The following is a 57895-nucleotide window of genomic DNA, read 5'->3' as shown; positions in this document are numbered from 1 at the left end:
TTCAGCTCAAGGCAGGCGCTCTACCGCTTGAGCCACAGTGCCACTCTGTTTTTCTAGTGGTTTATTGGAGATAAGAGTCTCACAGAGTTTCCTGCCCAGGCTGGCTTTGAACTGTGATCCTCAGATCTCAGCTCCTGAGTAGTTAGGATTACAGGTGTGAGCCGCCAGTGCCTGGCTCATGGAGCCATATTTAACGTTACTGGAAAAACTAGACTAGTTGGTCAGTTAATTGCTCTTCAGTCCTCATCAGTGTCCTCACTGGTATTGGCTAACTCAGTCCAGAGCTGGACACCCTGGGGAAGGGGAGAGATTGGATAGCAAAGAAGTGTAAAGACAGTTCGCTACCTTTAAGAAGCACAATTAGAGCCAGGTGCTGGTGGCTCACGCCTGTAATCCTAGCTACTCAGGAGGCTGAGATCTGAGGATCATGGCTCAAAGCCAGCCGGGACAGGAAAGTCTGTAAGACTCTTATCTCCAATGAACCACCAGAAAACTTGAAGTGGCGCTGTGGCTCAAGTGGTAGAGCGTTCACCTTGAGCTGAAGAGCTGAGGGACAGCACCCAGGCCCAGAGTTCAAGCCCCATGACCGCCAAAAAAAAAAAAAGTTTGGGGACAATGTCCAGGCCCTGAGTTCAATGCCCCAGTACCAGCACCAAATAACATGAAATCAAAGCTGGCGTGTCTGTACCTGTAATCCCAACCCTTGGGAGACAATAGCAGGAGGATTTCAAGTTTAAGGCCAGCCTGGGATACATAGCAAATGAGACCGTGTCTCCAACAAAGAAACAAACAAGTCACTCAGAAGAGGCCTTAGATGGTGACCTTGACCTTGACCTTGAAAGGGGCAAAGGAAGAGGCTTCGAGCCATCAAGCCTCTGCAATCCCTGGGCACTGCCCAGTGGTATCTGGACTCAGCTGTGTGGCTTCCCCAAGGCCTAGGGGTCTGAGCCTGCCTCGAGACTCTCCTCTCAGGCTGGGCTGTGGTAATGGTGGCGTGGACTTGCATTGCTCAGCATCTTCCTGCTGCCTGGGACCTCAGGGTTCATAGATTGCTGTGGGTTCATCTCTCTGACTTCAGGGTGTGCACGCACATGCACACACACACACACACACGTGCACACACAAACACACCCAGCTTTCCATTATGACATCTGACTACCTTCTCCTCCTTCTCCTCCTCATCTCTAGGTTCGCAAGGAGCTGGAGGTAAATGGCATCGAATTCTACCCCCAAAAGGAATTTGATGAGGATTTAGAGGACAAGACAGAAAATGACAAAATCAGGGTGAGTAGCTGGGGGGGTCTGATCCTCACATGGTGGGGGAGGGGTCCCTCTGGGTACCCGGAATGTGTCACCTGTGTTTCCTCTCCAGACCCCTGGGCATTCTTGCTTGACCAGGCTTGGGGTGAGGAGGAGGGGGAGAAGGAGGAGGAGCAGGAGGGGGAGGAGGGGAGGAAAAAGGAGAGGGGGAGGAATGGACTAACACAGAACTAACATAGAGCAGCTTCCTGCACAGGAAAGCCTACATTTCCGCCTGTCTCCACACCCCACTACAGTGTGGGGCTGATAGGACCCCAAGCAGGGAAAGCACTGGGCTGGGGCCATTGGAGTCTGCTCTAGTGAGACTGTGCCTCAGTTTCTCCCTCATAAAATGTGGGGCAAGGAGGGATAGCTCATCTTAGCACATGTAATTTGGGGAGTGTGTGTGTGTGTGTGTTTCTAGTCCTGGAGCTTGAACTCAGGGCCTCGGCACTGTCCTTGAACTTTTTTTACTTAAGGGTAGAGCTTTATCACTTGAGCCACAGCTCCACTTCTGGCTTTTTGGTGGTTAATATGTTACAAGAGTCTTATGGACTTTTCTGCCCAGCTAGCTCAAACCAGGGTCCTCAGATCTCATCCTCTGAGTAGCTAGAATTACAGTCATGCGCCATTGATGCTTGGCACAGGTCCCTTTTTTTTTTTTTTTCAAATTCTTTATTGAGATTAAATGATTACATAATTTCTCAAATTTCACAATATTGTGGGATAGTGATGCTTAGTTAAAGTCACAAACACATTCTAACTTTCATGGGGCAAATTATCTGTCGTGGTCTATAACATTTATGAGTTCTATGAGCTTTGCAGTACAGTTATTTCTTCCACATTGGGTGGTATGTACATTTCCTTTGTTTTGCATAGCGTCAGCTGTTCCCTCTTTCCCACTTGTTCCCTCCCTCCCATGGCCACCATTGAATTGCTTAGTTCATTTTGATCAATGTCCAGTGCAGCTGATGGGTCCCATTGTCGTATGTTTTTCCCTGATTCCCTCTAGTTCTGTGTCACCTCCTGGTTTCCCTCCAGTGTGCACATATATACCATACATGTGATCAGCAGCATGGGGTTATTTAGTAGTGATTTGACCAGATGAATGGAAGTCCTTTGTTTCTAAAGTCTTGTTAAATTTATCATATCAACTTATGTTTTGGATTTAACATCCACTTATCAGGGAGACCATGTGCCGTTTGTCTCTTTGCTCTTGGCTTACCTCGCTCAACATGATTTCTTCTAGCTCCATCCATTTCCCTGCAAATGCCATTATTTTGTCCTTTCTAATGGCTGCATAATATTCCATTGTGTATAGATAACACAATTTTTGGATCCGTTCAGCTGGCACAGATCATTTTTATAAAATGTTTCTGAAATATTTGGCTTCACTGTCAGAGAGCATTCTACGCACATGCGCACTCAGCTTGCACAGTTCACTGGTGTGCCTTGAATGAAGGACCACACACAATAATGCTCCCATACAGTTCTTTTTTTTTTTTTTTGCCAGTCCTGGGGCTTGAACTCAGAGCCTGAGCACTGTCTCTAAGCCCTTTTGCTTAAGCTAGTGCACTACCACTTTGAGCCATAGTGCTACTTCCTCATGAGACTATCTCACTTACCTACCAAAAAATCCTGAAATGGAGCTGTGGCTCAAATGTTAGATCACCAGCCTTGATCATAAAAGCCAAAGAAGTGTGCCCAGGCCTTGAGTGTAAGCCCTAGAACCAACACACAACCAAAAACCAAACTATAGTTTGAAGGAAAGCTGACACAGTGAAGTTAACCAGCCAGGCAGTGATCAGGATTGTATCCAAGAATCCTGACTCCCATTCCAGTGCTGCTTTCAAGGAACAGAGGTTGGCCCCTGCCACCAGTTCTGTCACTGCATATAGGTATAGGTCAAGGTGAGATTTCTGGCACCATTTACTGTCCTGCTCTTGGATGATCAGGTCAAAGGAAGATGACTGCGCATGTGTGTCTGGTTTGTTTCTGTCCCCATTCAGCAGGAGAGCATGCCTTTCGCTGTGGTGGGAAGTGACAAGGAGTACCAGGTGAATGGCAAGAGGGTCCTTGGCAGAAAAACTCCCTGGGGGATCATCGAAGGTAATAATCCATTGCAGCTTACGGAAGAGCTGGCTGCTGATCAAGTACTCAGCAACCAGGTATTAAGAACGCATCAGTAGGTCAAGGTCCTGTCCTGGGATGCACCGTACATAATTCATGCCAGCCAGACTCTGCCTGAAAGTAGTTTTACATTTGTGCCAGTACTGGGGCTGGAACCCATGGGGCCTCACACTCTTTTTTGGGGGGGTGTCTGGTCGTGGGGCCTGAACTCTGGGCCTGGGCGCTGTCCCTCAGCTCTTCAGCTCAAGGCTAGCGCTCTACCACTTGAGCCACAGCGCCACTTCCGGCTTTTTTTTCTGCTTATGTGGTGCTGAGGAATCGAACCCAGGGCCTCAAGCATGCAAGGCAGGTGCTCTACCACTGAGCCACCTTCCCAGCCCCCCTCACACTCTTGCTTGGCTTTCTTGCTCATGGCTGGAGCGCTACGACTTGAGCCATGCCTTCAGTCCATCATTTTGCTGGTTACTTGGCGATGGTGTCTTGCAGAATTTTTTTTCTGTTCAGGCTGGCTTTAAACCTGTTATCTTCTAGGTGTAAGCCTCTTGAATAGCTAGGATTGTAGGCATGAGTCTCCAGCACCCAGAGTGCCCTGGGATTTTAAAAAATAACATTTTTTCCCCCTTGTTTTCCTTGAAATGGAGTTATTTCTAAGAATGTGTGTACCCTTTGTAAGACCACAGAAACATGTCTTAATTGTCTTCTGTTCCCACAATTCTTAGCAAATGGTTTAGGAAATGTGAGTACTCCATCTATGTTGAATTGGATTTTCCATGTACCATGTAGCATTTGACTTTTTAAAGATGACCCTGTGTTAAATTCTCTCTCTCTCTGTCTCTGTCTTCAATATGGAGATTGCACTCAAGGCCTCTTGCTTACTAGACAAACACTCTACCCCTTGAATCACATCCCCAGATCTTTTTTGGTTTAGTTTTCAAAGGGTTGATTGCAGGAATATACTACTATGTCCTGCATGTTTCTTGAGATAGGGTCTAATATTTTACCCATGCTGGCCTCAGATCCGGATCCTCCTATCTCTGCCTCATGAATAGTTGAGATTACAGGCAGGTGCAACTGTACCCAGCTCTTCATTCTACTTTCACTTAGATTAGAAACTATACATTAGGTCTTGGCAAGTTCAACTCTCTGAATGTTTGTTGTTTTGTTCTCTCTCTCTCTCTCTTTTGTTGGTCCTGGGGCTTAAACTCGGGGCTTGAGCACTGTCATTGTACTCTTCAGCTCAAGGTGAGCACTCTACCACTTGAGCCACAGCACCACTTCCGGTTTTCTAGTGGTTTATTGGAGATAAGAGTCTCACGGAGTTTCCTGCCTGTGCTGGCTTTGAACCTCGATCCTCAGATCTAGCCTTCTGAATAGCTAGGATTACAGGCGTGAGCCACCGGTGCCCAGCTCGTTTTCTCTTTTGTAAATGATAAAAAGGACATTTTCTATTACTACCGTTTCACCAAGTGTATAATAGTATTACATCATGCCATTTCAGCTGCTTAAGTATTTCTTCAATGAATAACATTTATTGCACCAGTTGGGTGCCAGTGGCTCACACCTGTAATCCTGTCTACTCAGGAGATTGAGATCTGAGGATCACAGATTAAAACCAGCCTGGGCAGATAAATCTGAAAGACTCTTATCTCCAGTTAACCAGCAGAAAGTCAGAGGTGGACGTATGGCTCAAGTAGTAGAGCACTAGTTTTGAGCAGAGAAATCGAAGGAAGAGTGCACACACACGCACACACACACATACATACACACACACATACGCACGCACACACACACACACATGAGTACACGAGGCCCTGAGTTCAAGAACCTCCAACACAAAGCACAAACTCTAGTGTTCCAAAGCGTGAGTAAGTTTCCTGAGGGGTTACACAATAACCTGTCCCTGTTCTCTTTAAATGTCTCCGTGATCCACACTGAAGTCACCTCCTGGTTGTAGCATTATGAAATGACCACCTGTTTTCTCTTGTTTCATTCATAGTGGAAAACCTCAACCACTGTGAGTTTGCCCTGCTTCGAGACTTTGTCATCAGGTGAGACATCTTCCCTCCCCTGTCTGGATTGCAGACTTATGATTTCAGTTGGGGACCATCCGCTCACACTTGTGACACTCCAGGTCTCTTTCTCTGCTCCTCTTTCCTCTTCTCTCCTCTCTCTCTCTCTTCTACTTCCTCTTTCTCTTCTTTGTCCTCTTTTTTTTTGGGGGGGGGTCCTGTGGCTTGAACTCTGGGCCTGGACACTCACCCTGAACTTCTTTTACTCAAGGCCAGTGCTCTACCACTTGAGCTACAGTGCAATTTCTGGCTTTTTTGAGTAGTTTATTAGAGATGAGAGTCTCATGGACTTTCCTGCCCAGGCTGGCTTTGAACTGTGATCCTCAGATCTCAACCTCCTGAGTAGACAGGATTACAGGTGTGAGCCACGAGCGCCTGGCTCCTCTCTCTTCTCTCTGCTCTCTCGTGTGCTGGTACTGGGGCTTGAACTCAGGGTCTTGGCAGCACTTTCTCTCAAAGCTAGTGCTGCTCTATCACTTGAGCCACAGCTCCACTTCCAGTTTCTTGGTGGTTTCTGGAAATCAGAGTCTCATGGACTTTTCTGAGGATCTCAGCCTTTTTTTTTTTTTTTTTTTTATCAGTCATGGGGCTTGAACTCTGGGCCTGAGCTCTGTCCTTCAGCTCTTCAGCTCAAGGCCAGCACTCTATCGCTTGAGCCACAGCACCACTTCCGATTTTCTGGTGGTTTATTGGAGATAAGAGTTTCACGGACTTTCTTGCCCAGGCTGGTTTTGAACTGGAATCTTCAGATCTCAGCCTCCTGAGTAGCGAGGATTGCAGGTGTGAGAGACCAGCATTTGGTTTATTCTCCAGGTCTCTGATGGCGCTTTCTGCCTCAGTACCAGCAGAAGGGGCTATGGGCTTACCATTGGCCGTCTGGAGTGGGTCTCATACAGGGTCCAGTCCATGCGCATGACCTAGCTTCACAGGCCAGTCACCTCTTCCTCTGCCTGCCGTTAATCGCATCCCCTGTCTTCTCACCTGTGTCCTCCAGGACCCACCTCCAGGACCTCAAGGAAGTGACACACAACATCCACTATGAGACTTACAGGGCCAAGAGGCTCAATGACAATGGAGGCCTCCCTCCGGTGAGCGTGGACACAGAGGAAAGCCACGACAGTAACCCATGATGACCCCTTCCTTCTCTGTGTCATCACACACACCTCACTTTTCCACACACACACGCATACCCCAAATACCACCTCCCACCTTCCTTTCAGCCCTGTCCCACAGGCCTGTCTGTTTGTGGAGTGTCTTGTGTACGTTGTATGTGTGTGCATGTGTGCATGCATGTGTGTATATGAGGAAAGCCTGTACACGTGTGTGTGTGCGTGCATGTGTGGGTGTGTGTGCTAGGGATGGGGTATTTTCATTGCCCTCCCTTGTAAGTCTGGTTCCCTCATGCCTGTCCATCCTCTGTCTCCTCTCTTTGTACCTCAGAACAAAGCCCTTTGCCCCAGTCCAGAGGTTCTAGGGGAGGTTATATTTGAAAATGATGGGGGCAGGGATGCCACAGGCAACTCCTTACCTCTAGCCCCACTCAGAATGGGGCTGACAAAGATTTTCTAAGGATAGGTGGCTGAGCTAGCCAGGGTGCAGGGTGACTTCAAGACATTCTTCCCTGTGAGTGGGGCTGGTCCAGGGTGAGGTCAGGTCTTTCTTGAGGCGATGAAAAGGAAGGTCACAGGCTGCGGAGAAGCCCGCCTGAGCTTCGTTCTCCAAGAAGGACTTAGTGCTTTGGTCTATGTCAAGGTCACTGTCCAAAAGCAACGTACCACCTGCTGCCACTGCACACCGCCGCTTTCCACGCTTGCCTTGCCTCTGCGCTGGGGCCAGTTGTCTGCCTCTGCTTTCTCCCTCCTTCCCTCATCTGTTTATGCATTCATATATTCATGTATTCATCTGTTCCTTCTTCCTGCCTGTCTCTGCCATCGTTCGCTTCCTTTTAGACTAACCCACGTGAGATTTGTCGCCATATTTAGAATTTATGCCCAGTCTATTTCCAAAACACGACTTTCGGCCATCCTGAACCAAAATTGCAACCGAACTGGACAGTGATAAACTGAGATTTCATGAAAAGACAGAGCCATAGACAAGAGTAAGAAAGGTTCTGGAGTTGAGTGCTAGAACTGACCCTGACCTTAGAGTGTGCCAAGGCAAGATGGAAACTGGGGTTACCCAGTTCCCAGTACCCTGTTCAAGGAAGCATACGTGCAGGTTAAGAAACAGCTTTTTGGGGACATAAGTTTCCAGAAAAACTATTGGAAATGAGATATAGCATTACTTGTAGTGGTTTGGCTTCAGAGACACTTTTTTTTTTAATTGGTCATGGGGCTTGAACTCTGGGCCTGGGCGCTGTCCCTGAGCTCTTCAGCTCAAGGTGAGTGCTCTACCACTTGAGCCACAATGCCACTTCTGGTTTTCTGGAGATAAAGAGTCCCATGAACTTTTCTGCTCAGGCTGGCTTTGAACCACAATCCTCAGATCTCAGCCTCCTGAGTAGCTAGGATAACAGGCATGAGCCACTGGTGCCCAGCCAGAGACACATTTTTTTTTTTGGTCGGTCATGGGGCTTGAACTCTGGGCTTGGACACTGCCCCTGTGCTCTTCAGCTCAAGGTGAGTGCTCTACTGCTTGAGCCACAGCGCCACTTCTGGTTTGCTACTGGTTTATTGGCGATGAGTCTCATGGACTTTCCTGCCTGGGCTGGCTTTGAACTGTGATCCTCAGATCTCAGCCTCCTGAATAGCTAGGATTACAGGCGTGAACCACCGGTGCCACTCCAGAGACACATTTTTAACCACATTTCCCTTTTCTCTTTTTGTCCCTCATTAAGCTGCTTCCTTATAATTCCGTTGGTGGCACACATGTCCCTCCTTTTTGCTTTTGTGCTGAAGTGAATTCCTTTCATGTCTGTCTGTCCGACTGCTTTTTCCTACTACCCCTTCCTCCCACACATGTTTTCCAGGACACCGGAAGCACACACTCAGCCTTTCCCACGATCCCTGTATTTATGAATGTAAATACTCCCACTGTGTATTACCCAAATAAGTTACCCCCTTTTTCCTTTGGCCTATAAGGTTACTGAAATGTAAGGCTGGGGAAACAATTTAGCTTCCTAGTTCAGCCAAAATTGGTCCTCTCTGAATGCCAGCTTTTATAATCCCAGTCCCTTACCGCTCAGGTGCTAGGGAGAAAAATAGACACTGAAGATGCTGGTCAGTGAAGCAGGAGGAAGAGAAGTGACCAGCTCACCAGTGCTCCTTATTGTGTAGTCTCAATCTTTTCCTGGAGCCTGATTTACCCAGCTCCCGCTCTCCTTTACCCAGACAGTGACTCCCAGGATAGGCGCTTGGCAGGCTCCCACCTTGCTACGTTGCAACCACTGAGGGTTCCTTATCTCCTAAGAGCAAGTACGACTGGGCATGTAGGACCATGAAGGAGAACCTCAAGGGGTGAGGGTGGTGGGCGTTGGGAGAGGCTGAGTTAGGAGAAGGGTGCTTGGCACCCCTAAACCTTAGCCTCAGTCTCCCTGGAGAAGCTGTCTTATGGGTCTTCTGCCAGCTGCTGGCCGCCGCACCCTCAACCTTTCTCCCCCTCCCCCTCCGCCCTGCAGGGAGAAGGCGTCCTGGGCACTGTGCTTCCACCTGTGCCAGCCACCCCCTGCCCCTCTGCTGAATGAAGGCCCTTCCAAGCGCCGCCTCTCCCTCCATTCTCTCAGCTGTTACTGCTGCAGACCAAGCCCCTTTTAGCGCTGTGCTGTCCCGCCCACCTCTGTCCCCGCCTCTCTCAGTCCGGTGGGAGGGGCCAGCTGCCTCTCTCCTTTGGCCAAACCACCCCCCTCCTCCCAGTGGAGTGGAGTTCTTGCTCTCACCCGCCTGCCTGCACTGCCCTGCTCCATCGTCTCTGTCTGCTGGTCCCAGGTCATCTGTAGGGAGAGTGAACTCACCCGGAGCTGCTTCTGCCTTTGCAAACCCAAACCAGCTACTTGTAACCAGCTTTCCTGGGGCGGGCATAGGGGCAGCATGGCTGCTATTCATTCATCTGCATGAGCTACTCTTGGCTTCCTTAAAGGCAACTTAAAGTCAGCAACTTTCATGTTTATCAGCCTCGTTGAGATCAGCTGTATGCACCCCATGTGGGATGGGGGCTTGCCTTCATTGCCTATCAGGATGGATTACTCCAGCTGCTGGGGAGCAGGGGCTAGCATCCGCTTGTATTTATTTTTAATCACTGGTGGCTAGCCCAGTGTGAGGGAACACACCCTCCTCACCACATAGTGTGAACACTTAGAGTGGGGTTGCCCAAAGAGAGATTGCTGAAGTTGACTTCCTTATTTCCCAAACTTAAAAAAAAAAAGGAGGAACTAGACCTATGAAATGGCAGAAATTCACAAAAATACAAAGAAAAATAGCACCCACATACATTTAGCAGTAAGAGGATCTTTATTCATTTTCCTTACTACTATAATTTCCCTCCCCCTCCCCCACCTCCTCCGTTAGCCTGGCCACAGGTGGTCACTGTTGGCTAATGGAAAATACCCATGGAGGGCAAAGCCCCCCCCATCAGATGCATGAATGTTTGTGAATGTCGGCTGCCACTGCCTACACTGTGTCTTTTTAGAACCCTTGCCCAAACTGCCTCCCCCCCCACAACTCCACCTTGACACAACTTGCTTCAGAGGCTGGTGAACACATGGTTCATTTTGTCTACAACCAAGTCTTCATGGAACAAGAGGCCCAAGCCTAGGGGAGGCAAGAACGACCCATTTCTGAAAATGACCAGTCCCCAGCCAAGCTTTTGGTGACATTCTGGTGAAATTCCCCAATGGAAAACAAAGCAACAGAAACTTCCAACTGGCCATGTAAATGTTGCTAGACTTTATGTGTTGTATAACTAAATATTGCTGTTTGAATTATAGCTGCCTGTTTTGTTTTTCTTTTTGGACTTATTTGTGTTCTTTACTCCTTGATCAAATTAGTTATTATATCATCTCACTTGAGAGGATGGGGCTGAGCCGGAGAAGAAAGAAGTAGTAAGAGATATTAGCCGGTGCTGATGGCTCACACCTGTAATCTTAGCTACCTGAGAGGCTGAGATCAGGAGAATCATGGAAGAGTGAATTTGCCCACTCTATTATTAAGACTCCATCTTAATAGTAGAAAGATGCTGGGTGGGATGGTGTGCTGCAGTGTCATCCCAACTTCTAAGGGAAGCCTAAAATATGTGGATCATGGTTCAGGAGTACAGCCAAGGCAGGAAGCAAGATCCTATTTCAAAAATTACCAGAGTGGCCAGGTGCCAGTGGCTCACGCCTGTAATTCTAACTACTCAAAGAGGCTAAAATCTGAGGTTTGCAGTCCAAAGCCAGTCCAAGCAGAAAAGTTTGTGAGACTCTTATCTCCAATTAACCACCAGAAAGCCTGAAGTGGCTGTGGCTCAAGTGGTAGACCACTCACCTTGAGCTGAAGAGCTCAGGGATGGTACTTAGGCCCAGAGTTTAAGCCCCATGACTGACAAAAAAACAAAACAAAACAAAAAAAACAACAAATCACCAGAGTGCTAGGTGCTGTTGGTTTGTGTGTATAATCTTAGCTACTCAAGAGGCTGATGTTGGAAGACTGAGGTTTGAAGCCAGCCTAGGAAGGAAAGTCCATGAAATTCATGTCCAATAAACTACTCAGAACAAGCTGGAAGTAGTACATTAGCCTTGAGCAAAAGAAGCTCAGGGACAGTGCCAGGGCCTTGAGTTCAAACCCCAGAAACAGCTAAATAAATAAATAACCGAAGTAAAAAAAGGAATGGAAGCATGACCTAGTGGTAAAGCACATACCTTAGCATGTATGATGAGGTCTTGAGTTTAAATCTCAATACTACCAGGAAAAAAAAAAAAAAAGAAAACCACAGCTATTAGAGATGGAAGCACTTTATGAGATCAGTTCATTGCAATGTAGCATAAGGTCAGATTCCAGTCATTATTTCTCAGGATTCTGTATCCTAAATGAATGTTATCACACTTGACTTCATATTTTCTAGGTTTTGCCTTTCTCCATGAAAAATGATGTTTAATGAAATTCCTCGTCCTCCACTTTCTCTCCTGAATGCATAAGGACCAGCTCTGTGGAGAAAAAAAAAAAGTGGACCAGAAAGCTATTTTACAATGAATATTTTAAAAAAAGAATTTATACTGAAACAGTAGCTTGTATCCTCTTTGAATTTAAGCCTTGAATTTAAGTACTTCTCTCCTTAAGAGGTTCATTCACTTTGGTAACCATCAAACAACATAATTTTAATCTGTATACTATCTCTCTAAAATTGAGTGTGTCATATATTTGCAGTGAGTACGAGGTATGGTTAAAAAAAATGGTTCAGGGGCTGGGAAGGTGGCTCAGTGGTAGAGCGCTTGCCTTGCATGCCTGAAGCCCTGGGTTCGATTCCTCAGCACTACATAAGCAAAAAGAAAAAAGCCGGAAGTGGCGCTGTGGCTCAAGTGGTAGAGCATTAGCCTTGAGCTGAAGAGCTGAGGGACAGTGCCCAGGCCCAGAGTTCAGGCCCCACGACCGGACCCCCCCCAAAAAAAATGGTTCAGAGGGGTTGGAATTGGAGAAAGATGAGTCACAAGGTTCTTGTGAGTCAAGCAAAATAATGAAGATGGAAATAGAATGGTGACACAAGACAGATAGCAAAAAATGACTGGGAGTGTAGTTTGGTGGTTATAAAGTATCACAGCCAAAGAAACCTAAGAGCTCTTCAAGTTCAATACCACGGTACAGATTAGGAAACTGATCTAGAGAATATAATCCTTAGCATGGCAGTATGGAGACTAGATCTCAGTACATGGTCCAGTACACAATAACACTACTTATTTTGTACTTGTATTTGGGGGGAAAAATTGAAATTAGGATGTATTTTATGACTAGTAGCATGTCGGTTTACTTGACAACATTTTCCCCTCGCTGGTATGTTAGTAACTGACATCTTGAATTCATGAAAACACGGTAATCAAGTATTTGTGAGGTTGAAGGGCAATTAGGACGCACACTACTCTTCAGAGCAACTCTGGTGAGTGGATCCCTCTGGATGCTCACAGTCCCCTTTTAGGGGAGGCAGAGCAGGAATGATGGCCATCACAGGCTCTCTGCGCTCGGTGGAAATTCGCCTTCCACTGCCGGACGACCCACTTCCACAGGTCCTTCTCTGGATCTAGATCCAAGCTTTCTCTGGAGGAAAGGTCTGCTGATCTTTGGAAAAGCAAAACAAACTGATCTTGTCTCTAAAAGCAGCTTCCTGGCCCGCATGGCCTCGCTACACAGGTGTGACAATCCCTGGAAAAGCCCGAACGAAGCAGGCCAGAGGCACCTCTCACCTACCTATTAGGCCCTCCCCATCCGGGGGCGGGACCCACTAAATTTCACGTGACAGCAGCCTCGCCCACTCACGGCAGCCTTTGCGCCATAATCCCCGCCCCTCTCCTGGCCCCGCCCCTTGCCTTAGCTCCGGTCCCTCCCCTTCCCATCCAAGGGGCGGCGGGAGGGGCCCGGAGCAAGATGGCGGTGAACCTGAACCACAGTGAGAACCGCCGCGGGGTGGTCGTCCCTCAAGGCGAAAGGTGACCGAGGGGATGCCCCGGATTGCTGCGGAGGCGGGAGGAGATAAGTGGGGTAGCCGGGGCCGGTTCTCTGGCCGGTTCAGTTTCCCGCCTTTTTCGGGCACGTGGTCCTGGAAGATTGCGGGCGGGCCGGAGCACGTGACCCGACGCGTGGCGGGCGGGTGGGAGCGGCGTCCCGCGGCGGAGGAGGGCACTGCGGGGACGCGCCCGCCCCGACGCCCGCAGTGAGGCCTTGGGGAGGAGGGACGAGGGGGGCTGTGTGGCACCTGGGGGAAGGATCTGGAGCCTTCGAAGCCCTCCCCTGGTCCTCGGAATTTCCCAAAGCCCCTTCCACCGCCCGCCCGCCCCGGTCCGGGAGAGGGACGCCTGTCCTGCCGTTGGGCCTGCCCGGGGCACGTCCCGCATGGCTCCCGCGGCCTCCCCCCGGCCTGGGGGAGCGGGCCCTTAGCTTTTCCATTGGAGGCTGGCGCTCCACTACATCTCCACCTCCGGTTTCTTGCTGGTTAATTGGAGATGAGTCCCTTGGATTTGTTTGTCCCGACTTGTTTGGAACTGAAATCCGCAGATCTCTGCCTCAACCCCCACCCTAAGTAGCTAGGATTACAGGCCAGAACCACCAGTGCCCAGCTCATTACAAGTTAAGCATCCCTTATCTAAGAAATCTAAAATCAGGGCTGGGAAATTGGTTCAGTGGTAGAGCGCTTGCCTTGCATGCTTGAGGCCCTGGGTTCGATTCCTCAGCACCACATAAGCAAAGAAAAAGGAAAAGCCGGAAGTGGCGCTGTGGCTCAAGTGGTAGAGTGCTGGCCTTGAGCTGAAGAGCTGAGGGACAGCGCCCAGGCCCAGAGTTCAGGCCCCATGACCTGACCAAAAAAAAAAAAAAATCTAAAATTCTCCAACATCCAAAACTTTGCCAGTACGATGCCTCAAGTGGAAATTAATTACTTCCTTCCTTCCTTCCTTTTTTTGTCGGTTGTGAGGCTTGGACTCTGGTCCTGGGCGCTGTCCCTCAGCTCTTCAGCTCAAGGCCAGCACTCTACCACTTTAGCCACAGCGCCACTTCCAGCTTTTTTCTGCTTATGTGGTGCTGAGGAATCGAACCCAGGGCCTCCTGCATGCAAGGCAAGCACTCTACCACTGAGCCACCTTCCCAGCCCAAAAATTCTTCTCTATGGAACTTTTTTTCACATGCAACACTGTTAAAAATATTGTATAAAATTACCATCAAATTTTATGTATAAATTGCATTTGAAATATAAATGAATTCTATGTTTAGACTCAGTCTCGAAAATCTTACGATGAGTATGAAATATTCGAAAATCCAAACTATCCCAAGCATTTTGATAAGGGCTTCTTAATTTATTCTAAAAAATCAGTATATGTGGTTCAGGCCCCTAATCCTAGCTATTGGGAGGCTGAGATCAGGAGAATTGAGGTTTGAAGCCAACCTGGGCAGAAAAGTCTGTGAGACTCCATCTCAGCTGAAGAAGCTGGCAGGAAGCAGCATCCCATTAAAAATATATATAGGGCTGGGAAGGTGGCTCAGTGGTAGAGCGCTTGCCTTGCATGCATGAGGCCCTGGGTTTGATTCCTCAGCACCACATAAGCAAAAAGCAAAAAGCCGGAAGTGGCACTGTGTCTCAAGTGGTAGAGCGCTAGCCTTGAGCTGAAGAGCTGAGGGACAGCGTCCAGGCCCAGAGTTCAGGCCCCATGACCTGACCCAAAAAAAAAAAAAAAGAAAGGAAAAAGGTATACTGTGAGTCAGGCACCAATGACTCACACCTATAATCATAGCTACTCAGGAGGCTGAGATCTGAGAATCAAGGTGTAAAGCCAGCCCAGTTAGACAAATCTGAGAGAGATTTGTCTCCTTTAACCAGCAAAAAGCGGGGCATGGCTCAAGTGGTAGAGCATCATCATTGACTGAAAAGGCTAAGCAAAACCATGAGGTCCAGAATTCAAGTCCAAGTACCATTGTGCTTGTGCACACACGCACACACACACACACCTACACACCTACCTAGTGCAAAAAAGGAGGCATGACTTAGTAGTAGAGCACCTGCCTACAGAAGTGCAAGCCCTTATGTTCAAACCCCAGTACTGCCAAAAAGGAAATCAGAATTTGTTAGTAATTAATCATGAAGGGAATGACTTTTAATAATGTAAGTAAAAATACTAACAATGATCATAGTGATGCTGTTGTCATCCCATGAAAAAAGTATGAAAATGATTTAGTTGATATTTTATTGTGAAATTTATTCATTTCTCCTTGGTTTACACAAGGACTTCTGAAATAAATTCAGTCTTTAAAGCAGAAACATCAAAAAGCATATTTCAACAGGACTTTCTAAAAGGAAATTTGGGGGCAGGGGGCGTAGAATTTTTAATTAATTTTATATACAAAGTATTATATTTACGCTAAAATATCTATTGCAAAACTGCCCTACGATATATTGTTTCAATACTCCCAAGTGCCCATTTCACCTTAAGCCTTTCCCCAAACTGTCCACATTAAATAATTCCCCTTTCCTCCTTTTCCTGAGCCCCGGTAAGAACCATCCTACTTTGTTCCTATGTATTTGGCTTTAGATACTCATATCGATGAAATCCTGTAGTATTTGTCTTTTGTGACTGGTTTATTTAATTTTAGTTTCCTCAAGATTTGTCCAGGTTGTAGCAGTAAAGGTTGGTCAAAGGAGATTATCATACAGTTCAGGCAGAAGAGAGTTTATTTGGAGAGCCAAACCACCAGGCTGCATGCTAGAGCAGGGTGTAGCAACCTGACTTAGTTGCTGGATGTGTTGTCTTATCTAGGGCAAAAGGTGGAAGTTGCCTTAGAGTCTAGGGCCCTTTTACTAAATCACAGTCAGGCGCTTGATGATTACTTGGTGATTACAGGTTTCCAGCAGGTAATTTCTGGCAAGGCTACAGTACTGTCTTTTGTGAAGAGAAAGTTAGGGAAAGTGGGCTGTTATCCTGGGCTGACCTAAAAGTAGCGTGTTACAGCATTTCTTTTCAAGTTTGAATACTATTCCATTGTATAAGGTTCCATATTTTATCTTTAGATCTATTGATAGGTATTTAGGTTACTTATACTCTTGGCTATAGTAGCTAGTGATAATATGAATATAAGTAAAACCATGAGAACTCTTTATATACGAAAAAATGGTTCCATAGAGATAGGTTGTTGTTGTAGCACTGTTCTCTCCAAATCTCTGTTCCCTCCAGATCTCTGTTTCCAAAACTTTTCTTTGTTCCAGTCCTGGGACTTGAACTCAGGGCCTGGATGCTGTCTCTGAACTTTTGTTCAAGGCTAGTGCTCTATCACTTGAGCCACTGCTCCACTACCAGCTTTTATGGTCATTGACTAAAGAGAACTATGTCATGGACTTTGCTGTCTGGGCTGGTTTCGAACTGAGATCTGAGGATCTCAGCCTCCTGAGTAGCTAGGATTACAGGCATGAACCACTGGCACCTGGACCAGACTCATTTTTCACTGTAAGACCACCTGGGCTAGGTTATAGCAGCAAGTCACATGTAATCATAATAGTATTGATCACCCTTTCTTGGTTGACTCAATAGTTATATATTTCATGGTCTCTTCTTCAGTTTACATTTGTCCACAGGCAATAAGTATTCTTTTGTAATATATTATTCTCTTGAAATATGAAGTCAGGTCAATTGCTGTTATTACAAGCTCAAACGAATGTTTTTAACAGCCACTTACTTAGTTTCTGGAAATTGTCTAAAGAGTTTTGGGAGGTCAAGCTGGTGACATTGTCAGGCTTCTGCTAAGCTCACATCTCAGCTGAGTGCCATCATAATAGAGAACAAATGGTGTGTGTGTGCATGTGAGCGTCTGTAAAGCTTTCTTTGTTTTTGTGTTGTTTTTGGTGTGTCAGTACCAAAGTTTGAGCCTGTATGCTTTTGTTTTGGTCGGTTGTAGGGCTTGAACACTAGGTCTGGGCCCTGTCCCTCAGCTCTTCAGCTCAAGGCCACAGCACCACTTCCGGTTTTCTGGTGGTTAATTGGAGATGAGTCTGACAGACTTGCTAGCTTTGAACTGTGATCCTCGGATCTCAGTCTCCTGAGGATTACAGGAGTGAGCCTAGATTTCAGAATTCTGAAAACATTGATTGATGGATTTTACCAGTTTATGCATTGCTTTTGTGGCAAGGTTGACATTCCAGGTTTCCTATTTTGCTATTTTTCTAATATTCTGTATTTTCTTAAACTTAAAGAAAAGTGAGGTGCTTGTGGCTCAGCCTATATCCTGGCTACTCAGGAGGCTGAGATCTGAGAATGGTAGTTCAAAATCAGTCCAGGCAGGAAAGTCTGAAATTCTTATCTCCAATTAACTACCAAAAAGCCAGAAATGGAGCTTATCTCAAGTGCTAGAGCGCTAGTCTTGAGTACAAAAGCTCAAGAACAGTGCCAAGGCCCCGAGTTCAAGTCCCAGGACTGGTGCATGTGTGTGACTGTGTGTATATGGGTGTGTGTAGGCACACACACACACACACACTCAGCCCTTTCCTTTTCGTCTGCATGCTACTACTCTAATTCCACTTCTTATTGCCTTATATCAGAACTATTTTACAAACTCAAACTGAACCTTGCAGTGTACCACGTCCTCAGCCATGTGATTCCCTCTGAGAAATATGCAGCCTTCACTTCCTCCAGGTCTGTCAAATGATGCTTCGAGGCTCTAATCCCCGCTAGGCCCTCTTTACTGTACCCCACTGTTGACAATCCTCTTTTTTTTTTTTTTTGTTCGGTCATGGGGCTTGAACTCTGGGTTTGGGCGCTGTCCCTCAGCTCTCCAGCTCAAGGCTAGCGCTCAACCACTTGAGCCACAGCGCCACTTCTGGTTTTCTGGTGGTTCATTGGAGATGAGTCTCACGGACTTTCCTGCCCGGGCTGGCTTTGAACCAAGCTTCTTAGCTCTCAGCCTCTAGTAACTAGGATTACAGGCGTGAGCCACCAGCACTTGGCGACAGTCCTTTGCTCCTGTGCTTTGGGTGTGATGAAGCCCCACTGCCCAGTTTCCCCCACCTGTGCAGTTGCTTTCTGTTATCCATTCCTGCTTTTCCATTAATGCTGGTGACCTGCTGATTGGATTGGCCCCTCCTTCCCCTCTGCCCATGGAAATGCTGCCTTTCTCTTCAATCAGCCCAAACTACTGCCCTCCTATGAGGCCATTCATAATTGTTTCACCCATTAAATTGCTGTGACATTTGTGTTCCACTTTCAACATGTGGGTCACCTATTGCTAGTGTGTCACCTATGTCACTTTTCATTTATTCATCCAACATATATTTTAGCAACACTTCATCTATGCTGGGGCTATGGTAGCAAAGAAGGCAGTCATTGTCTAAAATCAGGGGAGGACATCAAACAGATAAACACACAGGTTTAGTAATTATTAAGGAAGAAAAGCTGGGCGCCAGTGGCTCACACCTGTAATCCTAGCTACTCATGAGGCTGAGATCTGAGGATTGTGGTTCAAAGCCAGCCTGGGCAGGAAAGTCTCCAATAAACCACTAGAAAACCGGAAGTGGCGCTGTAGCTCAAGTGGTAGAGTGCTTTCCTTGAGCTGAAGAGCGCAGGGATAGCGCCCAAGCCCAGAGTTCAAGCCCCACGAACAACCAAAAAAAAAAAAAGAAAGAAAAAAGCCAAGAGGAGTCTGGGAGTGGGAAAAGGATGAGTCTAAGCTTCCTAGGTTAAGATAAAAGGGAACATCTTACCTTACCTACCTTCTTTAAAGAATGTTTCTTCAAAGAAACTCACACCTGTATTCTAAGAACTCAGAAAGCTGAGATCTGAGATCACAGTTTGAAGCCAGCCTAGGCAGAAATTTTGTGAGACTCTTATCTCTAACCAGCAAAAAACTAGAAGTGTGGCTTTGGTAGAGCACTAGCCTTGAGCAAAGAAAAATGAAGGGAGCTGGGTATTGGTGGCTCATGCCTGTAATCCTAGCTACTTAGGAGGTTGGAGATCTGAGGATGTGGTTCAAAGCCAACTTGGGCAGAAAAGTCCCTGTGAAACTCTTGTTAACCACTAAAAAACTGGAAGTGGCTCTGTGGCTCAAGTGGTAGAGTGCTAGTCTTGAGAGCAAAGAGGCTTAGGGACAGTGCCCAGGCCCTGAATTCAAGCCTGAGGACTGGCAAAAAAAAAAAAAAGGAGTATGTCTTGGTCCTGAGCCAGACCCAGTACTGGCCTGCGCACCCATGCACATGCTTGTGCGCACGCGCACGTACCCATACACAGAGAAACATCTCAGTACTTTACATGTACTGCCCAAGAAATATAATAATTAATGAATAAACATTGAGAAGAAAAAGAAAATCCAGTGATAGAAGAGCAAGAGTAAATAAGATCAAACAGTTCCTTTATGGTTAATTAAAATAGTAAGAGTAACAACTGACATTTATTGAGTACCTACTAGACTACACAGTGTACTAAGTGTGAATGTGTCATTTTGACATTTTTTTTTTTCTTTTTGGATGGTACCAGGGATTGAACTCATGGCCTTGCACATGCTAGAAAAATACTGCTGAGTTCTATGTGCAGCCATTTTAGTAAGTTCTTAATTGTGTGCTGTCGGTCATTCCTTTTCTGCAGTATCTTGAAGCAGTGTTCAGATGTGGAGCTCTCCTTCCCACACTCACCGCGGGGCTCCAACTTCTTTAATGGTACAAAGAGGGGAACGTTGTTTCTCACTTCATTCCGGGTAATTTCCACTTCTCCTTTGATTTACCGATTAATTCCACATTTGTTTTCCTTCAAATTGGAGAGAAGTTAAACATTGTTTTTCAAAGTATTTTAAAAACCAATTTACTTTGAGGCTTTTTTTTTTTTTAATGAGGAATTGACTAGGAATTTGGCCTAGAATGCCAAAGCAGCCTTGACTTGTCCTTATAAGTCTATCCACGGACAAACTCTGTATTCCTTTTCCAAAGTTTCTTTCCTCACATAGGTGATTTTTGTGACTTCGCACTCGGTCAATGATCCCATGTTGTCTTTTATGATGCCATTCGGTCTGATGAAGAACTGCACTATTGAACAACCAGTGTTGGGTGCAAACTACATTCAAGGGACCATTCAGGCAGCTCCAGATGGTAAGTTCCAGATGGTAATTCCTCCTCACAAGTGGAATTTTTGGATCCCATTGTAATCCTAGCTACTTGGGAGTCTGGGATCTGACCATTGTGGTTTGAAGCCAGCCTGGGAAGGAAAATCCAGGAGACTCATCTCCAGTTAACCATTATAAAAGCCCAATGTGGAGCTGTGGCCCAAATGGTAGGGTGCCAGTCTTGAGTGAAAAGGTTAAGGGAGTGTACCCAGCTCTGAGTTCCAGCCCTAGTACTAGCATAAAACAAACAAAAAAGGAATCTGCTTTTTTTTCCTTTAGAAGGGTTGAGATTCAAACTTGGCTGTCATTGGAGTTCAAAGCACATCAGCCTGCTCGGGGCACTGCTTCTTCAGCGGCAGTCCTTGTGCTGCCAGCGGCGCCAGTCTCTGAGTCTGTGCCTTTTCTCCCCCAGGTGGCTGGGAAGGACAGGCTATGTTTAAACTAGTCTTCCGGAAAGGAGGTGCCATCCACTTTGCCCAGCTGATGATGCAAGCTGCTTCTGCTGGTGAGCAGTGCTGATGAAGATTCAAGGAACTGACGCGGGACAATTATTTGGGCAAAATTTGTTATCCAGCAGGCATTTCTTGGGCCTACCTGCTATCTGCCAGTCCCAAACTAAGGCAGAGACCCCCAAGACTATTTAGGGGGAGACTGTGGTCTAGTGGGGACTTGCACAAAGCTACCTAGAAGATTAATTCTACCTGATTGTCTTTTGTCCTTTAATTCTGGTCTCTTGTACTCATGAGTGAGCCCCAGGTGCTTTAGCTCTTCTTCCTGTGGAATGGCTTTGGATCTTCTAGCCTCTCTGGTCTTGTATTTGCTTCTCTTTTGTTACTCTTGTCTTCCATGAGAAGAGAGTGGAGGTACTTTCCTACACAGAGAACTTAAACTTTGACCACAAATTATCTTTTTGTGCTGTATTTTTGTCTAACCTACCCTTGCTTTATTCTCCAACCAGTTGGGACTCTTTTGTACCCTATTCTGTTTCAACTGAGCCTTCATGCTATTTGGTGTGCTAGGAATGCACTTTTCCTTTCTCCCTTGTCTTCCCCCTCCAACTCTAGTAGGGACAGACATGTTATATATACATAGGGCTCTATCAAGCTGACCTCAAATGTGTAGTACTTCTCCTCAGTCTCCTGAGTGCTGGGATTACAGGCAGGCACCACCATACCTAGCTCTGTATATACATTTATTTTGATTCCCTGAAGTGTTACTGGATATACATGCAAAGTGGTGGTTAATATTCTGTTAAATATTTTGATAGCTGCTATATTATCTGTCTTAAAAGAATTCCTATTTTTGCCAAACTTTATTTTCTCAGCTGCTCATGGAGTTCCACTTGGTGTCCCAAATTACTGGATCAGCCCTCCAGGAATTTATGTTGTTACTGGGGAGGGGAGCATGTGCACTCCAGAGACACCTTGTCAAGGTAAGATATGCTGAGGAGATGGAAGAGTATGCCAGATGACTTCAGAATTACTCTCTGTAGCCTTGCCTAAACTGCTGCAGCTATAGCCTAAGTTTGGGGGTTTAGAAAATGATTGAGTAGAGCTGGGAATGTGGCTAGTGGTAGAGTGCTTGCCTCGCATGCATGAAGCCTTGGGTTCAAGTCCTCAGTATCACATACACAGAAAAGGCTAGAAGTGGCACTGTGGCTTAAGTGGTAGAGTGCTAGTCTTCAGCAAAAGAAGCTCAGAGACAGTGCCTAGGCCCTTAGTTCAAGCCCCAGACAAAGAAAGAGAGAGAGAGAGAGAGAGGGAGAGAGGGAGGGAGGGAGGGGAAGGAAAGAAAGAAAGAAAGAAGGAAAGAAAAAAAGAAAAGAAAGGAAAGAAAAAAATAAATGGTCGAGTCCATACTTTGTTTCCAAATTAAAATCCAGTGGCAATTTAGCAAATTAGACTTGAAGCTCAGAGTTACTGCATCTATGTGTGCTTGTCTTAGAGCTTGAATTCAGGTGCCTTAGCTTTTTGCACAAAGGTGGGTGCTTTACCGCTTGAGGTACACCTTACAGCTTTTTGGTGATTAATTGGAAATAAGAGTCTTACAGTCTTTCCTGCTTGGGCTGGCTTTGAAACAAGATCCTCAGATCTCAGACTCCTGAATAGCTAGGATTATAGGCACTTGGCTAGCTCTCCTTGTGATTTCTTGGGCTCTTCTTGTTCTCTCCTTGGAATACAATTTCTCCTTTGTTACTTTGATTCTTTTCAATCAGCATCCTGAGATCTAGGAGTAAAGGTGTGTACTACTACATGTGTCTATTCATTCCTGTTTCAATATTTTTTACTTTCTAGCATTTTCTTTTTTTAATTAAAATCTACTTTATTAAAACTGTAGATGAATAAAAATATCTAGAGCACATGATCTCAGTAAGAGCTTTGCCATCTTCAGAAGATTGCTGTAGCTTAGGCATGCTGCTTCTCAGTTCTCAGGTGGCTGCAGTTGCTCAATATTCCTCATTATACCATTCCACTTCCCATTGAAGAAAAAATGAGGCCCAGGATAGACAATGATAGAATATTAGTATTTTCCTGACATCAATCTTGATGGATATAGAAAAAAGTATTCAACTATGGGAATATGGAGACAATTAAATACACTTGAAGTTGCTTAGGTAGTTGTCTGGGTAAAATGGAGAAGCCAACCATTTGACCTGCTTGGGTGGATAAAGTTGCAGGTTGTGACAAAGATTTGGCTTGCTCAGTAATGCATGAGATTGGTGACACTTCTTTTTTGGCTGGTTAATTGGAAGTAAGAGTTTGTTGGATTTGTATGCTTGGGCTGGCTTCAAACCACTATTCTCAGATTTCAGTTTCTTGAGTAGGTAGGATGATAGACATGAGCCACTAGCACCCAGCCCTAGGCACCAGTTCTTGGAGTGGTGAAATTCTTTGGAAGTTAATGTTAGTGAAGGTTGCTAGGGATTAGTGGCTCATACCTGTTGTAATCCTAGCTACTTGGAAGGTTGAGATCTGAGAAACTGAAATTTGGGCCAGCTCAGGGAGAAAAGTTTGTTAGATTTCATTGTCAAAACAATCAGCAGGGCTGGGAATGTGGCTTAGGGGTAGCGTGTTTGCCTAGCATGCATGAAACCTTGGGTTTGATTCTTCAGTACGACATAAACAGAAAAAGCCAGAAGTGGAACTGTGGCTCAAGTAGTAGGGTATTAGCTTTGAGCAAAAGAAGCTCAGGGACAGTGCCCAGGCCCTGAGTTCAAGCCCCAAGACTGGCACAAAAACAAAAACAAAAAACAAAGCAATCAGCAAAGTTGGGCGTCAGTGGCAAGGAGATCTGAAGATCGTGGTTCTAAACCATCTATGATGAATGCAGGAAAAGCCATTGACTATGAGTTCATGTGAAGTTGGAGCTAGCCCTGCTTAATGTGCTTCCATGCTCCTGGTTGTGAACTTAAGAGGCAGGTGTGAAAGGCTTTTGCACCAGGAACTCAACATCATTCTGTTTGGGAGCTACCTGATTTGAACACCAGAGTCTTCATTGAAATTATTAGTTGAGTCAGTTGGTTTACAGTACTTAAGGAATTTGTTTAAAATCTTTTTTTTATAAAATTAGAACAAATGTATTAGTAAAGAAGAGCTGGGTTCATAATATAGAATATATCATATGCTATTTACTTACCATCTAGCATTTAATATCCTCAATTTAAGCATATATTATACCGATTAGCTTTACAATTGTCCAATCACTTTGGGGATTGTAATCAAGGAAATAAAATTTATTGCAATATTAATTGGAAATAAAATGCTTTCCAGCATCAAGGAAATTACGTACCTTTTATTCACGTGCTGAAATATGATCCAGTTTTTAATGTATGTAGTAAATGTAAGAAACAATTAACAGAAAAGAGCTATGTAAAACTATGATCAATATGATCATGGTGATATAAAGATATATACAAATTCTACAAAGAAATAGCATAAAAGTAGCACTGTGGCTCAAGTGGTAGAGTGCTAGCCTTGAGCTGAAGAGCTGAGGGATAGTGCCCGGGCCCAGAGTTCAGGCCAACGACCGGACCCAAAGAAAAAAGAAAAAAAAAAAAAGAAACACCATAAATATTATTGTTTGGTGATAGAATTAAAGATGACTTTTTCTGTATTCACCCTCTTCTGTTTTCTAAAGAATATGTCTCATTAAGCATGTAATACTTTATTCACAATCCAATTTTTATTTAGTAAAATATGTATCTATGCCCAACTATGTATAGATCTGACCATGGGTGGTTCAAATCTCAAAAACAGGCACTGATAAAAACCTTCCACTGGCCATGTATAAAGGAAAAAGTTTGCCGTTGCTCTGTTCAAATTCTCTATCACTTTGCTTCAGCATTACTTTCTAAGTTCTTCTTTCTCACTTATTCTTTATCCACAGGATAATTCAGTATTTTTTCCTTCTTTTTGGCATTCCCAGTTTTTGTGTATGGAGCACCCCCGGTAGGATATGGAGCCCCTCCTCCGGTATATGGCGCCCCTCCTCCTGGATATGGAGCCCCCTCTGCAGGATATAGAGTACCCCCTGCAGGATACCGAGCCCCCACAGCCGGATACGGGGTCCCTCCACCAGCATATGGCCCGCCTCCTGCTTACGGAGCCCCAACCCCTGCATATGGAGTCCCGCCTCCTGTGTATGGAGCCCCACCTCCGCCACACGGAGTCCCACCTCCTGCCTATGGAGCCCCACCTTCCGCACACGGAGCCTCGCCCCCTGCATATGGAGCTCCGCCCTCCGGATATGAAGTCTCTCCCTCAGGAATGGAGGCCCAGCATGTTAGACATGGAGCCTCCCCTTCTGGGTACCCATCCCCACTTCCTGTACCCAGAGTCTCATCTGCAGCCCCACCTGCTGCCCCACCTGCCAACTCTGTGGCAGGTCAGACTCCTGGAAATGAGGCTTCGCCTCCCTCTACCTCTTCTCCGCCCAATTCTGGTCCTTCTAAGATGTAAGCCTTGATTTACCGAGCAAAAGGACACCCAAACATGGAAATCAAGCCATGGAGAACAAACGACTCAGGTATATGATCACAGACCCATGCCAGGTGGTTAAGTCACACTTTGAAAAGGCAAGTCTTAAGGGAAAGCCAAGCTTTACTGTCATGTCTCGATTTTAGAAGCAGAGTCAACTTTTGATTAGCCAGGCTAGAGGAGGAGTAGCCCTATTCCTAGTAATTTGGTTGACATTAGCTGTGTTGAAACACTCTGAGCTGGTCGCCAGTGGCTCATGCCTGTAATCGTAGCTACTCAGGAAGCTGAGATCTGAGAATCACTGTTCAAAGCCAGCCCAGGCAGGAAAGGTGGTGAGGCTCCTATCTTCAATAAAGTACTCAGAAAACCAGAAGTGGTGCTATGGCTCAAGAGCTAGAGCGCTTGCCTTGAGCTGAAGAGCTGAGGGACAATGCCCAGGCGCAGAGCTAAAGCCCCTTGACCGATTAAAAAAAAACTAAAAAAAACAGTCTGAATGTGAGCTTGGAAAAAGCTTTCTTCCCATCCCTATTCAAGAAACAGTTACATTTCCTTTGCTAGGCACCTTGAATATCACCTTGAATACAGTTTTTTTCACAACATTATGAACATTAGTGAAAGGATGAGAATTTTATAAATTATAATATAGCTGTACAACTATTATTCTTGTTAATATGTTTAGAGGTAGATAAAGCAGCCTTTGAGAAGACTAGCAAGAACGAAACAAAAGGAAAAGCTTGAGAAAAATGAGTATATAAAATCTAAAGCTTTGGGGCTGGGAAGGTGGCTCAGTGGTAGAGCACTTGCCTTGCATGCATGAGGCCCTGGGTTCGATTCCTCAGCACCACATAAGCAGAAAAAGCTGGAAGTGTTGCTGTGGCTCCAGTGGTAGAGCGCTAGCCTTGAGCTGAAGAGCTGAGGGACAGCGCCCAGGTCCAGAGTTCAGGCCCCACAACCGGACCCCCCCAAAAAAAAATCTAAAACTTAATATGACAAAGATTAAAAGATAAATAATTGTCCAGCAGATGTCATATATGTTAATAAAAACAATTTGTAGTCAGACTATATGAAGAACCACAGTACAATAAAAAAAAAAGGAAATGGATAAGAGATATTGCTGAGGCAATAACATGGTAAAAAAATACTCAAAAAGGAGGCTCAACTTGGCTAGTGTTAGAAATATAACTTGAAATGAGAAATGATTATCTCTAAAGATTTACAAATTTGAATATTTTGTGTGGTGTTGAGGATAGAGACTAGGGCCTTACACATGCTGGGGCACTTTACTACTGAGCTACATCCTACCCTTCTTTAATTTTTTTTTTGTAGTGAGTCTTAAACTCAGGTCCTCATGGTTTTGCTTGGCTTTTTGCTCAAAGGCTGGCCCTCCACCACTTGAGCCATACCTTCACTTGCAGCTTTTTGCTAGTTAACTGGGGATAAGAGTCTCATGGACTTTTCTGTTCATGTTGGCTTTGAAACTCGATCCTCAGATCTCAGCCCCCTTACAAGCTAGGATTCTAGGTGTGAATTACTGACACCTAGCTAATTTTCCTTAATTTTAATTTATATTATTTTTTTGAGATAGAATACTGTTAACTAAAAAGCCCAGGGCTGGGAATATGGCTTAGCGGTAGAATACTTGCCTTCACATGCAGGAAACCCTGGGTTTGATTCCTCAGCACCACATAAACAGAAAAAAACAAAGTAGTACTATGGCTCAAGTGGTAGAGTGCTAACCTTGAGCAAAAAGAAGCCCAGGGACAGTGCTCAGGCCTTGAGTTCAAGCCCCAGGACTGGCAAAAAATAAAATACAACGCCAGGTGCTGGTGGCTCACGCCTGTAATCCTGGCTACTCAGGAGGCTGAGATCTGAAGATTTCGATTCAAAGCCAGCCTGGGCAGGAAAATCTGTGAGACTCTTACCTTGTATAAACCACTAGAAAACTGGAAGTGGTGCTGTGGCTCAAGTGGTAGAGTGCTTGCCTTGAGCACAAAGAAGCTGAAGGACAGCACCCAGGCCCAGAGTTTGAGCCCCACAACTGACAAAACAAATAACTAAATAAATAAATGCCATCTGGAACTGTCCTTGAACTCAACAAATCTGCCTTCATCTTCTGAATAGCTTGGATCCCAAGTGTGTACTACCACATTTGACTGTATATTTACATTCATATATATGACTATAACTCAAATATTTATAAGAAATGTTCTGCAATGTGTCATCTACATTAATGAAATCTGAGGGATTTCTGGCTTTTTGGTGATTAATTGGAGATAAGAGTCTCACAGACTTTTTGCCTGGCCTGGCTTTGAACTAAGATCCTCAGATTTCATTCTCCTGAGTAGCTAGCTAGGATTACAGGTGTGAGCCACCAGCACCTGGCTGTGATTATCTTCTTGGTGTATAAAGCCTTTAAAATGTTTGGATGCTTTTCTTCAAACAGGTTAGAGTCATCGATTAATCTTCAGTGTAACAGCTAGGAAACCAGATGCTCCTATATTGTCAAGGACAACCTTCTCCAAGGAAGTCAGGTAGGTACTAATGGTGGGGATATGTGTGCAAAGAGGTTCCTGGGTCAAATGTATTTGAAAAAATTAGAGCTTCTCAGAGCCTTGAATATATTCATGGATATCATAAATCTTGAAGGAGAGATTTTGCACATTTATGTTTTTTTCCCTCAATTATTGAGCCTTAGAATATTTTATTCACTAGGCATTGTGAAGCACTTTCTGGAATAGACACTGGAAGTTAGAATAATTACAGGTGCCTGCAGCTCTTCCTAACATGAAGATAAGTCAAGGACCATTGTTCCTCCCATTCCAATGAGGTTTAAAGAGAATGGGGAATCTTCTGGAAGGAGATGCAGTAATATAGATGCTTTTTCCTCTAAGGAACTACTGGCATAGAATCGGGTCAAGGAAGCTGGTAAGTGTATGCCACTTGGCTGGGCAGCTAGTATGTAGAGATGTAAGAAGGTAAGATGTAGATATGACCCTTATGTAAAAGTGCAGGCAGGCAATCCAGAATATACTAGATCTGAAACATTGGGCATAGGATCTGACTCTTCCCTAGTATTTTTGGAGGAAAATTGCAGGATTTTATTTTAAGAATTTCTTTGTGGAGCCATGTGTGCCGGCTGTAGTCCTGCTACTAAAGCTGCTGGGAAGGTGGCTCAGTGGTAGAGCACTTACCTTGCATGCATGAGGCCCTGGGTTCGATTCCCCAGCACCACATAAGCAAAAAGAAAAAAAGCCAGAAGTGGCGCTGTGGCTCAAGTGGTAGAGCGCTAGCCTTGAGCTGAAGAGCTGAGGGACAGCGCCCAGGCCCAGAGTTCAGGCCCCACAACCGGACCCAAAAAAAAAAAAAATCAACAAAAGCCTGAAAGTGGAAGTGTGGCTCAAGTGATGGGGCAGTGCCAGCCTTGAGCAAAAAAGTCAAGTGATAGCACCTAGGCTCCTGAGTTCATGCCCAGAAAATCCCTTCCCCAGTATTTTTCTTGGGCTCAGGATATAGCTTAGCACTGTACACTTGCCTAGCATGCGCAGTGCCCTAGTTCAATCCCCAGCACTACACCAAATACACAGTTTGTACCCACATAATGCTGTGTGGGACACCTACTGTTAGTGCCCATTGCCTGGTATTCTTGTTCCTGAAAAGCCAGTCTTTCTGTAATAGGTACTTTTTTTTTTTTTTGCCAGTCATGGGGCCTGAGCTCTGGGCCTGGGTGCTGTCCCTCAGCTCTTCAGCTCAAGGCTAGCGCTCTACCACTGGAGCCACAGCACCACTTCTAGCTTTTTCTGCTTATGTGGAGCTGAGGAATCGAACGCAGGGCCTCATGCATGCAAGGCAAGCACTCTACCACTGAGCCACCTTCCCAGCCCCTGTAATAGGTACTTCTTACAAGAAATGCTTTATTTCCTGTGTATTCAAAGGGACTAGTCTGATCTGCTTAGGACAAACCTGGGGAGAATTAGTAGGACCTGCTACATGCTTTAAGCACTCTGCTGGGTCCATCAGCCGCCTTCTGACACAGTGCTTCCTTCCTTTCAGTGGATCCCCTTCTTCTTCCTATCACTTCCCTAGTTGTTTTTCACTCTCTCTCCTTTTTTAGGTTTGTGTGGATTTCTTTTTTTTTTTATTTATTTTTATTTATTTTTTTTTGGTCCGGTTGTGGGGCCTGAACTCTGGGCCTGGGAGCTGTCCCTCAGCTCTTCAGCTCAAGACTAGTGCTCTACCACTTGAGCCACAACGCCACTTCCGGCTTTTTTCTTTTTGCTTATGTGGTACTGAGGAATCGAACCCAGGGCCTCAGGCATGCAAGGCAAGCACTCTACCACTGAGCCACCTTCCCAGCCCCTGTGTGGATTTCTTTATCCATTCATCCACCAAAACATATTTAGGTTGTTTTCATGTCTTGGCTATTAAAATATATTGTAATCAACATTGTAAGAAATACAGACATCACCAGGCGCTGGTGGCTCACACCTGTAATCCTGGCTACTCAGGAGGCTGAGATCTGAGGATAGCAGTTCAAAGCCAGCCCAGGCAGGAAAGTCTGTGAGACTCTTATCTCCAATAAATCACCAGAAAACCAGAAGTGGCTCTCTGGCTCAAATGATAGAGCATTTGCCTTGAGCTGAAGAGCTGAGGGACAGTGCTCAGGCCCAGAGTTCAAGCCCCATGATCGACAAAAAAAAAACACAAAACAAAAAAAAAAAACAGGTATCTCTTTGTAATCCTGTTTTTAGTTCCTTTGCATATATAACCGAAAAATGAGATTGTTGGGATATATGGTAATTTAATTTTAAATATCTTGGGAACCTTTAAACTTTTCCATAATGGTTAGCAGTGATCCCTCACCTATCATGGGAGTTACATTCCAGAGACCCCTGCGATAGGTAAAAATCCATGAAGTAACAAGATTATATTTATTATTTATATGTGTTTTAAGTCTTTACAAACCCTTCCTACCCTCCTACAAGCCTTTCCCACACTCTTTTGGGTCCGGTCGTGGGGCCTGAACTCTGGGCCTGAGCGCTGTCCCTCAGCTCTTCAGCTCAAGGCTAGCGTTCTACCGCTTGAGCCACAGCGCCACTTCCGGCTTTTTTCTTTTTGCTTATGTGGTGCTGAGGAATCGAACCCAGGGCCTTAGGCATGCAAGGCAAGCACTTCAGATGCTCTTAAACACTTTCTAACCTCTTAAACCTACATAATTTTAGCAACATATAAAATTCTATGTGGGTACTCACCAGTGAAGTATACTGCAACTTGAATGATGAGGATTGTGAGTTACTTGCTGTGCGGTACTGATGGCGATGAAGGTGGTGCTGATGAGCTGAATGTACTGCACAGCCAAGCAGAGCATTGCAGCTCTTCCGAAGGTGCCCCTTCCCCAGGCGCTTCATCGTGTGGTGCAGTGCCTTCACCCTGGGTCGTAACTTCTGTTTCTGCTAAAGGTGTAGGGGTAACTGATCTCTTTATCTGAGTGCTTTTTTCTTCTGAGTGAGAAGGTTTTTAAAAACTGACATGCAGGGGCTGGGAAGGTGGCTCAGTGGCAGAGCACTTGCCTTGCATGCATGAGGCCCCTGGGTTCGATTCCTTAGCACCACATAAGCAAAAAGCAAAAAGCCAGAAGTGGCGCTGTGGCTCAAGTGGCAGAGTACTAGCCTTGAGGTGAAGAGCTGAGGGACAGTGCCCAGACCCAGAGTTCAGGCCCCACGACCGGACACAAAAAAAAAACAAAAAAAAACTGACATGCAGCTCTCGATTGTACTTATGAAGCGCAATGAACGAAGCATCTGGGGGTCCCGTTCTTCGTCCACTCACTGAACTTCTTTGGCCATTCTGATGATGATTGCAAGACAATCGAGTGTCAAGGCCAACCTCTTCCTCTTCTCCAGCCTGTAGTTCATCTTGTTTTTTATCCTCTTCTTTACTTGCTGGCTTCATCTCATGCATGTTAAAAACTTGTTCAGGATTTGAGTCCCCTTCCTTGATGATGGATTTGAATGTGTCATTCACACACTCCTCAGTTCCAGTTTTACTGGCAGAAGCAGCATATGTCAAACTAGCCCTTGCTGGCACTGAACGGGGTTGGTCTGGTGAGAGCAGCACTTGATGGTTCTGTTTCATCATCCTCATCATCATCCTCATCACTGTCATGAACATCTGTGCTTTCCACACAGCTATCATAAAGTTTCTTGGCCTTTGTCCGGATGGTGTTGGTATCCAGTAAGATCTTCTTCCTGCAGTCATTTATCCATAGGGCCAATGCAGTCCCCACCCTCACAATGGCCTTATTGAGGGAAGTGACCACCCTCTTTGCAGTCTCGTTAAAAGTCATCATTGCCGTAGAGCTAATGTTCTTCTTGTCTTTATGTAGTGAACAGTAGATTCATTGATCCTGTAATGGTGGCCCACAGCTCTGTAGCTTTTGCCTTCCTTTAACATGTCAAGAAGTTCCACCTTTTCTTTGATGGTAAACATCTTCCTCTGGCAATTGGCTTCACTGCCACAAGCCTTGGAAGATACAGAACATTTGGGTGACATCGTAGGGCTTGAAATAAATTCCAACTTCTATGAAAATTTCATAAAAATACAACACCACAGAGTGACACTACACGCAGCAATTAGATGTTGATGTGAAGCAGACACGGAGAGATGCTGAATGTATGGGCAGGTGAGCCCACTCCACCGGGCACTCCTCTTCTTGTCTCACAGGTGCCAAGCAGTAGAAGCAGCTTCCTTACCCATACTGGCCTGATCATCTCCACATCTGCGAGGTCCTGGTGAGTCCCTGTCTCTGCTGGGGGCTTGGTCCCTGGTGGTCAGTGCTGACGCTGGGGAAGGTGCTATGAAAGGTCTGAGGAGGAAGCCGGGCACCAGTGGCTCACACCTGTAGTCCTAGCTACTTAGGAGGCCTAGATCTGAGGATCACGGTTCAAAACCAGCTCAGGCAGGAGTCTGAGACTCATCTCCAATAAACCACTAGAAAACTGGAAGTGGCGCTGTGGCTCAAGTGGTATAACGCTCGCCTTGAGCTGAAGAGCTGAGGGATAGCGCCAAGCCCAGAGTTCAGGCCCCACGACCGACCAAAAAAAAAAAAAAAAGGAAAAGAATGGTCTAAGGAGGGCTTGGATTTCTCTGGGACCAGAAGGTCTGGCTGCCATATAACTTGAGTATGAGGATTACTGAGAGCCCCAGGCCAGCTGTTTCTGACTCCACTTGGCTGGCACAGGAAGGAGATAATCTTACCCTTCAAATTCTCCATAGCTGCACACTTTCATCCCCCAATGGTGTTTGCAGACCTCTGAGAGCGCATGGGGGTAAAGGCAGCAGGTGGCAGCTGGCTGACCTCTTCGCTAACTACTTCCTTTGCCAAGGGCCCTAACAGGTGTTTCATATGCGTAGTTCAAGGTGGTGGTAGTTAGATTCCCTCAGAGATAATGGAACTGAGGTGAGAAGAGCTGGGTGTGGTGGCCTCTAATCCTAGGCCAATAATCACATGTTTATAGTCACAGCATTCAAGAAACAGATTTGAGGCCAGCCTGGACTATGTAGTGAGACCCTCTCTGACCTGTCTGAGATAGATAGGTAGATAGAAGAAGGAAGGAAAGGGAAAGAGAGAAGAAAAAAAGGGAGAGAGAGAGAAAGAAAGGGATGTCAAGAGGGAGGGAGGGGGGAAAGAAGAAAAGAAGGAAGGAAAGTAATTAATTAATTAATTGGTTCCAGTATGCAAGCAGACCATCCAATTTAGTAAGCTAGTTAGCTTCACAGCAGTACAGAGTGGCAGGGAAGGACTGAACCTGATTTGTTATTTTTTTTTTTGTTGGTCATGGGGCCTGAACTCTGGGCCTGAGCTCTGTCCCTCAGCTCTTCAGCTCAAGGCTAATGCTCTACCACTTGAGCCACAGCACCACTTCCAGTTTTCTGGTGTTTTATTAGAGATACGATTTTCACAGACTTTCCTGCCGGGGCTGGCTTTGAACTGTGATCTTCAGATCTCAGTCTCCTAAGTAGCTAGGATTACAGGCGTGAGCCACTGGCACCTAGCTGTTTTTTGTTTTTGTTTTGTTTTGTTTTTTTTTTAAAAAAAACTTAGTTTCCCCTTAAAATTAATCTGTGCCTCTTATGCAATGCTATGTATTGCTTGCCCTTATAATGCTTAAATTCTAGTAATACTGAGAAAGACAATAAATATAAGTGATATGCCATACTAGGAACATCATATTCAAACTGCAGAAGAAGACAAAAAGAAGGTGGTGAGCACAATGAAAAACTAGAGCAGACAACTGAGTGTAGCAGTGCACACTTGAAATCTTGGCACCTGGGGATAGGAGATTCTCCAGTTGCAGCATAGCCTGAGCTACTTACTGAGATCTTGTCTCAAAAAACAAAGCAAACAAGAAATAGAACAGAGAAAAGGAGATTGGAGGTGCTCAGGGGTGGGCATGAGGCAGATTGCAGTAGGGTAGCTTGTTAAGAAGGGAACATTTCAATAAAGACCTTCCTTCCCTTTCCTTTTCCTTTTTCTTTCTTTTCCTTCATTCTTCCTTCCTAGAAATGAGAGGTGAGCCAGAGCAACCAATACACACTCAAGGCTTTATTAGGGGCAGACCTGTCGGGCTGCTCCAAGAAGGAATGGAGGCAGCAGCCATGGATAGGTGTAGGCTTAATTTAAGCAAAATTTTAGGGGACAGTCATATGGGTCACATTACGTAGACTATGGGAATTTGGGGATAGGGTCAGTTCTGAGAAGTGGTGTTGTGAAGGTGTTATGTGGACTACAGGAATTGGGGGAAGAGTTACATTCCCAGAAGGAGTGTAATAAGACTGTTGGAACTAGGGCAGGAATTTGTCAAGCTAGAAAAACAGTAGGGGGGAATAGTAACATTTTTGTAAATAGGTGGACACAGGGTGGAGCCTTAATGGGCAAGCTGACTCTGAGACCTTAGACTTCCTTCCTTCCTTCCTTCCTTCCTTTCTCCCTCTCCCTCTCCCCCCCCCACCTCCCACCTGTCTCTTTCTGTTCTTTGCCTTGCTAGGCAGGTGCTCCATCACTTGAGCCATACCTGCAGCCCTCAGCAGAGTGAGGAAGTTAGCCATGCAGACATCTGCAGTATTCTAGTCCGAGGAAGAGCTACTGCAAATGTAGCTTAGCTCCCAGGTGCCATAAAAAAATCATGTTCTCAAAGAAAGGAAATACTTGAAAATAAGTTACATGCCAACCATAACAAGAGATCTGAAGCCATCAGTGTGAAAGAGCTTAGTGATAGATAGGAAATGGTTTCTGAGTTCTTCTTTTGGAAAGCAGGACTCCTGAATGTGTCCAGTAGAGAAAAGAGAAGACAGTATAACTGAAGAGGCACTGGGTCTATTCTGGTTTTACATCTCCATTAAATACAGCTGTGCTATACCTCTTGGTTTCTTTGTTGCTGAGATCTGTGGTATGCATTGTGTCGTGCTGGTCACATAGGACACCACCCAGTAGGCAGTTATGTGTGGAAGAGTTCTCAATTTAGTGTGTGGGCTCTGTATTTTCCTGCTGCATGATATTTTTTGGTTCTAAAAAGATGAGTTTTTTGTGCCAGTTCTGGGGCTTGAACTCTAGACCTGGGCTTCTAGCTAAAGGTTAGCACTCTACCGACTTGAGCCATAGCTCCACTTCTGTTTTTGTTTTGGGTACTTAATTGGACATAAGAGCCTCAGGGTCTTTCTTGCCCAGCTGGCTTTTAACTCTGATCCTCAGATCTCAGCCTCCTGAGTAGCTAGGATTACAGGCTCATATGAGCCACTGGCTCCTGGTGAGATAGATCATCTTAAAGCTCTCATGTAGAGAAGGCCAGAAATAACTGATGTGAGACCTGAGGCCAGGACAATCACCTGTTTGAAGTGATGCCCAAGATGGTGCCCTGGACTTCTTAGGATTAGTCAGGTAAGGCATTGATGGAGGGACATGTGAGCTGAGGATGTAGACTACCTGTTCTCTGGAGCACACAGACTGCCCCAGAGATAGACTACTTCATTATATGTCCACTCTCTTCCAGATCCCACCTGGGCAAAATATAGAATGAGAGCATGTGGACTTTACTTCCTGTGTCACTGCTCTGGGAGGCTTGTCCAGACCTCCTTTGTTGTCCCTTCTGATGCCCCTTCTGCTTCTGGGCCTGGGCCTGAGACCTGTATTTGGGCCTTGACATATGGTGACTTGATAACTGCTTTAGAACTATTTCTGCTCAAGCTTGGCTGCTCCCTCAAACCCAATTCTGATATTAGGCATCTGGATGTTACTTGATGCTCTACAGGAAAGAAAGGGGGGGGGGAGCTGGCTCCTGATCCCTGTCAGAAGTGTACAGTCTGCACAGGGATGAAAGGAGCTTTCTGAGCAAGGGAAAAGGGAGAGGACCTGAATTGGTCTGATGTCCTTACCAAGAAGGCCTTTGGTCTGACCATGTGCCCTAGCATTAGACCAATGGCCCTTGGCAAATACTCTGTGTCTGCAAATCCTCCTGCTTCTATTACAGATGGCCAAAAGACGAGAGCAACTTCCCAGGCTGGGGAACATTTTACTACTGTATCACACTTCCATATAATAATAGAATTTTATCAGAACTAGGCATCTCAAGGTTTATTCTATATAGGTTTTTTTTTTTTTTTTTTGGTCGGTCGTGGGGCTTGAACTCTGGGCCTGGGCGTTGTCCCTCAGCTCTTCAACTCAAGGCGAGCACTCTACCACTTGAGCTACAGCGCCACTTCCTCAAGCTTTATTCAAGAAGTTTTGGGCTAGGGATATCGCTCAGTGATAGACTGCTTGGGAGTTCCAAGGACATAAAAAGAAGATACAGAGGACATTTTATCCCCTGTAGTTAGAGAAAATAGTGTACAGTACAGTCGACATCCTCTTAGCCAAATAAGCCTTATACTAACAGCTTACTTAGTTCAGTTCCCATTATATATCGTCTTTCAACATTAAATTATTGGGCATACTAAAATATGAAAAAACAAGATTAGAAGGAGCATTAGGACTACACTCAAATCTGGCTGAGATAATAGAATTAGACTGGGATTTAAAAACAACTGTAAAGGACTGGGAATGTGGCTTAGTGGTAGAGTGCTTGCCTAGCATGCATGAAGCCCTAGTTCGATTTCTCAGTACCTCATAAACAGAAAAAGCCGGAAGTGGTGCTGTAGCTTAAGTGGTAGAGCACCAGCCTTGAGCAAAAGAAGTGTAGGGACAGTGCGCAGGCCCTGAATTCAAGCCCAGGACTGGCAAAACAACAACAACAAAAACTATGATTGGTATGTGAAGGGCTTCTCTGGGAAAAGGAAATTATACACAAGAACAGATAGATAATATAAGCAGAGATTGAAACTGTAAGGCAATCAAAAGGAAATGTTAGGGATCAAAAACACTGTAGCAGAAATGAAGTTTTTTTTTTTAAGTGCCAGTTATGGGTCTTAAACTCAGGGCCTGGCTGCTGTCTCTGAGCTTTTTCTCAAGGTTACTTGAGCCACAGTTCCACTTCCAGCTTTTTTTTTTTTTTGTATTGGAGATAAAAGTCTCATGGACTTTTATCCTTAGAGCTTAGCCTCCTGAGTAGCTAAGATTATAGGTATGAGCACTGGTGCTCAGATGAAGTCTTTTGAGAAGTGCCCTTCAATAAAGTGGGCATGCCATGGAAGGAATCATGGTCATATGATTTGATCATCTGATTTGGTCAGATGACCAAATCATGAATCATGTCAATAGTAGCCACCAAAACTGAAATGCGAAGTGAAAAACATGGAATAATATTGAATTGATTGTCTTCAGTTATTGGACCATTGCAAAAGGTATAACATACACATAATAAGAATACCAAGAATAGGGAACAAAAAGTACTTGAAATAATAATGACTGAAAATCTTTTAAAATAAATGATAGACATGAAGCCATAGGTCCAGGAAGCTCAGTGAAAATCAAGATGGATAAATGCAAAAAAAAAAACCCACCTGTGTGTATCATATTGCAGTAACAAAACAAGAACAACATTGAAAGTAAGAGTAGGTCTTATTCTGGAAGAACATGTCAAGATGCAGACAAGAAGTACATCAGGGCTGGGAAGGTGGCTCAGTGGTAGAGTGCTTGCCTTGCATGCATGAAGCCCTGGGTTTGATTCCTCAGCACCACATAAGCAGAAGAAGCCAAAAATAGTGCTGTGGCTCAAGTGGTAAAGTGCTAGCCTTGAGCTGAAGAGCTCAGGGACAGCACCTAGGCTGAATGTAGTAGAATGAAATATTTAAAGAAAATATTGAAAGAAATAAATACCAACCTAAAATGCTGTATTCAGTAAAGTGGTAATGGTTTACATCTGTGATCCTAGCAAGTCAGGAGGCTGAGATTTGAGGATTGCTGTTTGAAACTAGTCCAGTCAGGAAAGACCAAGGGACTCTTTATCTCCATTAATCACCAAAACCTACAAGTGGAGGCATGGCTCAAGTATTAGAGTGCCAGCCTTTGTACAGTATCTGTAGTATCTATGAAAGTGCAGTGCTTTTTCAAAGTAGACTGGGATTGGTTGAAAATGTATTGTAAAATCTAGGGAATAGTTGTAAAAATCTAGGGAAACTACTGAAAAAGTTTTTATACAAATTAAAATCAATATCATAGAAGAGAACAAATAGAATCACATAAAATGCTTCAGTAAAACCAGACAGTCTGCCGGGTGCCGGTGGCTCATGCCTGTAATCCTAGCTACTCAGGAGGCTGAGATCTGAGGATCACGGTTCAAAGCCAGCCTGGGCAAGAAAAGTCCATGAGACTCTTATCTCCAATAAAACTACTAGAAAACCAGAAGTGGCGCTGTGGCTCAAGCAGTAGAATGCTTGCCTTGAGCTGAAGAGCTGAGGGATAGCGCCCAAGCCCAGAGTTCAGACCCCACGACCGACCAAAAATAAAACAACTAGACAGTCCAGGTATAGTGGCACATTTTTATAGTCCCAGTTACTGGGGGGGGGCTGAGGCAGGAGGGTGGCTTGAGCCCTGGAATTCAAGGCCAGACTGAGCATGAGAGTGAGACCTTATCTAAACGTACAAAACCAGAGCCGGCAGAAAGAGTGTGTCTTAGGCCATTTTCTCTTGCTATCACTGAATATCACAAACTTGGAAACTTACAAAGTGCCACGGACCGGGTTCTGTCGGGAGCAAGAATACAGTTTTATGTAGCTATGGCTTTAGAGGTTGTGAACTACAAGATTGAGGATTGCTGGTAAGGACTCTGTAGAGTTGTAGGTGAGAGCCGTGCAAACAAACAGACAATTGGTTTTGTAACAGACAGAGGAGAAGAAAGATAAAAAGCAGAGATAATATTCATAGAAATAGTGGCTGACACCTTCCTCATTTCTTGAAAGGAATATAAACAGACAAGAAGCTCAAAGAAGTCCAAATAGAACAAATTCAAAGACATCCACACTGACCCACGTTATATTTTTCAAAGTCAGAAACAATCTCGAAAACAAGACAAGAGTGATGCTTCATATACCTGTCTTCAGTAAGATCATCAGTTTAAATTTTTATCATGGCTGGACATGGTGGTTGCCTGCAATCCCACCCACTCAAGAGGCAGAGATTGGTAGGATCAAGATCAAGGCCAGATTGGGCAAGTTAGTGAGACACCATCTCAACCAATAGCTAGCTGGGCATACTCTTCATCCCAGCCCCAAGAATGCATAAATAAGAGGATTGAGGTCCAAACCAGCCTAGACTAAATGTGAAACGCTATCTGAAAGATAACTAGTTTTTTAAAAAGTTAAACTGGGAGCTGGCGACTTACACCTGTAATCATCGCTACTTAGGCAGCTGAGATCTGCCCAGGCAGCAAAGTCCCGTGAGACTCTTAATCTCCAATTAACCACTCAAGAACTGGAAGTGGCATTTTGGCTCAAAGTGATAGAATACTAGCCTTGAGCAAAAGTGCTCAGTGACAGCTCCCCCTCCCCTTAAGTTCAAGCCCCATGACTGACAAAAAAATAAGTTAAAAAAAAAAAGGCTGGGGACATGACAACAGGAGTGAGCGTACAAGGCAGTTCCACACCAGACGGAGGACGAACTATCTCAGATAGGCAGTAATTATGTCAATTGGCTGGGCCATTTGTTAACACCTGCTTTTGTCCAGCAAGTAGGGAGGTACTTGGATCCCACACTCATAGATAGGAAATAGATGCCAAAAAGAGTGTTGTTGCTCAAAGTTGTAGAGCACTGGCCTTGAGCAGTAGAGCTCAGGCACAATATCCAGGTCCTGACTTCAAGCCCCATAATTGAGCATGCCTATAATCCTAGCTGCTTAGCAACCAGAGGTAGGAGGGTCACAATATAAGGCCAGCCCTGAAAAAGAATTAGACCCTATTTGAAACCAAAAGGACTTGAGCCACAGTTCAAGTGGCTTAAACTTCACTTGCCTAGTAAGTACAAGGCCTTGAGTTCAAACCCTAATACCTCCCCCACAACACACACACAAACACAAACAACATATACACAAACCCAGGTTACTCATCAGAAACTTAAGGGCAGGAGATAATGGGCCTTTATATTCACTAGACTGAAAAAAATGTTAACAAAGAAATGGTTAAGGCACACCTGTAATCCGAGACTTTGGAAGGTTGAGGCAGGTGGATTGTGAATTTGAGGCCAGCCTGGGCTGTATATATTGAGACCATATCTCAAAACAGCAGCAATAACCAAAACAAACAAAAAAACACTCAAATGAGTACCACAGGCTAAAATGAGATGACACCAAAAGCCATAGTTACAGAAGATATTTGAGAAACAGTCCCAATAAAGGTTATATACAAAAGCAATTATAACAGCCAATGTTATTAGTGGTTAGTAATTTTATTTTTTATTTTCTACATAATTTAAAAGACTAATATGGGCTGGAAATGTGGCTGCGTGGTAGAGTACTTGCCTAGCATTCATGAAGCCCTGGGTTCAATTCCTCAGTACCACATAAACCAAAAAAGCGAGAAATGGTGCTGTGGCTCATGTGGTAGAGTTCTAGCCTTGTGCAAAAGAAGCTCAGGGACAGTGCCCAGGCCCTGAGTTCAAGCCCCAGGACTGGCCAAAAAAAAAGACAATATGTTTAGAAGAAGTATTGCTATTCTGTAATAAAGAGTCTTCCAGCCTAGCACTGATGGCTCACATCTGTAATCCTGGCTACTCAGGAAACTGAGATCTCAGGATCGGAGTTCAAAGCTGGCCCATGCAGGAAAGTAATGAAATTCTTATCTCCAAATTAACCATCAGAAAACCACAAATGGTGCTGTGGCTCAAAGTGGTAGAGCACTAGCTTTGAGCAGAAAAGCTTAGGGACAGCACCTAGGCCCTGAGTTCAAGACCCACAACCAACAACAACTAAAAAAGAACCCCCCAACACACAAAAACCCAGGGCCAATTGGATTTATGACCAGATTCTACCAGATCTTGAGAGGACTAATACCAATACTTTGCAAACTCTTCCATGAAAGAGAAAAAGAAGGGAAACCACCAAATCCATCCTATGAAGTATTACACTTACTAAACCAGACAGTGACCAAAAAAGAATTATAGCTCAGTCTTGTTGATGGAAATTGATGTAAAAATTATCAATAAGATCCTTGCAAATAGAATTCAACAACTCATCAAAAGAAGTCATACACCACCATCTAGTTGGTTTTATCCCAAGGATGCAAGGATGGCTCAATATACATAAATCAATAGATGTAATATATCACATCAACAGGACCAAGAATAGAAATCCATGCAAAGAAAGCCTCTGACAAAATTCAACATCCTTTTATGATAAAAGCTCTAAAGAGAGTAGGAACAGAACTTAATAAAGGCTAGATAACATAAATTTATAGTTGATATTACTCATGCCTGTAATCCCAGCTACACAGGAGGTCAAGGTCTGAGGGTCATGGTTTGAAGGCAGTCCGGGGTGGGGAGACACTACCAGTAAAAAGCCAGAAGGGGAGCTATGGCTTGAATAGCCTTGAGCATAAAAGCTAAGGGAGTGTGGCCAGGTCTCGAGTTTAAGTCTGAGCACTGGCACACATACAGAATGCACAAATGAAGACTTTATGTACAGTTTTTTATGTAGGCATATGTCTTTGTTATTTTTCAGGGCATGATTGTTCTTTTAAGAAATTATTGCAGGGCTGGGAAGGTGGCTCAGTGGTAGAACACTTGCCTTACATGCTTGAGGCCCTGGGTTCGATTCCTCAGCACCACATAAGAAAAAAGTCGGAAGTGGTGCTGTGGCTCAAGTGGTAGAATGCTAGCCTTGAGCTGAAAAGCTGTGGGACAGCACCCAGGCCCAGAGTTCAGGCCCCACGACTGGACCAAAAAAAAAAATGATTACAAAGGTGAAATATAGAGGGGTTACAGTTATATAAATCAGGTAATGAGTACAATTAGGAACGTCTGTGAGACTCTTTTAGACCACCGGAAAACCGTAAGTGGATCTATGGCTCAAGTGCCAGAGCGCTAGTCTTGAGCTAAAGAGCTGAGGGACAGCCCCCAGGCCCAGAATTCAAGATCCAGGACCAAAAAAAAAAAAAAAGAATATCCTGGGGCTGGGAAGGTGGCTCAGTGGTAGAGCGCTTGCCATGCATGCATGAGGCCCTGCATTCGATTCCTCAGCATCACATAAAAAAGCTGGAAGTGGTGCTGTGGCTCAAGTGGTAGAGTGCTAGCCTTGACCTGAAGAGCTGAGGGACAGCGCTCAGGCCCAGAGTTCAGGCCCCACAACCAGACCCCTCCCCCCCAAAAAAAATATCCTTTTGGGCTGGGAATGTGGCTTAGTGGTAGAGCGCTTGCCTAGCATGCATGAAGCCCTGGGTTCAATTCCTCAGTACCACATACACAGAAAAAGCCGGAAGTGGTGCTGTGGCTCAAGTGGTAGAGTGCTAGCCTTGAGCAAAAGAAGCTCAGAGACAGTGCCCAGGCCTGAGTTCAAGCCCCAGGACTGGCAAAAACAAAATAAATAAAGAATATCCTCCTTTGGTCTCACTGTATGTGAATGCCTAGCTAGAATCCTGTAGGATTCCACATCCTGGTATATTCCACATTTGAGGGAATACATGTAGTGTTTGTCTCTCTGAGCTTGGCTTGACATAATTTGTTCTAGGTCCATTCATTTTCCTGAAAATTACATAATATTCTTCATTCTAATGGCTGTGTAAAATTACATTGTGTATAGGTACATTGCTTGGATCCACTCATCTATTGCAGAGAGTTTGGTCTCTTTCCATGGTTTCTGATGAGAAGTCAGTTGTAGATCTTGAGGCTCCCTTGAATGTAATGAGACGCTTTTGCTGCTTTCAAATTTTACCTATGGGTTTTGATTATAATCAGCCTACAGGTTTGTCTCTGCGTTTATTCTACTTGGAGTTGGTTGAGCTTCTGAAACATGCAGATTAACTTTTCCACCAAATGTGGGAGTTTTCACTATTTGTTTCTGCACATAGACTGCCTCTTTCATCTTGTGTATTTGTATACTTGATGGTATTCTGTGGGTCTCTGAAGCTTTATTCTTTATTCATAACTCTTGTTCTTCAGGTTAACTTCAACATTCCTATTTTCAAGTTTGCTGATTCTGCCTATTAGACCCTTCTAATGAAGTATTTCATCTCAGCACGTTTTCAAGTGCAGAATTTCTCCTTGGTCTTCTGTCATTTCTATTTCTTCTTTTTGCAGTACGAGAGTTTGAACTCAGGATTTCATGCTTGGTAGGTAAGTGCTCTATCACATGAGGTGCCCTTCCTTTTGCTTTTAGTTTTAGTTTTTCCAGATATATTAATGTTGTCTGGGCTGGCCTTGAAACACAATCCTCCTATATCTACCTCCTAAGAAGATGGGATTATAAGCATGTGCAACTATGCCTGGATCTTTTTTTTTTTTTTTGAGATAGGGGTTTGTGATTTTTTCCAGGCTTGCCTTGAACTTTGCTCTTTCTGTCTTTACCTCCAAAGTAGCAAGGATATAATTTCAAATTCTATTACTATTTATTGAGATATTTATTCTCTAATTCTTTATACCTGATTTCCTTTAACTCTTTGATTTTATTTATTTATTTATTTAATTTTTTTGGGTCTGGTCGTGGGGCCTGAACTCTGGGCCTAGGTGCTGTCCCTCAGCTCTTCAGCTCAAGGCGAGCGCTCGGTTACCACTTGAGCCACAGTGCCACTTCCGCTTTTTTCTTTTTGCTTATGTGGTACTGAGGAATCGAACCCAGGGCCTCATGCATGCAAGGCAAGCGCACTCTACCACTGAGCCACCTTCCCAGCCCCTAACTCTTTGATTTTAGACTATTAAAATCTGCTACAAAAGAAGAGTTGAAATACCTCGAAGTTTACTATGCTTACCCAAACTTTTTTTTTTTTTTTTTGCCAGCTGAATGCTCTATGGGTTACTGCAAGCTTTTGGTTAATTTCCAGTATTTTCTGTAAATTGGCGCTGACAGTATGTAGCAAGGGTTTTTTCCACATTGCATGTGTGGTAAGGCAGGGCAGACTTTCAGTAGTTTTGAATAGACTGTTTTTGCTGATCCCTTGCTTGAACCATGATTGAAGTTATAGAAAGCTATTTTTTTTGAGACAACAAACACCAAACATAGGTAATTATTTCTAAGTTGTGTTGGATAGAGATATTAAAGTAGTAAATTTTTCTGAAATCCTGTCTAAGGCTTCTGAGCTTTGTTTTCAGATACAAGCCAGAGAAGCGTGTGTGGGAGGAGATGAAGCAGTGAGTGGTACAAGGTGCTAGTTGTCGGAGCTATGTGGTGGCTATATACACAAATTCATTGTTTTTGTTTGTTTTTTTTGGCTGTGGTACTTGAACTCTGGGCTTGGATGCTCTCCCTCAGCTCTTCAGCTCAAGGCAAGTGCTCTACCACTTGAGCCACAGCGCCACTTCTGGTTTTCTGGTGGTTTATTGGAGGTAAGAGTCTCACGGACTTTTCCTGCTGGTTTTGAACCGCGATCCTCAGATCTCATTCTCCTGAGTAGCTAGGATTACAGGTGTGAGCCACCAGCATCTGGCCATTATATGTATTTTTGTTTGGAAATTTCCATAGTAAGTGTGTATGTGTGTGTGCACGTGCGTGTGCATGCGTGCGTGCACACTGGTACTGGGACTTGAACTCAGCCTGAGCACTGTTCCTTAGCTTTTTACTCCAGGCTGTGCTCTACCATTTGAACCACAGCTCCACTTTTTGATGGTTAATTGGAGATAAGGGTCTCGTAGGCTTCCCTGCCATGGCTGGCTTTGAACCACAATACTCAGATCTCAGCCATCTGGGTAGCAAGGATTATAAGTCACCAACACTCAGCAATAGGTGTAGGCGTTTTTTTTGTTTTTTTGTCTGTGTGGGTCTTAAACTCTGGGCCTGGGTGCTGTCCCTGAGCTCTTCAGCTCAAGGCTAGTGCTCTGCCACTTGAGCCACAGCGCCACTTCCAAGGACTGTTTTATTCTTGGATGCAAAGAAGGATGCCTTGAATGGGAAAAAAATGAGTCCTTAACTGTCCTGTGGAAAAAAGTGAGAATGTGTCCTGGAAGATAGGGCATGTGTGTGTTGTGTGAAGGGTGAAGAGATGGAATCTACCAGCACCCTCACAATGAAAGGACAAGTCATGTGAGCATCTTTGGATCTGAGAGAAAGAAATTAGTCAAGTACAGCACACCTTGACCCCAACTCCTAACCCTGGGACTCCACTGCATCTCATCTCCAGCTGCTTTCCTGAGCTAGAGAGGCCTCTCCACCAGCTGCCACTCCATGTGGCTTGAATAGCACTGCAACCAAGACTCAAGGCTGCAGTTGCACCCACAGTAACTGGCCTGGAATGGCCAGGCTCTGTCTTCCTGAGTGTGTCAGTCTCAGACATCCGTGGAGAATGGAGCTTTCTCTAGTGACTCTAACATACCAATCAAATGTGGTGACTTAATCAGCCAAGTTCTAGTCATCTTAAATGACACTGGAAAATGTCCTTCTAAGTTCTTCTCACCCTATTCTGGACATAAGGACCTCACAATCCTGAGGACACAAGGCTTCTCACAATCTTATCAAGATGAGGTCCAAGCTGAGCACTAGTGGCTCACACCTGTAATCCTAGCTACTCAGGAAGCTGAGATCTGAGGATCACTGTTCAAAGCCAGCCCAGGTAGGAAAGTCCCTGGAACCTTATCTCCAATTAACTACCATAAAAGCTCGGAATGGAGCTGTGGCTTGAGTGGTAGAGTGCTAGCCATGAGCAAAAAAAAGCTCAGGGTCAGTGCCTGAGTTCAAGCCCCAGAACCGCCCCCCCCAAAAAAAAAAGCAAAAAACAAAAACAAAAGATCCCACATAGCCAGAGTACAGGGCCTGCAACACTGAGTGTTCCCATACTGATGCATAAATAGGACCTAGTGAACTTGCTTTGCTACTATCTTTCCAAATACCGAAGGGAGTCCCCAGGAAGCTGAAGACCTGAGGGCTTGGGAGTAGGAGCCTTGGGGAGGCGGTCAAGAACCTGCTGCTCTCACTGCTTCTCCTTTTCCTTAGGAGGAGGAAACAGATTTCAGGACAGAAAGAATCCCCAGAGTTGTAGACACAGCTAGAGAATCTGAACTTTACATGTAGTCAGGCTGGGAATGGAGACATTGAGAGACAAGCGAGCAGGCTGAGATGCTAGACCAGGAGACTCTGCTGGCCAGAGCACAAGCGGCAGGCCCTGGAGACCTGCTACTCGCCTCTGGGGGTAGAGTGCCTGCCAGTGAGTGAAAGTATCAGATACCGAGTTCCAGTCCTGATCTCAGACAAAGCAAAAACAAAAAAGGCCATTGTGGAAATGTATGTTTCATGTAAAGTAAGATGAACATCATGGGTAGTGCCCTACAAGGGTCCTTAGGAGCCCACAGCCCAAGGCCTGCATAACGACTGTTTGACTGAAGAACAGCTTTATTGTGATGGAAGGGAGCAACACACCTCCTCTCCGACCCCCACTCCCAGGAGATTTCAGCCTGCAAGGCCTTTTCCCAGTAAGAAAGTCAATCACATGATTCATGAGTTTCCAGCAAGGGCTTAGATCTCTATACCTAATTAGAAAAATTCCAAATCTTGATTTCAGAGTCACAACAAAGTCAGAGGCTGGAGTCTGGTGGGCATCGGTGCCCCTCCACCTGTGGGGCTCAGGAGGCTGGTCAGGGTGTGCAGCAATACCTGCAGAGCAGTGGAGACCAGGAGAGGCCAAGAAGGCCCCAAGCAGAGTTTCCAAGAGGACCACACTTGGGTGGGGCCTGGAAGCTGGCCCTGAGTTGCACTTTGTGTGTGTGATGAGGTCAGGTCTTGGAGCAGGCCCAGGGTGGAGAGACCCCTGCCCACCTGCTCTCGGCTTGCCAGCTCGCCATGGCCCAGGGAGGAGAGAGGACCCTGCCCACTTGCTCTGGGCATGCCCGCGCGCCATGGTCCAGGCCCAGTGGGCTGCCACAGCCTGTCACCTGTCTCAGCTCTTCACTCCTGGGACATCAGCTTGGATATCTCCAGGTTCTTGGTGGGATACAGGTACCACATCACTACCCCCGAAGGATTGATGATCACTGTGAAGTTGGTGTTATTCTGGAGGCCACTGATGGTTTCCCCCGTGAACACGTTCTGGACCTGCAGTGGAGATACCGTAGATGCTAGCATGAGAAGAAGAGCTATACAGACCTCCCTCAGACTAGCAAAGCCTGCACGTGGGCTTCCTGTCTATGCAAGGCTTCCAGAATGCCCAACAGAAGTCTCTTCATCAGCAAAGCTGACAGATATCCAAGCACAGGCAGCAATGGACACCCAGGAACACCAGAGCCACAAAGGCTGACCTATGAGCAAGGACGAGCCTGAGGGGCGAAGGAGGCTCGTGTATACACAGTAGTTCCATTTGCATGACTGGAAAACACTGGTGCACAGGTACCTGCAGAAGCCACCTACTTAAGAGCAAAGACACTACAGGCAGACACCCTCCCAGGGAAAACAGGTGGGGGCTGGGCACTCACCTCATACAGCCTGGAGCCGGAATAATTGAACCGTGAGAGGGAGGAGTGGTAGTGGTAAGGCATGTCTGTCCTGCGGCTGAAGAAGACCAAGGCAGTAGCTTGACGGGAAAGGGGCCGCTTGTACACTTCAATGTCGGATTTCTCCTGGGCAGGAAAGATGGCTACCTTGAATCCTCTGCCAGACTCTCCCTTGAGCTCTGTCCCAACCAGCCCACAGCTTGGCTACACAGTCTTCTAGCACTTACAGGAATTTATCTTCCCTGACTCACTGATGCTCAGTGATACACACACTCCTCCACACCCATTGGAGGCGGCAGACACAAATGGTGCAGGAGGCCCAGCCTCGGAAGCTCACACAGGATGACGAGGCTGAAGTAGCAAGAGCATCCCATGTGAGTGCTGCCGGGGAAGCCCTTGACCAGTGAGAACAAAACAGAAGGCCTAGGCCCAGTCCACCATCCACTTCTTTGGCTCCGGCTACTGTCTCCTCTGGTCATCATTAGGGCTACAGGTGCCTTCTCTAGTTTTGCAGGGTTTTTTTTTGGTGTGTGGGGGTGGGTTATGGAGTTTGAACTCAAGGCCTGGGCGCTGTCCCTGAGCTTTTACCCTTAAGGCTAGTGCTCTGCCACTTAGAACCACAGCACCACTCTGGGTTTTTGGTGGTTAGTTGGAAATAAGAATCTCATAGACTTTCCTGCCTGGTCTGGCTTCCAACTGTGATCCTGAGACTCAGCGTCCTGAGTAGCTAGGATTACAAGTTTGAGCCACTGGTGCCTGGTTTCAGACTTTTTAAAAAATATTACTTTATGGTTATTAAAATGTACAGAAGAGTTTTTTTTAAAACTAGTCAAGGATTTGAGCAGACGTTGAGGTGACACGAAGTCATTTCAACTTGAGATAAAGCTATTTAGATTCTGCAACTTTGTCTCCTCATTTGTAAAATGGAGAGTAACTACTTTGCTGAGAAAATACATTTAGAATCCCCAGCACATAGTAAGTGTTCAGTAGTAGCAGCAGAAATACAGTAAGAGTTTTCGGCCAAGATCATTTATTAAACTTCAGAGGGAAGCCTTCTCACTCTCTGCAGAAGCCCTGTGCCTCCCATTTGCACTCTGCACTTGTATGGTGACACATCTCCTCTCTGCTTGTGCGTGCTGTCCTACTCTGTCCCTGCTCTCCCCAGGAAGGAAGGGGGAAGTTGCCGCAGCTCCTAGCAGAGCCTTTAAGTGCATGTAGCCAGGAAGAAACTTAGGGCCCCCTACCCAGGTCCTCCATATCAGCAACTTCGCTGTCAGGAGAGCTCAGGCTCCAGTACCTTAACAATCCTGCGCCCCTGGATGCCTAAGGGGTCCTGGTTGATCTTGATCATGAGTGGATTCTGCAGAATGTCCATGTTCTGAGGGGAGATGGTTCGCAGGTCGTTGGACATGAAGAGTGGGGCTGCCAATATAGTCCACAGAGCCATCTGGGCTTGGGCTTGCTCAAAGCTGAGGCCAAAGTTTCCAATGAGCAGCTGCAGGAGAAGAAAGCAAGCGTTGACACTGTCTCCTGGGTGGTGGGCACCAGGATCAGAGCCCGACATGTGGCCACAGCTCTGGGAGCGATGGCACATGTGAGGGCCTGGCTTGCCAACGCCATGTGGCCTGGGGTGAGCAAGTTACTTTTCATCTGAGCACCAGCCTTTTCCCCCTCAAGAGCACAGGGCCAGCTGGGTACCTGTGGGTTCATGCCTGCAGTTCTAGTTACTCAAAAGACTGAGAGCTGAGGATTGGGCAGCAAGGTCCAAGAGAATCTTGTCTTCACTTAACCAGCAAAAAGCTGGAAGTGGAGCTGTGGCTCAAGTGGTAGAACCTTGAGCAAAAAAGCTCAGGGATACCACCCAGGCCTTGAGTTCAAGCCCCAGGACCGACACACACATGAAAGCTTGAAGCTGAGTTCAGCTTTCTACTAAAAATATAAATAACGTAAGAAGCGAGGTCTTCCTCCTCCTTTTTACAAACACCCTGTGTGAGGACAAGGAGAGTCCTCACAGATCAGTCCAGCTGGACTTGACCTTGATTGTGAGAAAAATCCACAGAGTCCACCATAATCTTATTTATTTGGCAGTAATGAGTACTGAACTCCAGAGCCTCATGCTTGCTAGGCAGGCACTCTACCGTTTGAGCCACACTTCCAGCCCCTTTTTTGCCTTGGTTATTTTCAAAGTCTAGTATTACCTATGCCTGGGCCAGCTTGGCTGAAATCCTATCTGCGCCTTCCTCCATATGATTAGAGATGACAGTTTGTGCTACTGCATCTAGCCCTGTGCTCCTTGTCCCTCCTAGCCAAGATGACAGGTACACACCACCACTCCCAGGCCTTAATTGAGATGGAGTCTCAGAACTTTTATGGGCAGGCCTTAAGCCCAAATCCATAATCTCCACCTCCCAAGTAAGCAGGATTGCTGGCTTGAGCCACCACACTCAGCTTCAGTTCATAGAAATTCTTAGGATTTGGGGGTGCAGGGGGAGGCTGGGAAGGGATGGGAAGGGGAAACAAAGGAGGAGGCTACAATGCTTGATAAGAAATGTACCTATTATCTTGTAATTGTAACCCCTCTGTACAGTATTTTCACAATAAAAAAATAAAAATAAATTCTTAAGATGGCCAGAGTTGAGTACACTTGCCAAACAAAGATTACTGTCCTAAGGATAGGATGGATTGATGTTTTAGACCAGGTCTCATTATTGGCTATTACAAAACCAGGGCTCCAATAGTATACTTCGTGATGCAATTTGCTTCCTAGCTGGGCACTCTGTAATCCTAATTACTCAGGAGGCTGAGTTCTGAGGATCAAGTTTTGAAGCCAGCCCAGGCAAACCAATCTGAAAGACTCTTATTGCCAATTAACCAGCAAAGGGGAAGGAGGGATGCATTGGAATTAACAGTAGCTTCCTATAGGCTTACAAGATGAAGAGTAAATTCCTGAGTTTACTTACAATAATGACAGTTTGCCTCATGAAGGTTAGAATGTGTTTGTGACTTTAAGTGTCACATCTCACAATACTATGAAGTTTGTGAAATTTATGTAATTACTTAATCATAATAAAAAATTAAAAAAAAAAACCCAGGGCCTCTTGAACTATGTTCCAGTCTCACTTAGCTCTCCTGGACTGACTTGCATTTGAGAATCTCTTGCCTCTACCTCCAGAGTAACTGGACTTACAGGCTCGAGCCACCATGCCCGTCTGGGCTGTAGGCTCCAAGGATTTTTCAAGTACTGAAAAATCCCATAAGCTGAAACTTCAGACACTCAGAGATGACGGCAGGAAAGCTCTCCAGAGATTTAAGCACCACTGATCCCTTTGCAAAGGGCAGAGATAAACAACATGGAAATTCAAAGGGGCAGAAGTCTTACCAGTGTGCTGGTGGCTCATGCCTGTAATCCTAGCTATTCAGGAGGCTGAGATCTGAGGATTGAAGCTGAAAGCCAGCCTGGGCAGGAAAGTTCAGAAGCCAGAAGTAGAGGTATGGCTCAAGTGGTAGAGTGCTAGCCCTGAGTGAAGAAGCCAAGGGACAGCTCCCAAGCCCTGAGTACCCCAGTACTGGCACAGATAATAAAAACAATGCAAGTAAAAGAGGAAAAAAGTCACTAGGTAGGACTGAGATAAGACTGGAAGCAGGACTGAGTTGCCCTTGTGCCTGGGGACTGAGCAGGTCTGACACAAGGTGCAAGGTACTAGAAGGCAGATGACCGAAAGGTATTGAGAAGGGCCAAACAACACAACTGCCGAGGTCTTCAGCCTGCGGACACAGCTTCCTCTGCAGGAGTGGGCGGCTACCATCAGGGCTCCCAGGCTTTGAAAACCATCGGAATGACCTGGGAGGCAGTTAACAATGGGCATTCCCAGATCCTTTTCCTGAATATTCTCAGGCAAAAGGAAGGTGGGGTCTGACAGGTCCTGAATGACACAAAGCCTGGAAGGGGAGCACAGGACAGCAGCACGGGGTTGGCAGAGACGGTGGATTAGGGGCAGCCCCTTTTCAAGCTGGTACCATGTCGGGGTCATTCCAGTGTCCGGGGCCGGCCACTGGCTGCAGAATATTCTGATGGCTCACAAACCAGTCCAGGATGGAAAGCACGCTCTTCCAGGAGTCCTGGATGTCGTCATAGTTACGCCAGAAGTTGCAGGTGTTGGTCAGCAGTTCGTAGTCAACCTGGATATTGGGGAAGGCAGAGGCCACGTGTCACCCTGCTGCCCAGAAGCCACTTGGACTGGGAAGGGGTGCAGGAACAGACCCTCAAGTTTGTATGGTAACAAGAACCCTGGGGGGGAGGGCCTGTTATGGGGCTGTCTATGCCTTTGCTTGCCATGGCTGGTGCACACAGCCCTCACCCCCTGCACGTGCTCCCCACCCCCGTTTCCTCAGCAGGAGTTCCCACCTGCTGCCATCTCCCTGACATCTGGGGGCGGGAGGTGCTTGCGCTTCCTTCTGTGGCACTGCCTAGCTGCCATCATCTCTTCGTCTACCTGGTACAACCTAGGACTCTGACCACTGCATGACACTGCTCATGCCCACAGCCTTCCTGCTTTGGATGCCATTCATCCACACAACAAAGAGGCCACCTTGGAGACTGGGACAGCAGGAGCTCCCTTTAGTGTGCCACAGCCCTGTCCCTAGCTAGCTGTAAGTGAGCATCCTGGCTCTGGTGGCTGCCTCCCGGAGGCCTGGCACGTAGGGGGCAAGGAGGCCCAAGTGTAGGGAGCCCTGGCAGGCAGGTACACAGAATGGCTTACCCTGGGGGGGAGGCCACCTTCGTAGGCTGGCCAGCTGCAGGAGAAGGCAATGGGGCGGCCTGTGGCATTCAGGGCGGCAGCCATCTTGGGGTACCCTGGAGAAAGCCCAATTTGAGGACTAAGCAGGTACAGGAGAGACAAGTCTGGGGCCTTTTCCCACCAAATATGTGTAACCTGAGGCCCCAAAGAAGAAGTGGCCCTCCTGTACCCTGAGCCTCAAGCAGGCCTCACGGAGGCAGGTGGGTCACCCTGTCTTTGTGAAGCCTGGGGACCCCAATCTCCAGCTTCTGGGAGAGGGGAGTTGGGGACAGCTATGGCTGGAGAATGCACAGACAAACCAAGCTCACATGGCCACGGCCTGATCTATCCGACAGACCGACGCAAGCTGTGGAACTCACCCTCGGCCCGTTCCTGGGAGGTGGAAAAGCAGCCATCCAACTTCAGCATGTCTACCTCCCAGTCGGCGAAGGTTTGAGCATCCTGCTCTATCTTGTCTAGAGTGGTGCCAGGGTAGCCCATGCAGGTAAGGTTGCCTATGTCCGCATAGATGCCCAGCTTCAGACCCAGGGAATGAGCCTGTAGGGGGTTGAGGATATGGTGGTCAAGTGGGACCCCAGGGAGCCTCCTCCCAGACATGTGTGATCAGGGCCCATTAAAACTCCGGCTCAAGAAGGCTGCAATCTGAGGATCTCACTTTGAAGCCAGCCCAGGCAGAATAGTCCCATGAGACTCATCTCCAATTAATTAACCATTCAAAACCAGAAGTGGTGCTGAGGCTCAAGTGGTAGAACCTTGCCTTGAGCACATAGAGGCTCAGGGACAGTGCCCAGGCCCTGAGCTCAGGCCCCACAACTGAAAAAACAAAAACCAAACAAAAATACACTTTGGCTTATGTCTGGCATTGGTAGCTCCTGCCTACTTACTCAGAAGGGAAGGTGAAGGTTTGAAGCCAACCCTGGGCAGAAAAGGCCACCAGAGCCGGGCGCTGGTGGCTCACACCTGTCATCCTAGCTACTCAGGAGACTGAGATCTGAGGATCGCGGTTCAAAGCTAGCCTGGGCAGGAAAGACCATGAGACTCCTATCTCCAATAAACCACTAGAAAACCGGAAGTGGCGCTGTAGCTCAAGTGGTAGAGCGCTGGCCTTGAGCTGAAGAGCTGAGGGACAGCGCCCAGGCCCAGAATTGAAGCCCCACAACTGACACAAAAAAGAAAAAGAAAAGGCCACCAGACTCCATCTTCAAAATAACCAGCAAAGGGGCTGGGAAGGTGGCTCAGTGGTAGAGCGCTTGCCTTGCATGCATGAGGCCCTGAGTTCGATTCCTCAGCACCACATAAGCAAAAAGAAAAAAGCCGGAAGTGGTGCTGTGGCTCAAGTGGTAGAGTGCTAGCCTTGAGCTGAAGAGCTGAGGGACAGCGCCCAGGCCCAGAGTTCAAGCCCCACGACCGGACCCCAAAAAAAAAAATAACCAGCAAAGAGCTGGACTGGAGATATGGCTCAAGTTATAGAGGACCAAGCATGCAGGCTGAGCATGTATGAGGGCTGAATTTAAGCTCCTCTACCAGCAAACCACAGAATGCTTGAGCAGCTCCTACTGGCCAAAGGAGAGGTCCCAGCCTGCCTCCCTCAGCATACATTCCATCCCCTCTTGCTGTCTGGTCTCAAGGCCTTTGTTTCTGCCTCAAAGGCCCCCTTTCTGGATCAGTTTAAGAACTAGCCGAGTCTTCCAGGGGATTTTCCTGGTGATTCTCCCCCGCCCCCTCCTCTCCTCTATGGGCCAAAAGCAAAGTTCATTTGCCACTTCCCACCACCAAACAGTTCTTAAGCAGGGATGGCATAGACAAACCCCAAGACTGAAGGGAAAGGGGTGGCGTGGTCCTCAGGCCAGGGGCTAGGGGCTCACATAATCAGCCAGGAAGTCAATGCCATGGGGGAAGCGCTTGGAATCGGGCACCAGGAAGCCCTGGACATCGCGCCCACCAATCCAGCAGTCATCAATGTTCAGGTACACATAGCCCAGGTCCCGCCATCCATCCTGGGCCAGCCGATCAGCCATCTCCATGAAGAGCTTCTCACTGGCAAGAGGCAGGGGAATGGGGCAGCTCAGTGGCCCAGTGTGGCCTTCATCCCTGCTCTTCCCTCAGCTCTGAGTGTGAATCCTACTGTAAATTGCATGACCCTGCTAGCAGCTGAGGACCAAGCCAGCTATCAAATGTGAATGACCCCCAAGGATGGTGCCAGGGGCCAAAAGCAGCCTGTGGGGCCTCCCTGGGCTTTCTGGTTATCCCCTTTCAATGATCTCAGGGGCCAGGTCCACTGCAAGGCCTTGCCCCACAGGGGCCTTGAGCAGATCACGAGGCTGAGTGTTTTAGACCTTGTCCCTTCTGCTAGCTCACCCTCCTCCACTCCCGGGCCCCACTCTGGGCAAGGCTGTGCCTGTCAGGTGGGGGTGCCCCTTACCTAATGCAGTTATTTGGGTCCTCATCACAGTCAATGTTGCATCGGAAGCGTTCCCAGGCCAGCCAGCCCATGGGAGGAGTCCGCAGGAGGCCATTCTCCAGCATCAGCACTTGGGCCATCAGGGTCAGCAAGAGCACTGGGGTAGGGTGGGGGCTGTGAGTGGTTCCCACCGCCCTGCCCCTCATCTCACCCACAGCCCTGCAAAGGCAGGTTGCACACTCGGGGAACCAGATTCCCGTGTTCTGGGGGGAATGGACACTTCCTGCAAGGACTGACTGGGTTGACAAGCACAGAGCAGTAAGTAATGGCACAGAGCATGGCACTAAGTACACCCTAGGTCTTGGGGCTCTTGGCTCTTTACCCGCATCAGGGCTTCTGTGGTCACCCAGGAGGCCTTGCATGCAGCCCCTTGCTTTTTTCCCCCCATTGGGCTTCAGTTTCCATCCCTCCCTTATGGGGCTGCGCTCAGCACCTAAGACGGGGCCCTTGATGAGGTCGAAACATGGAAGGGATTCCTGGGTGCCTTTCCTAGGCCAGTTCCCAAAATAACAAGAGGCCAGGAAAGAAGGGTGGCACCACAGGGTGGAGCTTCTCTCCCGAAGCCCCCCGGGGAGGCACCTGTCCTCAGCAGCATGGCTGTGCGGCCCGCGGCCCGCGGCTCCGGACGGCTTGGCTCCTCCCGGCGTTCTGCGTCGGCGTCTGGAAGGGAGAAGCCGTTAGGAGGACGAGGGCGGCGGCTACCCGGCCCCCGCTGCCCTTCACCTCGGCCCGGATCCCGCTCTCGGGGGCCTGGGCTGCCCCTTCGGGGACACCTCACGGGGTGTCTGTTCCGGCGGACCTCCACCCCGAGCGCCCGGGCCGGCGGTGTGCCAGGCCGGAGCCGCGCAGGCACCCGGCTTCCGTCCGGATCCGGGTCCTCGCCCTCGGCCCACAGGACGGCAGGCCCAGCGCCCCGGCTCCGGCCCCGGGTCCCCGGCCGCCGCACTCACCTCCCGCTCGCTCAGCCCCGCCGCGCGCCCGGCCCCCGCGCCTGCCTCCGCCTCCGCGACCCTCCGCTGTTCCAGTCAACTGATTCTCCTATCGCGTTCCACGGGGGCGGGGCCTCCGGGACTCCAGCACAACCTATCAGAATTCCCCTAGCAACGCGACGCCCCACCCTCTCGGGGCGGAGCCTCTTCACGCCCCGCCCCTCTCGCTCTGCTCGGCGAGGGCGGGCGGTGGCGGAAGGTGGTTCGCGCTGAGCCTGGGCCTCTCCGGGACTGTAAGAGGAAATGAAGGGATGCCCTGGAACACGATCGTGGACCTGAAAACGCCCCGCTGGGAGAATGAATGGGTGAAAGAAAACGGAGACTTTCCTTCCCCCTCCGAGACAGTTCCTTCTTTCCTTCACATAGTAATTGAGCATCTAAGTGCCAGACACACCTTCACTTGAGAGCTGCCAGATCTCAAACCAAACTGGCCCCAAGTCAAACACCTGCCACTTTCCAGGTAATGACACCCCTCGCATTTTTCTCATCCCTCCCTTCTTGTGGTGCTGTGGCTTGAACTAGGGCCCTGTTCCTTAGCGTTATCCGTTCAAGACTGGAGCTCCACTTCTGGCTTTTGGGTGGCTCAGTGGAAGATGAGAGCTCACCGGTGTTCCTGCCCTGGCTGGCTTAGAACCCTGATCCTCAGGGCTCAGCCTCCTGAGTGGCGAGGATTGCGGGTGTGAGCCACCAGCGCCCAGAATCCCTCTCTACCTTTGAACTCCGCGGTGAACTGGCTGCCTCTCGCTGCTCTGCAGATCCCCTCGCGTCTCTCCTGCCTGTGACAGCAGCTCCTTCCCTGGGCTGCCTTTTGCATCTATTCTTTCCTCTGCTGGCGAGGAATCCTTGAAAGTCCAGCTCAGATCGCTCCTCTGTCAAACCCCTGCCTTCCTCTGGAGTTACGGGGGGGGGGAGGGGGGCGCGGGGAAACCCCTAGCCGGCTTCAGTTCCTCAAACACAACAGGCCTCCCCGCTATTCCCTTTGCCTGGAACCTTCCAGATCTAGGTTTAACTGACTCATTTATCGCTTGCAAATATTTGCCAAGTGGTCCCTTCTCCATAGGGACTATTTTGCCCATTCTGCCCAGTCTCCCGACCACACGACAACTGGCCTCCCTTACTGTGCGGTTTTCCTCAACAATCACTACCTTCTGTCACGTTTACTAGAGCGTGTAAGATTATTTTTTCACTTTTTTTCTTTAATTGAGATTAGGTGATTACCTATATTTCACAGTATTGTGGAATAGTGACACTTAGAGTCACACTTTCATAAGGCAAATTGTCATCATGGTCTATAGTATACGATTAATTAAATTTAGTGAAGGAGACACAAGAAAGAAAGCTTGCCGAACACTGGCGGCTTGCGCCTGTCATTTAGCTATTCCAAGGCTGATATCTGCAGATGGAGGTTTGAAGCCAGCCCCAGCAGGCAAATCTGTGAGACTCTTATCCAAAAAGCTGGAAGTGGAGGTGTTGGCTCAAGTGGTAGAGAAGCCAGCTTTGAGCAGAAAAGCCAAATCAGAGCAAGAGGCCTGTGCCTCAGAACTGACAGAAAAACAAAACAAAAAACAAAATAAGGGTGGGCTGTATGGTGAGTTTCTGTGATGATCAGCACTATGCTATAATGAAAATATAACCCAAGCCAGCCGCAGAAACCTGGGGTCTCCACCGCCAGGTGTTGGGGTGGGGTGGGGGGCGTCTGAGAATTCAGTGGTGGGAAGGACACAGAGGTCGAGGCTGGGGTAGAGCTGGAAGCCAGGCCCCTCTAGGTTGCAGGAACTGCAAAGGCAGAGGTGACAAGCCACAAGTTCACCGCAGGCGTCTGGGCTCACAAGGCGTCTAGGGACCTTTGGGAACCGGGTTTTTGGGGTCCTGTAGGCAACGCCTCCAGGCAGGGTCTGGGGCCCACCGTGGGTTGCAGACCCGCTGGAGAGGTGCGAGCAGAAATGAATGACCTGCACCGGCAGAGACCTGCAGAATCCGGGAAGGGCTTTGCAGGCAGTGTAGGAGCTGACCTTGGGAGCTGGGAGCTGAGGCCTTCCTTAGCTTGGCCAGGAACGGGGGAGGGGGGCAGGGAACTAAGGGGCAGAAGGGCTCGGGTGGGAGACCCGGTGGAGCAGCCCGCCTGACCTCACCTCTGGGCCCCCGGTTCAAGGCCACCCTGGCATGGACGAGCTCCGAGGCTCGGGCAGAGCCACACAGTCCCGGGCCTCAGTTTCCCTGAGGTGTGGGGTGGATCCCAAACTGGCTTGGCAAAAGATCCGCGGCGGGAGAGAGCACTGGGAGGGGTGGGGCCGGGCGGTAACTCGAGCCGCCCGGGCGAGGTCTGCTCCCGGCTCCCCGCGGCCAGGCTCGAGGCCCGGGCGGAGGCGCAGGGTCCGGGGCGGGG

At 46.8% G+C, this 57895-nt stretch overlaps 3 protein-coding genes across 3 annotated transcripts in view; 2 read left to right on the top strand and 1 right to left on the bottom strand.

Moving 5' to 3' along the window:
- Sept3 (septin 3) overlaps window positions 1-9700 on the top strand; it is an 18346-nt gene extending 8646 nt beyond the window's left edge. Inside the window, exons 5-9 of the mRNA XM_013024773.1 lie at window positions 1189-1284; window positions 3309-3408; window positions 5426-5477; window positions 6493-6586; window positions 9115-9700. Of these exons, the coding sequence (XP_012880227.1) occupies window positions 1189-1284; window positions 3309-3408; window positions 5426-5477; window positions 6493-6586; window positions 9115-9180 (408 nt within the window). The 3' untranslated portion in view covers window positions 9181-9700. The remainder of the gene's footprint in view (window positions 1-1188; window positions 1285-3308; window positions 3409-5425; window positions 5478-6492; window positions 6587-9114) is intronic.
- Window positions 9701-13045: 3345 nt separating this feature from the next.
- On the top strand, window positions 13046-25197 carry Wbp2nl (WBP2 N-terminal like). Its single transcript, XM_013024772.1, has 6 exons — window positions 13046-13107; window positions 19729-19837; window positions 20084-20225; window positions 20652-20744; window positions 21564-21671; window positions 24665-25197. Exons 1-6 carry the CDS (start codon window positions 13046-13048, stop codon window positions 25195-25197), a joined length of 1047 nt encoding a protein of 348 aa, XP_012880226.1.
- Window positions 25198-46148: 20951 nt separating this feature from the next.
- On the bottom strand, window positions 46149-55515 carry Naga (N-acetylgalactosaminidase, alpha-). The gene is made up of 10 exons (XM_013024932.1): window positions 55471-55515; window positions 55100-55180; window positions 54482-54617; window positions 53925-54096; window positions 52419-52596; window positions 52021-52115; window positions 51278-51439; window positions 48558-48755; window positions 47243-47386; window positions 46149-46865 (listed from the first exon to the last, which is right to left on the bottom strand). The coding sequence occupies exons 2-10, from the start codon at window positions 55113-55115 to the stop codon at window positions 46719-46721; spliced, it is 1248 nt and encodes a 415-aa protein (XP_012880386.1). The 5' UTR covers window positions 55116-55180; window positions 55471-55515; the 3' UTR covers window positions 46149-46718.
- Between the last annotated feature and the right edge of the window lie 2380 nt (window positions 55516-57895).

The sequence above is a fragment of the Dipodomys ordii genome, unplaced genomic scaffold (assembly GCF_000151885.1).
Source record: "Dipodomys ordii isolate 6190 unplaced genomic scaffold, Dord_2.0 Scaffold79, whole genome shotgun sequence".
Taxonomy (NCBI): domain Eukaryota; kingdom Metazoa; phylum Chordata; class Mammalia; order Rodentia; family Heteromyidae; genus Dipodomys; species Dipodomys ordii.
Note: the sequence above shows the minus strand (reverse complement) of the source record. Positions and strands in the feature narration are given on the sequence as shown.

Bases quoted from the DNA above. Each gene is read 5' to 3' on its own strand.
- Wbp2nl (XM_013024772.1), top strand. From the start codon at position 13,046: ATGGCGGTGAACCTGAACCACAGTGAGAACCGCCGCGGGGTGGTCGTC. The intron at 19,838-20,083 runs GTAATTTCCACT...TTCCTCACATAG, and splicing joins TGTTTCTCACTTCATTCCGG to GTGATTTTTGTGACTTCGCA. The intron at 21,672-24,664 runs GTAAGATATGCT...TGGCATTCCCAG, and splicing joins TCCAGAGACACCTTGTCAAG to TTTTTGTGTATGGAGCACCC.
- Naga (XM_013024932.1), bottom strand. The intron at 54,097-54,481 runs GTAAGGGGCACC...GCCTCTTGCCAG, and splicing joins GACCCAAATAACTGCATTAG to TGAGAAGCTCTTCATGGAGA. The intron at 51,440-52,020 runs GTAAGCCATTCT...CCCAATATCCAG, and splicing joins AAGGTGGCCTCCCCCCCAGG to GTTGACTACGAACTGCTGAC.